This window comes from Bos taurus, chromosome 1, assembly GCF_002263795.3.
Source record: "Bos taurus isolate L1 Dominette 01449 registration number 42190680 breed Hereford chromosome 1, ARS-UCD2.0, whole genome shotgun sequence".
NCBI lineage: Eukaryota > Metazoa > Chordata > Mammalia > Artiodactyla > Bovidae > Bos > Bos taurus.
Window position 1 is genome coordinate 128250982 of NC_037328.1, and position 72089 is coordinate 128323070.

General features: G+C 41.6%; 1 protein-coding gene across 2 annotated transcripts; it reads right to left on the reverse strand.

Moving 5' to 3' along the window:
• Nucleotides 1-7515: 7515 nt before the first annotated feature.
• TRIM42 (tripartite motif containing 42) lies at nt 7516-37672 on the reverse strand. Of its 2 annotated transcripts, XM_002685043.6 has the most exons (5): nt 37140-37672; nt 31142-31842; nt 22204-23027; nt 17906-18130; nt 7516-7783 (listed from the first exon to the last, which is right to left on the reverse strand). In XM_002685043.6, exons 1-5 carry the CDS (start codon nt 37478-37480, stop codon nt 7697-7699), a joined length of 2178 nt encoding a protein of 725 aa, XP_002685089.1. In that variant the 5' UTR covers nt 37481-37672; the 3' UTR covers nt 7516-7696. The 2 variants fall into 2 exon arrangements, with proteins under 2 accessions (XP_002685089.1, XP_024851890.1); XM_024996122.2 differs by lacking the exon at nt 7516-7783 and having other exon boundaries at nt 16739-18130.
• Between the last annotated feature and the right edge of the window lie 34417 nt (nt 37673-72089).

Sequence of the window (72089 nt, forward strand, 5' to 3'; positions counted from 1 at the left end):
CCTGAAACATATACAGTTTTATATAGAAAGCATTATTTTTGAGCTAAATGATTTTTTTTTTCCTGAAGGAAAATTTAGAAATTGTAGCTCCTAGTGGAATTAAAGGAATGAAAATGAAGTCATGCATAGATTCACAGCAGCTGAAGAACTCTGTTCAGGACTCTATTTTGCTAACTTCTACAATTTGCTGTAAAAAATTCAAGCTTCTGGGCCCGGTTCAGTTTTGCAGTAGCCCGTGTCCCTCGGGCTTCTCCCTAAATTGCATTTTTCCCCTAGATTCAGTCAATTATTTGCCTTAGAGCATATTGGCTTTTCTGAGAGCTTCTACACAACCCGACTTCTGGTTGTTTTTCTGGGAAAGAAATCATTTGATTTAAAACCAAAATGTCCTTGTGAATCCTTTGGAAAACAGGGTGACAGGGAGAGGTCTACCATCATCCCTCCATCATGTCAGACCTTCCCTTCCTCCCTGTCCCCTTCCCATTGCAGAATTGGAGTTACATTGGAGTATAATTGACTTGGGCTTACCTGGTGTCTCAGTGGTAAAGAATCTACCTGCTCATGCAGGAGATGCATTGATTGAACCCTGAACCCAGGGTTCGACCCCTAGGTCAGGACAATTCCCTGGAGAAGAAAATGGCAACTCACTCCTGTATTCTTGCCTGGAAGACCCCAAGGCAAAGGAGCCTGGAAGGCTGCAACCCATGGGATCGCAAAAGTGTTGAATACAACTTAGTGACTGAGCAGCAACAACAAATAGTTGATTTACAATGCTGTGTTAGTTTCAGGTGTACAGCAAAGTGATTCAGTCATATATATATTTTCTGATTCTTTTCCTTGTAAGTTACTACGAGATATTGCAGATACTTCCCTGTGCCATACAGTGGATCCTTGTTGTTTATCTATTTTATACAGCGTGTATCTATTAATCCCCAACTCCTAATTATCCCCCATCTCCTTTGGCAACCACGCATCTCTTCTCTGTGTCTGTAAGTCGACTTCTGTTTCATATATAAGTTCATTTGCGTCATATTTTAGGTTCCACATATCAGGGTTATCATACCTTTGTCTTTCTCTGCCTTACTTCACTTAGTATGTTAATCTCTAGGTCTATCCATGTGTCTGCAAATGGCAATGTTTTGCTTTTTTTGTGGCATACATTCCATTGTATGTATGTACCACATTTTCTGTATCCATTCATCTGTTGATGGACATTTTAAGAACCATGCCTCTTTGATCTTCTAATTCTTCAAATCTAAGTGAAAGTGAAAAGTGAATGTGGCAGTTGCTCAGTCATGTCTGACTCTGCAACCCCACGGACTGGCGCCCACCAGGCTCCTCTGTCCATGGCATTCTCCAGGCAAGAATACTGGAGTGGGTAGTCATTCTCTTCTCTAGAGCATCTCCCATACCCAGGGGTTGAACCCAGGTCTCCTGTATTGCCGGCGGATTCTTTACCATCTGAGTGACTGAGACAAGTTCCTATTGGTTCAAGTTTTTTTTGGAGAGATGATATGGTTCAAAGGCAGTGAATCTGGAGTGCATGTGTGTATATATGTGTGTGTGCACATATTCATTCATACAAGTGTATGTGTATATACGTGTATATGTGTGTGTGTGTGGGGGGGTGCACAGATGAGTGTGTGGCTGGGTGCTGCTGATGGCTTTCACCAGGAAGACATGTCAGCCGGCAGAAATAAGAGCACTTGTGTATAACATTGCTCCTGCCATTTTTGGTTCATATTATCTCTTTTTTCCCCCTGAATATACCCCTTTATTTATTTTGGAGCAAAGCAACTGTTGAAATGATATCAACATTTCCCCACATACCCTGTTTCTCATTATCTCTCAGAGAAAAACGAGAGATTAAAGATAAACAGCACAGGGTAAATTCAGACTTTAACAACTCAAATCAATGAACATTTTCTGAGAATTTTTTGTGCCCAGCTTCCATTCACTCCTGCTGCCATGCCCTTCTGCAAGCCATCTTCATGGTGGCCTCTCCTCTGGCCTGTGCATTATCATTCCTGTTCATCCCTCAAAGGCTAACTCTGGTCCTCCTGCAGCCTGGAAGCGTCTTCCAGCAACTTAGGCCTGGAACCATCTTTCAGCAACTCAGCAAATCTAGTGCGTCCCACGTGCTTGCTGGTCTGGGAAAGGGCCATTCCTCACAATCACTCAGAGGCTTTTCAAAAACACTAAAACCAAGGTCTCTGGGCCCTATAATCTGATCAGTGGCTCTGGGGTGGACCCTGGGCATCTTTATTTTTAAAAAGCTTCGTAGGTGATTCCAATGCTTACTTGGGACGGGGCCCCATAGCTCCTGAGGCCTCACAACAGATTCAACACCCACGTGCTTTCCAGGTGGCCTGGTGGTTAGTAAGCAACCTGAAGACAGGAACTAGCTTCTTGTCTCTCTGGTCTCTCCTCCAGAGCCTATTTGAGTTGGAGACGGTTGATGCCATTAGTATTCTAGCAAATCACTGAATCACATTCACTGATGACTTGAGTTTGTGTCCCCAGTCCAGGCCTGTTCTCTGGGTCCCAGTCTCACATAATTGCGGAGAAGGCAATGGCACCCCCCTCCAGGACTCTTGCCTGGAAAATCCCAAGGACAGAGGAGCCTGGTAGGCTGCAGTCCATGGGGTCGCGATGAGTCAGACATGACTGAGCGACTTCACTTTCACTTTTCACTTTCATGCATTGGAGAAGGAAATGGCAACCCACTCCAGTGTTCTTGCCTGGAGAATCCCAGGGACGGGGGAGCCTGGTGGGCTGCCGTCTATGGGGTCGCACAGAGTCGGACACGACTGAAGTGATGCAGCAGCAGCAGCTCACATAATTGTTCCAATTATTAAGCTGATGTCTCTCAGCCTCTACTCCACCTTTCTGGACTTGGTCTCTGATGCTGAGGTTGTGACTCTGCAGATAGCATTTTTTTTTTTTTTTGCCAGCTGACTCCATGATGCTCTGCTCCTAGGGGACACCAGAGGAAGATTGGGGTCCTGGGAGGGGGTGTAGGAAAAAGTTTCTTCCGGTCTTGCCCCCTCTTCAGGGCAGCGTCACCTTCCAGGCTGTTGCAGTTCAGCTGTCACTGACAGTTTCCAGCTTTTCTCCCCACACCCTAGAACGGGCCTGCCAGAACTCCCCCAGAGATACCAGCACCAGTCTGGCCATGACCTTTGCTCAGAGATCTGAGTCCCAGCTTAGCAGGGCTCCTCCTCCAGCCTCTGGTTCTGGTAACCACACCTTCTTCCCCCCATTTTCCTGGCCATGGGGGTGACAGTGGCACCTAGGGATGATAGTTGCCACCTCTGTGTTATCCCAGTGGCTCTTTTCTGTCCTGAGTGTTCCAACATCTGTTGACCAATTCCTGTACTCAGTTCACTCTGTTAAAAGGGCTGGTGTGGATTCTGTTTTCCAGACTGAATCAGACTGACACAACACCCAGATGCCGCTGATTCCACCAATCCTTCAAGCATCCTCTTTCACCCAAGGCAGAACATAGTTTCCCTAAAACTGAAACTTGTCTCTTCTTCCCTTTCGGGATCCGTCATCCACCCAATGCTTAATCTGGAATCTTTGACACCATCCTTGGTTACTTTTGCCTGCTCATCCATATACACCACTGGTCAGAAAAGGCTCTTGATTTCACCTTGAGTCTGTCCCTTCAGCCCAGGTAACCACGCTGGTGCTAACAGTCCTCCTGCCTTTTCTCTTGGTTCCTTGCAACTCACTGTCCACACAGAACCGAAAGTAACACTACTAATATATAAATAGGGTTGTGACATTGCCTGGGTTACAGCTTCCCTACATGTACACCCTCTGTGATGGCCTTTAAGTTCTGCCAAGGCCATTTACCACCCTTCTTTTCTCCTAATTTCCTGCCATCAAGCCTCTAGGATTGCTGAGTTCCTGTTTTGTTTTTTTTTTCCTGCCTCAGGGCCTTTGCACTGCTACCACTCGATCTAAAAACAGAGAAGTTTTTCTCTTCTGCTTGTCACATGGCTGGTTTCTTCCCTTAAGGAGATAGCTTTAAATTCACTTCTTGGGGAGCCCTTTACTAACAAAGCATCATAGACTGAGTGTCTTATAATAACAGAAATTTACTTCTCACAGTTCTAGAGGCTGGAAGTCCGAGATCAGGGGTACCAGCATAATCAGGTTCTGGTGAGGACCCTTCTTCTGTGGGTATAGATGGTTGTCTTCTTGTTCCCTCAAGTGATAGAAAGACAGTGAGTTAGTTCTCTGGCTTCATCTTATAAAGGCGCTAACTCCATTCTTGAGGGTCCCACCCTCATGACCTGATTACCTCCCAAGGCTCCACCTTCAAACACCATCACATTGGGATTAGGGTTTCAACAGATGAATTTTGGAGAATGCAACATTCAGCCCATTTCACCCACTTTTGAATTGATACCTCCCAGCTCCATGCTCCTTTCCTCCCTAGCACTTTTCATCATTTCTAGTCATCAGCATACTTATATCTTTGTCTTCCTCGTTAGACTGTAAAATATGTGTGGCAGGACCATGCCTGTTTAATTCCCCACTGTGTTCCTTGTCCCTAGGTCTCATTACAGATGTGTTAAATGAGTGAATGAATTTAGAGTGAAAAGAAAAAAAAAAAGTAAGAAGAGGAGAGGTGCTAGAAAACTACCATTTTCTTAGCTAGCAACTATAGTAATATACTACAAAGTCTTTTCAAGTAGACACAGCCACTAATTATCTGTTCCTGTACTCAAACGCTGTGCTCTAAAGAAAGACTGATAAGGATGTTGAAATATGCAGATATACAGTGAGATTATTGCTCAATGTAGTGGTGTATATTTATGAATCTCTTGGTTATATTAGTAGCACACACATATATGTACTACTATGCACATGCAGAATTATAAATCACTGTATTTTATGGCTGTAACTTATGAAATACTGTGCATCAAATATACTTCAATTAAAAAAAAAACTTCCTCTTTAGAACAGACTTGTAGACACAGGGTGGGACTTGAGAGAGTAGCACTGAAACATATGCATTGCTGTATGTGAAATAGATAGCTAGTGGGAAGTTGCTGTAGAGCACAGGGAGCTCACCCCAGTGCTCTGTGACAACCTACAGGAGTGGGTTGGGTTTGAGGGTGGGAGGGGAGTTCAAAAGGGAGGGGACATATGCATACTTGTGGTTGATTTACGTTGTTGTAAGGCAGAAACCAGCACAACATTGTAAAGCAATCATTCTCCAATTTTAAAAAGAAACAAACAAAAACTTCCTCTTTAATAGTATTTTCTACTTTGTTACATGCTTTCATGTTTATTACTCATTTGCGTTTGACAACAGTCCTAAGAAGCGGGAAAAGGAACATTATTCTTATTTTATTAAAGATTAGCTGTAAAATGTCTAAACAAACCACATCATCATGTAGACAATAAAGCTGACATCCAGCTTTGTAAGATGAGAGGGACTCAGGCAAGGTGAGAGAGGGGCTCACTCAAGGCCACACGGTAGGTTAGGGAAGTGCTGGCTTTACACCAGATCCTTGTCTTCCTTTTTATACCACAGGAGGAGTCCCGGGAGGGTGCACTCTGTGTAAACCATAACCCAGGGACCCAACAATGTGCAAGGATTTCTGCACCATTAAGAAGCTCCATCTTTCATTTGGGAGACTAGTTCAGCTACCAGTGAAGTGGGCTTCTCAGAGAATCCCAGACCGTCTTGGTTGCTGAATGCAAGTTTGCATGTTCTCTAGAGAGGCAAGATGGGGTGCTGGGGCTTATCTGATTCTGGTCATTCTTCTCGGCTCTGAGTAGGTGTGTTCTTTGTAATGCAAAATGGGTATCGTCCTATTTTTTTTTTTTTTTCATCTAATTTCATTTCAGTTTATCAGTAGTAAAATCCCTGCTGGCATGTCATTTAATTTGCTCCCTGTGCTAATGATGATTCTGAAGCCTTTTACAGAAATGATTATATGATAATACCAAATCTGATGGTAGATTCAAGCCATCATTTATAGTAATAGGATCATGATGAAGCTTCCTGAGGTACTGCTTCTTCTAATACTTTTGGGGGGCAGGGCAAGAATCAGCTGAGCTTCATCTCACATTATTAGAAGATTGTCACCAGGGATTTCTCACAGGGAAAGGCCCTTTTCTGGCTCTGATGCTGAGCCTCTGGGCAAAATTATGGGTTGCAAATGCCATGGTCCTATGGGTGAAGCTAGGTTAGCTGGCCACACATGCCCATGGGACAGCTCATGAGAAGGATGGGATTAGAGAAAGGGGAGATCCACTGACCACTTGTCCTTTTCCATGCCCCCTCCCACTTCTGTGTATAGACCCTCATAGTGCAGTTTAATGTGTTGGGGGTGGGGTTCACAGGAGGGTCATTCTGTGCACCTGTCTTCTAACACTAGTTCCTCTGTCCCTGGTACTAATGTGAGCTTCACTGAATCAGCCATTGGAACAGAATAAATGAGATGCTGTCCCTGCCCTAGAGACTAGGGACCAATGAGTGCTTCTGAGCATCATGGACTGGAATAGATGACTCTGTGGGGGAGGGGGTGGGGAGGAAGTGCTCTGTGTTTAGGGAGAACCCAGGGAAAAAAAGGAGGTATCATCCTAAATTAGATCACCTGGAGAATCAGCAAAGACTTCCTGAAGGAAGTGGTTGAGCTGGGGCCTGTAAGACTGGTGGTGTCTTCTAACCAGCAATGGGGTGGAGTTCAGGAGAGGGTCGTTCCAGGCATGGGTCCTTGTCAGGCAAGAAGCTCTGGAGGCTTCACGTTGTCTGAAGGGCCTGGCCAAGTTCAGTGAGGTTGGAGCTGACACACAACTCTGCCATCCTTTACTGCCTTACTTCAAAGAACTGTAGGGGACCCCCCTGCCAGGCATTCTACTGCTCCTCCTTTGCTCTGGGGACCAGAAGGAGTGAAGACAAGAGGGAGCACTCTCATTCTTTTGGTTCCGAGGCATGCCTCAGACCATAGGGTTAAAGTTATGGGAAGGCAAGTCCAGGCTCAATAATTAGGAAGTGCATTCTAACAATATTGACTTTTTCATATTAAAACAGACTGAATAGGAAGGGAATGATAGGCATATGTTCATATGTGCCATGTGCTTAGTCATGTCTGACTCTTTGTGACCCCATAGATTGCAGCCTGCCATGCTCCTGGGTCCATGAAATTTTCCAGGCAAGAATACTGGAGTGGGATACCATTTCCTATTCCAGGGAATCTTCCCTACCCAGAGATCAAACCTGTGTTTCCTACGTCTTCTGCCTCCCCATCCATCAGTGATTTGCCCAAACATTAGTTCTAGTAACTAGAACTACTTAGGCCAGGATCAGAATGCACACCCAGGGACCTGACTTCAAAGAGAGTGACTTTTTTTTTTTTTTTTAACCAATGCTGCCTCCCACAAAACACTGCAGAATTCTGAGCCTAGGGTTAGACCTGAGATAATAAAACATACTGACTTGCTGACTGTTTTGTATCTTAGTTTCAATTTAATGAGCAAACAGTAAGCCAAGACATTTCCTTTTATTAGCTCTTAGTAGACTCCTGCTTAAATGGCTCAGAGGTCCAGGGAATATTGTCTACAACCTCAATGAAGAATGTGGTGAGAAAAATACTTTTACATATGTGTGTGTCCTATATGTCTATTTTGTGTGGCATCTCTGAGGTTGCTGCCTGCTCTGCGGGGCTGCTCAGAAGCGTTTCTGGAGGGCAGTCTGGATATTCTTCAGCAGGCCCCACTTAGCTCGGTTCTTTCCACGCCCATCTGGTGTTACCACCTGCAATCAGAAGCAGAGAGCCCTGGCACCAACCACAAGGGACATAGCAGCTCCCAGAAGCCTGGCCTCTGCAGCGGGCCAGACATTACACACATTATCTGATTAGCTCCTCATGCCAACAATCACATGAGGCAGGTGCCGTTGATCCCATTTCAAAGATGAAAAAACTGAGGCTCAGAAGAACCAGGTAGATTTCCTAAAGTCTCAGTGCTAGTATGTGGTGGGTTTGGGATTTCACAGAGAAGGTCCCACTTCTTTAAGGCAAGAAGTGAGTGCTGATTATTGTGTTGAGGTTGTGACCCAGGTAGGCTTCACCAGAAAGTAGCCCCAGGGTGCTCCCCACCCAACCCATGGAAATTGTTTCTGTCACAGCTCTTATCATTTGTTCATTTCAGCGAGTGTGTTTCATTTTCTTACCAGAGTGTGAGCACCTTGATTGGGATGTGGAGGCAGTGACAATCTTTCATCTCTGTATTGCCAACATCAGATATGGTACAGAGAAGTGTCTTGAAAATTGAATGAAAGGTGAATAGAGTCATAATTTGTACATCTGCCAACCGCTTCTCTTTGATGCTTCATACCATCCCTGACCACAGTGCATAGTCAGTGCTCCCTAGAAAAGGCAGCTTGCATTGGGTAGCAGGACTTTCCTAGAAGTCTCACCAACTCAGCTTAGATGTGGAGCTCCATGCCTTACCTTGAGCATGATAGACTTACCCAGATCTTGCCCTGATGGCATTTCTATTCCTTCCCAATACACATTTACTAAGAAGGCATTTAGGGAGTGAGGTCAAAATCCGGGTGTGATAGACAGCACACAGGACAAATGAGCTCAGTCTTGATGGATCAGGACTCATGGGGGAGGTAGAGTGGGGGTGCAGTTTGGATTGTGAAGAGCAATGTTTGTACAAAGCACAGAGTCTGTCTATATAAAGATTTTTATGTTTGTATTCAAGGGGAAAGGACACTATTACCATTATGCTCTCTAGTTTTGCAAAATTTATTTTTAGTTTTAGAGAAAACAAGGCTTCATGCAAGACAAAGATTATATGTATGGTGTTAGATTACCCATCCCTAGATACAAATGGAAATAATACTTGGAGATAACCCTGATAAGGGTTATATAAATGTGTAAGATACACACACAGAGCTACTGGGGGCAATGAGGAAGAAATAACAGTGTTGTGACAGGTTGAGAATTGACTCATAAAAATAGGGGTAAATCCTACAAAGCTCTGTCATAAAGGACAGGATCTTCAGAGATAAAGCCTGAGTACGACATGTAAATGGGGCAGTGGGGACTGAGGTGTGTCTCTGAACAAGAGGATCAGATGAAACAGGACAGAAGAAACAGAGAAGAGGACTTGAGGTACTAAAGACACTGAAATGATAGCTGATAGGCCTTCCCCTGCCCCCAAACCTCAGATGGCTTTCCAAATCAATTCTATCAAACTTTTGAAAAAGAGTACTTTTAGAAAATAGAAAAAGAGCAATAGTTTCCTAGCTCATTTTATCAAGCTAGTAAAATATTGGTTCTAGAAGCAGATAAAACCACACAAGCAAAACAGTATAGGTCCGGTTCATATATGATCATAGATGCAATACTCCAAAGCAAAATATGAGCTAACTAAAACCAAGTATATTATAAAAATAATGCATCATGATCATAGAGGGTTTATTCCATGAATTAAAGTGGAGTTTAACATCAGAAAAATTAATGTGATTTATTTCATTAATGCTTAAAGGAGAAAAATCACATGATTATCTTCAATGATTTAAAAAATTATAAAGTTGCATAAGCTCTCAAAAATTTAAAAGTAGACAGAACTTTCCCTAACTTAATAAAGATTATACATCCCAAAAACTAAATAAAAAAACCATCAGGGTTCAATGCAAAAACATTAAAATTAAGAATAAGACAAGGACATCAACTCTTGCAACTGCCATTTCTACAGGACCCCTAGCCCTGGCCAAAGGTATAAGGAAAGAAAAAGAAATCAATGTTCAAGAATTGCAAGAAAAGAGATAAAACTATCATTATTTATAGCTGATATGATCTTATGCTTGGGAAAAAAAGCAGAATCAACAGATAGGCTCTCAGAATAATGAGACACTATTGAGATTGCTGGAATCATGATTAACCTATCAACACAGTAGTTTTTTTTTTTTTTTCCAAGCCAGCAATACATTAGAAAATATAATTAAATAAAAATAACATTAATAATATAAACTAAGTCTGTAAAATATATAGTTTAACCAGAAACATGTAGTACCTCTACAAGAAGAATTTTAAAACCTTAATAAAGCACACAGGAGGTGATTTGAACAAAAATCAGAACTATTACAAAAATATTGTCTCCAAAGTAGAGACTCAATGCTTCCCCAACTGAATTCTACTCATTTTATCTTTTCTTTCTTTCTTTTTTTTCTTTAGGAATTCAATTTACTTACTCCAAAATGGAGTTGGCCTTCAATAAATGAGGCCTTTAAAAAGCGTTAATTTTCATGCTTCATGTAAAGGAATGCATTTCTATTATTAACTAAGTAGACCTTAAAAAAGAAAGAAGGACAATAGGGAGACTTACCTTAGCAGTTCATTAAGACATAACACAAAGCTGAAATCAACAATAAAGTAGTGTGGTATTGACATACGAGCAAACAGACCAATGGAATACAATAGAGAGCTCAGAGAAATGCCTCTGAATATATGGCAGTTTAATACAAGATCAAACTGGCATCCTTTTTGTATTCTAATGGAGAGGATATTGCTAGGTAGATGATATTGGGAAAACTGACCCATTCAATGTCCAAAAAAGTAGAACGTCCATACCTAGAACTACACACAAAGGTGAACTCTGGATGGATTAAAGTCCTAAATTTCAAAGGTCAAACTAAAGTTAATAAAAGAATATGTGGAAGATTACCTTTGTGATATAAGCCTTCTTAAGGACTTTTTAAACAAAACTTCAAAAGGTCAAACCATGAAAAAAATAACTGGTGACACTGATCACATCAAAATGGAAGATTTCTGCTGTTTCATGAAATACACAATGAACAAAGTGACAAAGTAGACATTAGTAGACAAATGTCAGAACTGAGGAGATATTAGCAGTATCTAAAACCATGATCTAGAATATACAAGGTCATACTGCAAATCATCTAGAAAAAGAAAAATGCAGTGGAAGAATGAGTACATGATATTTAGCAGGCTATCTGCAGAAGAAGGAATCCTGAAAACAAGCCTATGAAATGAAATTTTAAATAATAAGGAGACAGCACTTTCTACCTATTGGGCTAGCAAAATGGTAATGGGCTAGGTGGGGTCTAGGATATAGGGACCCTCATTCACTCCTTATGCAATGTACATGCATCCAGTCAGATCAAGTACACACACACTCTATCCCCAGCAATTTCACTCATGGTATATGTCTGATAAGGGCTGAATTGTTTCAAAAATTTTTATGTTGAAGTCCTATTCTCAGTATTTCAGAATGTGATGTATTTAGAGACAGGGCTTTCAAAGAGTTGATTAAGTTAAAATGAGGTCATGATGGAGGGTCTTAACAAACCTAGACAGTGTATTAAAAAGCAAAGACATCACTCTGCTGACAAAGGTCCATATAGTCAAAGCTATTGTTTTTCCAGTAGTCATGTACAGATGTGAGAGTTGGACCATGAAGAAGGTTGAACGCCAAATAATTGATGCTTTTGAATTGTGGTGCTGGAGAAGACTCTTGAGAGTCCCTTGGACTGCAAGGAGATCAAACCAGTCAATCCTGAGGGAAATCAACTCTGAATACTCATTGGAAGTACTGATGCTGAAGCTGAAGCTCCAATACTTTGGGTGCCTGATGCGAAGAGGTGACTCACTGGAAAAGACCCTGATGCTGGGAAAGACTGAAGGCAGGAGGAGAAGAGGGTGGAGAGGAGACGGCAGAGGATGAGATGGTTACATAGCATCACTGACTTAATGGACATGAGTTTGAGCAAATTCCAGGAGATAGTGAAGGACAGGGAAGCCTGGTGTGCTACAGTCCTTGGGGTCACAGAGAGTCAGACATGGCTTAGCAACTGAAAAACAACAACAAATCCAATGTGACTGTCCTTATAAGAAGAGGAAGTCTGGACACACAGAGGCACACCTGAGGTGCACTTGCATGAGAAAAAACTCTGTGAGTCTTTTCTCACAGGGAGAAGGTGGGGAGAAAGTAGACATTTGCAAATCATGGGGAAGGGTCTCAGAAGAAACCAGACCCTCCAATACCTTAATCTTGGGCTCCTGGCTTCCAGAACAGTGAGACAATACATTTCTGTTGTTTAAGCCAATTAGTAACATCTAATGTGACAAACTCTAGTAAACTAATAAAATGTCCCAGAGAAAGTCTCACATCCTCATCCCACCCACAAAATATGAATAAGGCTGTTCACCGAGCATTATTGGAAGTCACCTGAGTATCTATTCTGCTGAGTCAACAGGTAAAACGTGGTGAACACCAGCTTATTGTAAAGGATGGGGCAGTGTTAGGAGTTAGGGGCTAAATGCGCCCAACAACATGGGTGGTTCATAAAAACAGTGTTCAGAGTAAAAAGGTAAGACACAGTAAGTTATGTAACACCATGATGTTTGCGTAAATTAATAACATTCAAAAAAATACACACCATGTAAGAACACATAAAAGCAACAAGATGCACAGAAAACATACTGGAATGGATATTTAGGGAGGGAAGGCAATGGCACACCACTCCAGTACTCTTGCTTGGAAAATCTCATGGACGGAGGAGCCTGTTAGGCTGCAATCCATGGGGTCATTAAGAGTCGGACACGACTGAGCGGCTTCACTTTCACTTTTCACTTTCATGCATTGGAGAAGGAAATGGCAACCCACTCCAGTGTTCTTGCCTGGAGAATCCCAGGGACGGGGGAGCCTGGTGGGCTGCCGTCTATGGGGTCGCACAGAGTTGGACACAACTGAAGTGACTTAGCATAGCATAGCATAGTCACAAAAGGAATTAAATACATAAATAAGAAAGGGCTTGAAGTCCTAAGATTTTTTGCCCAATAAAACATAACTCTCAAGAACAAAAGCACCCCCTAATACCAAAAAAAATCAAATAAACAAAAAGAAAAGGGCCTTAAATAGACCCATGTTGGTAATGGACCATGGGTTGAGGTGTCTGACTAATTCCACCTTCTGTGTGTGAGGTTAAAAAATGATAGACCCAGAGGGATGGTATGGGGAGGGAGGAGGGAGGAGGGTTCAGGATGGGGAACACATGAGAAATAAAGGAATAAAAATTTAAAAACATGCTGGAAAAAAAAAATGATATATCAGGTTTGAGCCTAAAGTATACTCATTCCAGGGTTCTAACTTATTGGCAGGGAAAATGGAAAATAGGAAGGGACTAATAGGGTTCTATTTACATGAACCATCAAGGGGCCCTTTGGAAAATAATGAATTCTAAGGAGACAGAGCATGTAAACCACTTCAACTTCATTTCAGGGCATGGAGTCACTGTGAGTATGTGGGTGAGTGAGAGGGTAGCTTCAGGGTAGTTATTTCAAATGCATACTAGTGTTGGTCACTCAAATTATCCTCTAACCCCAGCCCCTGAATATGTATGTGTTACCCTAAGGCAGGGTGTCTGCAGTAGGGACAGAAGGAAAACCAGAAGGAGGCTTTTGTGAAACTGAACATGTCCAGGAAGGCCAGGTAGCCCTGCTCTGTGGCTGGACTTCCAGCCTAAGTGCAGCCTGAGCAGGAAGGAAGCAGCCCTGTGGGTACTCAGGGTAGCTGGCAGGACCACTTCCTGAGCACACCTGAGGCATAGTTGAGGGGCGGGACCCAGTACAGACTGAGAAGGAATTTGAGAGTATGGGTGGGGACAGGGATTGGTGCATTTCCTTAAGAACTATAGGGAATGACACAGAACAGTACCAGTTTGTGATTATTCTGGGGCCTGAATATCTGTCCTCAGACCTGATGTAAGCTGGGAAATCTGGTTTATGTCAGATTGTGGTAGGCAGAATAATGCTCCCCGCAAAGATGCCCACATCCAAATCCCAGGAGCCTGTGAATGTCACGTTACATGGCTGTGTTGTGTGTGCTTAGTCACTCAGTTATGTCTGACTGTTTGTGACTCCATGGACTATAGCCTGCCAGGCTCCTCTATCCATGGGATTCTCCAGGCAAGAACACTGGAGTGGGTTGCCATGCCCTTCTCCAGGGGATCTTCCCAACCCAGGGATTGAACCCAGGTCTCCCACAATCCATGCAGGTACTTTACTGTCTGAGCCACCAGGGAAGCCCTGTTACTTCGCAAAGGGGGACTAAGGTTGCTAGTCAGCTGGTTTTAAGAAAGGGAGATTAAGGACTTCCTGGTGGTCCAGTGGCTAAGACTCCACGCTGTCCATGCAGGGGCCTGGGTTCAATCCCTGGCCAGGGAACGAGATCCCACATGTTGCAACTAAAGATCCTGTGTACTGCAACAAAGACTGAAGAGCTCATGTGCAGCAACTAAGACCTAGTGCAGCCAAATAAATAACTATTAAAAAAAAAGATAGAGGGATTTATTGAATCATCAAGTGGATCTATGTGACCACAAGAGTCCTTCAAAGTAGAAGAGGGAGATGCAGAAGGGAACCACAGAGATGATGATGTGAGAACTCAGTCTACAGTTGCTAGTGTTGAAAATAGAGGAAGAAGCCATGAGCCGAGGAATGTGGCAGCTGCTTGAAGCCTGAAAAGGCAAGGAAATGAATTTTCCCCTGGAGCCTCTAGAAATCACATAGCCCTGCTCACACCTTAGATCTCTGATCCCCAGAATTGTGAGTTAAGAGGGAAATTTGTATTGTTTAAGCTACCAATTTGTTACAGGAGCAATAGGAAACCAAGGCACAGGGGAAAAGTTAGATTTGTCATGGAAGGACTTCCCAGAAGTTTGAAGACTTCCCTGGAGATTTGAAGTCAGAGGGAGACAATGGGGTGAGAATGGGGGCAGTGGTCTAGAGGAAGAGCAGGAGGAGGGACGGAGCCCACAGAGTACATGATTGGTCCAAAACCACGTCTCGATTTCTTCTCAAACATCAGTGAAGCTCTTGGATGTTAGAAGCTCTCACCTGGGAACTAGGGGCCAGGAGGGGTGAGCAAGACAGCATGATGCCTGTCCTCACTGAGTCGCTGCCTAGTGGACTTGGGGCTTGGACCCGGGTACGCTGCTCAAGCCCAGTACTCTTTCTGATGTATGATTTTGCTTCGTAAAGAAAAGTCCCACTCACTGCTGTTGTTTGGACAGCATCCTTCCAGAGTGTGAGGCCAGGTCCCCGAGGCTGAGCCCACCCTGCCCAGACTTCACTGCATCTGATTATCTGATTATGGTGCATGGGACGAAGAACTCCTGCCTTGGATGAGACCTAGGTTCCCACTCAACTCCTTCGGGTTACATGAGGCCAGTCAATTTCCCTGTCTGAGCCTCAGTTTCCTCTTCTGTAAGCTGGAGGCAGTAACTGCCTGCCTTCGAGCGGCTGGGATGATCACTGATAATGAATATACAGTGTTGGACACAGAGTCAGCCTGCAATGAATGAGACCTTTAAAAAGTGTTAAAGTTAATTTTCATGCTTCATGTATTAGACTGCAAATAAAATCCCTAAAAAATAAAATCAACAAGCCACATACTATGAAAATCAAATATAAAAGGTGTTATTTCACTTCCTTAACAAAAGGATGGGAATATTGCATTTTGGATAAGAAATGATTCTGCTGCCTCATTACGGCATTTTAAATGAAACCTTTCAGGAATACCTGCATAGTACTGATGCCGAAGGAAAAATATTTCGATTTTATAGGAAAGAGCTGAAGTCATTACTTTTATGAAGCTTTATAAATGTCATTCAAACACACCATCTTATTTTCATTTGCTACTGAAGCCTTTACTTATGCAAATCATGACAAATGTTAAGGAAAGCTGAGTTTCCCCTGGAATGCTAATATAATCACAAAAAAGGAGGAAGAATTACTTCTGAAGGAAAAATCTATATTGCAGCTCTGTGAGTCAGATAAAAATGAAGCTTCCAGTAAAGCTCATTAATTAGTGCTCTGCTTATTTAGAAATTGTATTAAAAAGAAAAGAAACTGGAATGAGTTTTCTTCCTTTATAGGGAGAGCAAACGCTTGACCTAAACAGTTTCAGGGGGATGTTGCTTCTCAATTGATTGTAAAATAGCACATAACAACTTTCAGGCCTCTTCCAGTAGTTTGCAATTATTAATTTTACATATCAGTTTCTTTCCTCTCTCTTTTATGTAGACATTTTTAAATATATTTATTTGTTTGGTCACATTTTCACTCGTGTATTCATTCAATAACCATTAAGACCCTGCTCTATGCACAGTGCTTTGGTAGGCATTGTGGGAGAAAGAAAGATGAATTAAATGTGAATTTTGTTTTCAAGCAGTTCAGAGTGTAAGAGGGATGACAAAATATCTACCTAAGGAAGGCTGACACTCTTTGGTCTCTCCACCCACATCTTTGTCCCTTGCATCTAAAAATGACTTAAGATACATGTTAAAAAAAAAAACCAATAACAGCACTGAGTGCCCTTCATGGGCAAGACATTTCAGAGGAATTTCTAAAAAATGAGAAGGCAGAGGAATTAGATTGAAGGAAAAATCCATAGTCAAAAGGACCTGCTGTCAAATGTGGCAGCAGCAGAGGGTGTTCTTTGCTCTGGAGAGAAGGGTACCAGCAAGAACTGGGCTGTGGGGCAACTGACCGACAGGGTACCTGGCTGGGGTCTAACAGGGGGAGCAACCAGGCGACTTTCTCATCAGTCACTCTGCCTTCCCGTGTGAGTATCTGACCTCCGTGGAGGGGGAGGGGATGCACAGGGGTGCTGTGCTCCAGAAACAGCGCATCGCATCGGGGTGGAGTAGACGGCCCCCATCCCCCCAGGAGACTTGTTTCAAGTGTAATGAGCAACAGCACAATCCTCCCACTTCCTTTCATCACTAGAGGTAGCAACCAGTCAGATTCTTGAGTCCAGGGGCATGGAGCTAGTCAGACTGTGTTGGTCACACACGGATTGCACCACAAACCTCCAAAACCACATGCAAGCTGAATTTAGGGGAGGAGAAGTGATGGGCTAGCTAACAGTGGTGCAGATGTGGACAGAAGCAGAGATGGAAGGAGGGTGTGTGTGGGAGGGAGTAGAACGAGAGATGCTGATGGAGAGACTGAGAGAAACTGATGACTTGCCAGTTTTCTTGTGTATCAGGTGTGTGTCCCACCTGGAAGTGGTCTCATGAGAGTCCTCTCTCTCTGCACTATAAATTTCTCTTTTCAAAAGTCAAAAGGAATGGATTTATTCTCTTTACTTCTAAAGAATCTCTGATTAAGATATAATTTACTGATTCCTAAGAGCACTATCATGATTGTACAGTAAGATAGTTCTAGGCAGTCTTGGCATTTTTCTTCCCTTTCTCCTTTGAATATCAATAAAATTATGCCCCTGAATGTATTTCCCCTGGAGATAAAAGGAAGAACCAGCCTTGCATCACAAAAAAAGATAGGAATAATCTTATCCCTTCCTTTTTTGGAATTCTTCCTGGCTTGCTCACTGGCAACTCCTTGACTTTCAGATATACAACAAATACATTTTTTAGTATAAGTATTTCCTAAATATGGCATGGGATACACTAACACTAAAAATTTTATTCATTGCATGCATCCTGTATTTATATTGGTTAAATCTGATACACTATCTTTGCTTGAGTCACCACGGGGGCTAATGTGTCACTTTTTTTGTCCTTCTTACACCAAGATTATTTGTTTTCTAGACTTTGAGCTCCTTGAAGGCAAGAATTATGTCTTATTTTCCTTGGCACCTCTACATCCTAACCTGATACCTGGCACGAATGTTTTCTGAATCAGACTGAGGTGATGATTCTCAGGCCTCATTGGCAAAGTTGGTTGAGGCCAGGGCCCCTCTCTGTGTCCTTGAGTAGTAAGTTTTCTGGGAGTAGAGGGGCCTGTCACAGGGTGAGTTCCATGATCTCGCGATCATCCTGACAGGTGCATCCAAAGTGGATCAAGAACATCTGTCTGAGAAATAATGTGTACAGTACCTTGCAAATGTCACTCCACTGCCCGGGACCATTATCATTGATGGCTCGCACTTTAAACAGATACTCGGTGTTGGGGGTCAGGTTGTGTAGCTCCAGATTCTGCTGCATTATGTCCCGAATTTGTCCACAGAGCTCTGTCCGCACATTGTTAGGAGGGGAAGTAATGAGTTCGTAGAATTCCATCTCAAAAGAGTCCACGTCTTCTGTTGGGCATGTCCAGTAAACCTAGGAAGAAGTGGATGTATTAGTGGGGTATTAGCAGACACCATGCAGTTCTCTTTTTCCTTGAAGATTGGTGCTGTTGACCCCATGGGGTAAGTTTAAACTAACTCAGCCCCTCTAGCTGCTGAAGACCTTGTGCAACAGTCTTGAAAGGCTGGGTGATGAGTCCTGACATGATGTTTACTATGCATTTTAAGAACAGATGGATGCTCCTCTGGCTTCTGTTCCTGTCAGTCAATGTGGAGGTGATCTTACCCTCTGAACACCACTAACCAAAGTGTCTACCATTTACTGAACATCTGTTATGCAACAGATTCTGTGTCAGACATGGCCTGACTCATGTGCTCCTCACAACTTCCTCAGAGGGAGATTTTATTTTCCCATTTTACAGTGGGGGGCTTCCCAGGTGGCGCCACGGTAAAAAGCCTGCCGGCCAATGTAGGAGACGCAAGAGATGTGTGTTCAATCCCTGGGTCAGGAAGAATGCCTGGAGTAGGAAACGGCAACCCACTCCAGTATTCTTGCCTGGAAAATTCCATGGACAGAGGAGCCTGGAGGGCTGTAGCCCATGGGGTTGCAGAGTCGGACACAACTGAGTCGCTGACTATGTATGTAGGCATTTTACTGTGGAGCTCAGAAAGGTTACATTTAGCAATTTCAACTAGAAGTTGAAAAGTGTATATATTTCAACCCTTCATTTATATACAAAAGAGTTGCAAAGAGGTGAAATTACTCATCCAAGTAATGGAGAATATATTTTCACACTCAAAGCATAAAATATCAACTCTTGGGAAGAGAAATATTAACAAGTGTTAATTAGTAGATTGTGCCTGATGTATAAGTATTTTATAATAACTATTTTTAAACATACATTGCATACTTTATTTAAATTTTCATAAAATTAAGTGTTATTGTGTGTACAGGGAGCTCAGCCCAGTTGCTCTGTGATGACCTAGACAGGTAGGATGGAGGTTGGGGTGGGAGGGAGGTTCAAGAGGGAGGAGATGTATGTATACTTAGGGCTTATTCACGCTGCTGTATGGCAGAAATCAACCAACATTGTAAAGCAAATATCCACCAATTAAAAATATAAAAATTTTGTGTATAAAATAAAGTTAATTTATAACTACTCTTATAAGTATACATATTTTAAAGTTGCTATGAATTTGTATGATTACTTTATAATTATTTTTATATATTTACACTTTTAAAAGTGTAAAAAGCCCAACTTATTAATAAGTCATATAAATGTATAAAGTTTTTAAACATTTTTTGATTACCAAAGTGTACTCATTTTAAATACAAACTTGGAAAACACATAAAAAGTATAAGAAATAAATAAACATCTCTTATAATCTCAGAGTTCAGTTAATAATTATTATTTCTTTCCAATTTTAGAATACACACAAATACAAAAATGTATGTAATTTGGATTATATTGCTTTGATTCCTGCTTTTTTCACTTATTGCATTTTATATATGTCCCTATATCATTAAAAATTCATTAAAGCACCATTTTAATAATTGCCCCATAAATGATTTAGTCCTTCTATAGTTGAACAGTTAGGTTGTCTCTAATTTTACACTCTAATAATGATGCATTGAACGCTTTGGGGCATGGATCTTCATCAAGTTTTTAGTAATTTCTTCAAGAGGGATTTCTAGAAATAAAATGGAGTTTTTATAAAAAACTCTTTAAGATTTTTAAGATACATAGTGACAACTCATAAGACTAACTTACAGAGTATTTCCTGTGCCAAAAGGAGACAATAAATTTAAGATTTACCAAAGGAGAAATGTGTAGGGGTAGAGGTATAAATTAGGAGCTTGGGATGAACACACACACACTACTGTATATAAAATAGATAACCAATAAGGACCTACTATATAGCACGGGGAACTGTATTCAATATTCCATAACAACCTATATGAAAAAGAATCTGACAAAGAATGAATATATGTGTGTTTGTAACTGAATCACTCTGCTGTACACCTGAAACTAAAAAATCATTGTAAATCAACTATACTCCAAGTAAATTCAAACAAACAAAACCAAATATCCCCAAACAAAAGAGAACTGTTAGTCAATCATCACTCAAGAGACATGCCAATACTGATTTCAACTTCTGTATCCCTGAGCACTGTGATTCCTGTGTGAACTATTCCCCACGATCCTGAAATAGGTGCATTTCACCTATTCAGGTGAAAATATTAAAAAAATGATATTTTTACACCAAATACCACTGTCTGGCAGTAGGTTTAGGTGTCCTATTTTGAGAGTCAGTGACTTCACTGAGCTTTCCTATGTACGTTCCTTTCTTGAATTCATCAAGGGACCGTTTACAGGTGGCATAGGGAGACTGTTCTCCAAGCTCAAGTATAGGGCAAACATCACCAGTCGTTCCCATCCAGAGCTGGATCTTGCCAACCTCTCAAGTGGTCTGAGTTTCGTGGAGATGAGACCTAACGCAATCCCTGACGCAATGTCACATACATGCAGGTGTTGCTGATCTAGTATCATTTGGAAGTGTAGGTTCAGCTGCTTTGTTGTGGGGACCTGTTACGTGAAGGGCAGAGATACATTTGCTGTGTCTGACAGCCCATGGGAGGATATGTTCTGTATGTTCTACCTTGCAACATAAGGTCATTCCTGGAGCCAATTATAAATGCCAAAACATAGATTATGATGTTTCAGGAGAGTAAAAAAGTAAGGCTTGGTCAGTGTCTCCCTTTAATTTTCTTGTTTCTACATCCTTTGATACTGAAGTGTGGTCTGCTAATTGGCAGCAATGTCAACATCTGGAAGTCTGTTAGAAGTGCAGAATCTCAGGCCCCACTGAGACCCACTGAAGCAGACTCTGCATTTAACAAGATTCCCAGGCACATGTTAATGTTTGAGAACCACTAGTTTAGGCTTCAAGGACGTTAAGTGTCTTTGTGAGTGCTCTCAGATCATGAGGACTGAAGGTGGATTCTGCTCCATGGGAGCAGGCCATGGGTTGGCTTGGGAATTGTCCCTCTAGTGGCCCCAAGAGGAGGCAAGATATGCTCTCATAGAATACATTTTTTCCTCCCTGGATGCTAATGCTGCTGCTGCTGCTAAGTTGCTTCAGTCGTGTCCGACACTGTGGGACCTCATAGACAGCAGCCCACCAAGCTCCCCCGTCCCTGGGATTCTCCAGGCAAGAACACTGGAGTGGGTTGCCATTTCCTTCTCCAATGCATGAAAGTGAAAAATGAAAGTGAAGTCGCTCAGTCGTGTCCGACTCTTAGCCACCCCATGGACTGCAGCCTACCAGGCTCCTCCATCCATGGGATTTTCCAGGCAAGAGTACTGGAGTGGGGTGCCATCGCCTTCTCCAATAGAACATTATATAAACTATTCAGTTTAGATTCAATCAGCTAGATTTGAAAGGAATGTTAAGAGATGGGCTATTTGTTCATATTAGGCCAAGAAGGTCAAGGAAGAGTCACATCCCTTGACGCTGAGTGATGGCAGTTGTAGAGGTCTGTGAGAGATACATACCCTCCCTCACTAAAAAAAAAGCTGAATCTCAGGAGATAAGAACTGGAATTCCATTGGGGATTATCCTTCTAATCTTTCCAAATCATGAAGAGTCTAGATATTTTCTATAGAAAAAGTAGCAATTTATAGGAATCACAGCTGGTAAATCATGGAGCCTGCTTTTCTAATTCCAATTTCTGTTCTCTTTCTACTGTTACAGGCTTTCCTTTGGGAAATATTACCCTCTTCAAGCAGTCTCTTCAAGTTACTTTGGTTCCCAAATTGCAGTCTCTTTCAATAGAGAAGCTGTCTTTGAAGTGGAATTGGGGCTTTCAGATGCATATCTGGCTATGAGTTAAATACATTGTTTGGTTTAAGCCAATCTCGGGCTCTTAAGACTTCAGGAACTTTTCCCTTTTGAATGGACTGACCACACAGAGTCCAGAGGAACAGATCTGAGTGACCATATCTGAGTGGTCAATGAACTAAGTGCAAACTTTCCTGACTACCCACCTCCATGCCATAGCTCACACCCTCCCATCTTTCCTACGGGGCCCAGAGCCTTTCTTACCTTGGCAGCTCTTGGATACACCAGAGTCTGGTAGATAATAATTGGGCCTGGAGTCTGCACAGAGCTATCGTTGAATGAGTACCAGTTGTGGAAGCTATTGCTATTCTGCACAGGCTGATTTTCTACCCCTGCGCTCCAGTAGGTATAGAGGCCATCTGTGGGCTTGGCAGGTGCAGCTGACTGGGCTCGCCCATAGGCTTCCAGACCTATCTTGGTCTTCTCACAGGCAGGGGCATTGAAGGACAATAAGGAAGAGCTTCGCTGGTATATCTGCTGGTTGTTGAAGCTGTGGGTGCTGAAAGTGACCTTCCTGGCGATCATCATTTCTGACTGCAGGGGATAGGGGGACGGCAGGGAGTCCCCAGAGGAACACACCTTCTTGGGTCCTGTGGGGAAGAGCTCGTGAATGGCACTGGAGAGCTCAGCGAAGTCCAAGGGCATGCAGTTCAAGGAGTGTAGCCGGAGCTGTGGGTCGGGCCTGTAAGTGCTCTGGATGCCATCCTCGATCTGGTCCACCAGGATCTTGGCTGACTGCAGGAATGCCACTTGGCCTGTCTCCTTCAGCGCCTCCTTGGAGTAGGCAATCAGGCCATCCATTTCGTTCACCTTCATGGTAGTGACGTACACATACTTTTCAATTTCCTTCTGCCTGGATACCTCCAGATTCTCTATCTGCTCCATGATGGTTTTCTCTTTCTCCTGGAGAATGCTGCGCAGCTTGAGAAATCCATTTCTGATCTCTTTTCGCTTTACCTCCTTGTCAGCTTTAAAGCTGTTTTTTAAAATATTGAATTCCATGAGGTCATTATCAATTTCATAGCGGACTGCAAAACAATCAAGTTAGTTACTTCAGTTAAATTTTTCAGTTCCCCAGATATCAAAGCCAGTGGCAAACTAACTTGGGCTCCAAGGAAGTAGGTGAAAAGGGAGGAAAACCACTTGTTGCTGGGCTGAAAGATGCTAGTATAGGTTTATAAAGTGACTCTGGCCCCTCTCCACACACCCTTCTCTTCCTCTTTGTCTAACATTTCCCTTGGGTATGACAGCCAGCCTTCCCTGGAATACTTCTATCTAATAATTCTTATAGCCTTGGGTCTAAAGGTGGAAGTTCAAGGCCACCCTTGATATTAGTTTTCACTCAACTTTACCTGTTAGCAAGTTGGACTTGAGAAGAGGTGATGTCACAAAGTGGTGGATTTTCCCTATGTGAAAGCCTAAGCTTTTGCAGGGGTGGGAGAAGAAAAAAAACTTCTGATGACTACTTCTAAATATTGCTTTGTCTCATTCACCAAAACCCAGCCCTAGACAATAGTGGCAAATTAGCAAAGTTCCCCTTCACTGTGGCTTCTCTTTGACATGTCCTTTTCCTCTGCTGGGGGCTTTGACTCTCTTGGGTTCAACTGGACTCCCTGTCTTGCCTACCCCACCTCCCAGTTCCTTTCCAGAAAGGGTCTGCTGTTACAAGTCAAGGAAAACCAAGTTCATCCTGCAGCCTTGACATGGCATTTGGATTTTAAGTCCACTCAACTGTTCAACAACTATTTATGGGACACCTATTCCACATCATATACTTTTCTAAGCTCTAAGGATATAGATATGAGTATGAGAGACCACTGATGCCCCAGGAATGCACAAACCCAATGATGCTGCAGTGCAGAGGATGCCAGGGCAGGGTGAGCATGTGGCCCACCTCTGTCTGTGAAATGGCAACTTCATTGGCTTTACAGGGTTTTAGGCATTTGACAGCAATTTGAATACAGGTTAACCTTCTGTGGCCTATTCTAGAGGTAAGGTCCTCTCCAGGAAAGGGTGACTCTGCAGTAAATTGATGGGCTATAATCCTTTCCAGATTTTACTCGGCCGTGGGGATGACCAAATCTTGGTTGGTAACATGGTCCTGGATCCACAGTAAGTTGGATTTCTGTGGGTGGTGGCCTTTGTGACAATGATGTGCATTAAACCCTAGGGTTCTGGCAGACTGTGAGAACAGGACAACAACTGTCTTGGTTACCACTGTGACTAGGATATGTAGAGGTGCTAGAAAGGTGTTTGTTGAGTGTAAGCCATTCTGTTGTGTTTTCTCACATCTTCAGGGTGAATGTCAATAGTGTTGCTTTCTGGTCTACTTTCTGAGGCCCTCATTTCCTCTGCCCACCTCCTTCCTCATACTGGCTCAGAAGGGTGGATGGAGAGGCAATACAGATGGGGGCTGAACAGGGGAGTATCAGGATGTGATTGCAGTGGTGCTGAGAAATGCTCCCTGCCCTCCCCACATGCAAGCCCTGCTTGTGACTTAGGCTCCCAGAAATTCCACTTAATGATGCACTGGTTCCTTTGACTCTTCAGCAGTTACTCATTGTTAAAGATATTTGAATAGGAAATTCCTTGCTTTATTAGGGATTAGTTAGGTATCTGTAGAGCAGAGTCCAGAGAGACAAGATAAAAATATCTTGACGAGGGGAAAGGGGGGTTATCAGGAGAGGAGAAGAGAGGAGAGACCAGAAGCACTACCTGCTCCCCCGACCCACCCCCCCCCCCCCACAACCAAATGTGGTTTTGCAAGAGCTCTTCTTAGAATAAATTCAGAGCAAGGTCTCTTTCAGGCACTGTATTTAAAATTAACTACTATTTATTAAACATTTATTATAGATCCAATCCATACATTATCATGTATTACACCTTGAATCATATCCATATATTATTATACATTGCATATAACTTCCTATGAGGAAGACATCATTTCCATTTATAGAGGCCACTAAGGCTCAGAGAGGTTAAACGACTGTCCAGTGTCACACGGCAAGTGGAAACCAGGGCCTGTCCCTAATTCTATTTGCCTAACCCCAGAGCCTTATGTTTTTAATTGCCCCAGTTGCCCTTCTCAGCTCACTGTGAGCACCAGAATCACCTGGGAAACTTAAAGAAAAAGAGAAATCTCTTAACTTTACCTGCTCAGTGAATCAGGCTGAGCAGAGGCTTAGGAATCCAGGTGAGACTGTCTGCAGCTAGATTTAGAATCTAATCCAGGGAACCTTCAGGGGGTCTTACTAAAAATGCAGATTCTGATGGGGTGGGACCTGAGGCTCTGCATTTCTAATAGGATCCCAAGTGATTCCCATGCTGCTGGACTTGGACAACACTTTGAGAAACAAGGCACTAAACTTCTGAGCTCCCTTTAAGCCAGTGGTTCTCAACACTGGTATCACGTTAGAATTACATGGGAGTTTTGAAAAATCCTCATTGTTTAGCCTTTACCTCTATGGGGACAGGATGCATATATCAGATGTTAGTAAAGCTTCCCACTGGTCCCAGTGAGCAGCCGGACACTGCACAGCATCAACCCAAACTGAACCTTCTCTTCAGAGCCCAGAGCTTCTCAAAGCGTGGTCTCAGATCACCTGATTTTAAATTATGTGGAGATCTGCTAACAATGAAGATTTACAGCACCTCCCTGAAAATGAATTGAGTCCTTAAGAATAAGTTTGAGCCCTGGTTTAAAAAAAAAAAATTTTTTTTAACAAGGATGGACAGGCTCAATTTTTCCCCTATGTCTGAATGGATATGCCATAAAGGTAGCCCTTTCCCAGTGGCTGGGCTCATTGGAATTTGTAGTGATGTCTCTTCACTGTCTTGTTTTTCAGGTGTCCCGGACTTTGAGAAAATGATCGCAGCGTGACTTTGTTAAAGACCCAGGCTTTCTATGATTGCATGAGGCCCATAGCAGGCTACATGCAGCATCCCTTTCCCTAAGCTGAGGCTCTGGAGAATCCAGTCAAGCTCAGGCCATGGGTCCCACCTTAAAAAAATCCAGTAGGAACAAGTGGGGCTTCCACTGGCCTGGCAACATGGCTCCTGTAGGATTTCTTTAATATAAGGGCTTCCCTGGTGCTGCTCCCAAACTTAATAAATGTCCATTGACAAACCATGTTTCTAGGCATGGAGCAATTGAGAAATCAAGGTGTTCCTGAAACAAGATGGTGAGATGTCCTGAGAGGCATAATTAGCAAGGTCTGTCTCTGACCCACCTCTCTGTCCAATGGAACCTTTCTGTGCAGTTCAGAGGAAAGCTGCCCCCTTGTCATCTGTTCAGACATGCTTCTATGGACACTGAAATATCTGACAAGGGAGGAGCTAGGCTGATCTGAGGCATCCTGGTCACTTGACTCTAGGCCACCACTTAGAGGAGCAGGCCGCAGGTGGTGGCGGTGGTCGCTGTTGTTTTTCAGTCTCTCTGTCTTTAGATTCTGGCCACTGTTTAGCAGAGTAGGTTTTCAAATGAGTGCTGTGGAATTAACACAAATTTTGGACTCAGAGAGACTAGGTCACCAGTTGTCTTATCCATGGAGGGAATTTTAATGCCTGTACTATAAGATTATTGAAAAGATTAGGCAATTCTTCTGAAAGGCTTGGGTAAAGTAGGCCTCTGTTCAAGGAAGCTATTCCCACTGATAAAAGGGCCTAAAAAATAAATAGAAAATCTTAACAGACCCATAACAAGCATGGAAATTGAAACTGTAATCAGAAATCTTCCAGCAAACAAAAGCCCAGGTCCAGACGGCTTCACAGCTGAATTCTACCAAAAATTTAGAGAAAAGCTAACACCTATCCTACTCAAATTTTCTTCCAGAAAATTGCAGAGGAAGGTAAACTTCCAAACTCATTCTGTGAGGCCACCATCACCCTAATACCAAAACCTGACAAAGATGCCACAAAAAAAGAAAACTACAGGCCAATATCACTGATGAACACAGATGCAAAAATCCTTAACAAAATTCTAGCAATCAGAATCCAACAACACATTAAAAAGATCATACATCATGACCAAGTGGGCTTTATCCCAGGGATGCAAGGATTCTTCAGTATCCACAAATCAATCAATGTAATATACCACATTAACAAATTGAAAAATAAAAGCCATATGATCATCTCAATAGATGCAGAGAAAGCCTTTGACAAAATTCAGCATCCATTTATGATAAAAAAACTCTCCAGAAAGCAGGAATAGAAGGAACATACCTCAATATAGTGAAAGCTATATATGACAAACCCACAGCAAACATTATTCTCAATGGTGAAAAAGTGAAAGCATTTCCCCTAAAGTCAGGAACAAAACAGGGGTGCCCACTTTTACCACTACTATTCAACATAGTTTTGGAAGTTTTAGCCACAGCAATCAGAGCAGAAAAGAAATAAAAGGAATCCAAATTGGAAAAGAAGAAGTAAAATTCCCACTGTTTGCAGATGACATGATCCTCTACATAGAAAACCCTAAAGACTCCACCAGAAAATTACTAGAGCTAATTAATGAATATAGTAAAATTGCAGGATATAAAATCAACACACAAAAATCCTTTGCATTCCTATACACTAATAATGAGAAAACAGAAAGAGAAATTTACAAAACAATTCAATTCACCATTGCAACACAAAGAATAAAATACTTAGGAATATATCTACCTAAAGAAACTAAAGACCTATATATAGAAAACTATAAAACACTGGTGAAAGAAATCAAAGACAACACTAATAGATGGAGAAATATATCATGTTCATGGATCAGAAGACTCAATATAGTGAAAATGAGTATACTACCCAAAGCAATCTATAGATTCAATGCAATCCCTATCAAGCTACCAATGGTATTTTTCACAGAGCTAGAACAAATAATTTCACAATTTGTATGGAGATACGAAAAACCTCAAATAGACAAAGCAATCTTGAGAAAGAAGAATGGAACTGGAGGAAGCAACCTGCCTGACTTCAGGCTCTACTACAAAGCCACAGTCATCAAGACAGTATGGTACTGGCACAAAGACAGAAATATAGATCAGTGAAGAAAAAGAAAGCCCAGAGATAAATCCACACACCTATGGACATCTTATCGTTGACAAAAGAGGCAAGAATATACAATGGAGAAAAGACAATCTCTTTAACAAGTGGTGCTGGGAAAACTGGTCAACAACTTGTAAAAGAATTAAACTAGAACACTTTCTAACACCATACACAAAAATAAACTCAAATGAATTAAAGATCTAAACGTAAGACCAGAAACTATTAAACTCCTAGAGGAGAACATAGGCAAAACACTCTCTGACATACATCACAGCAGGATCCTCTATGACCCACCTCCCAGAATATTGGAAATAAAAGCAAAAATAAACAAATGGGACCTAGTTAAAATTAAAAGCTTCTGCACAACAAAGGAAACTATAAGCAAGGTGAAAAAACAGCCTTCAGAATGGGAGAAAATAATAGCAAATGAAGCAACGGACAAACAACTAATCTCAAAAATATACAAGCAACTCCTGCAGCTCAATTCCAGAAAAATAAACGACCCAATCAAAAAATGGGTCAAAAAACTAAACAGATGTTTCTCCAAAGAAGACATACAGATGGCTAACAAACACATGAAAAGATGCTCAACATCACTCATTATCAGAGAAATGCAAATCAAACCACAATGAGGTACCATTTCACGCCAGTCAGAATGGGTGTGATCCAGAAGTCTACAAGCAATAAATGCTGGAGAGGGTATGGAGAAAAGGGAACCCTCTTACACTGTTGGTGGGAATGCAAACTAGTACAGCCACTATGGAGATCAGTGTGGAGATTCCTTAAAAAACTGGAAATATAACTGCCTTATGACCCAGCAACCCCACTACTGGGCATACACACTGAGGAAACCAGAATTGAAAGAGACACATGTACCCCAATGTTCATCGCAGCACTGTTTATAATAGTCAGGACATGGAAGCAACCTAAATGTCCATCAGCAGATGAATGGATAAGAAAGCTGTGGTACATATACACAATGGAATATTACTCAGTCATTAAAAAGAATACATTTGAATCAGTTCTAATGAGGTAGATAAAACTGAGCCTATACAGAGTGAAGTAAGCCAGAAAGAAAAACACCAATACAGTATACTAACACATATGTATAGAATTTAGAAAGATGGTAATGATAACCCTGTATGCAAGACAGCAAAAGAGACACAGATGTATAGAACAGTCTTTTGGACTCTGTGGGAGGGAGGGGGAGAGGGTGGGATGATTTGGGAGAATGGCATTGAAACATGTATAATATCATATATGGAACAAATTGCTAGTCCAGGTTCGATGCAGAATACAGGATGCTTGGGGCTGGTGCACTGGGATGACCCAGAGGGATGGTAAGGGGAGGGAGAGGAGTTCAGGATGGGGAAAACGTGTACACCTGTGGTGGATTCATGTTGATGTACGGCAAAACCAATACAATATTGTAAGTAATTAGCCTCCAATTCAGAGAAGGCAATGGCACCCCACTCCAGTACTCTTGCCTGGAAAATCCATGGACGGAGGAGCCTGGTAGGCTACAGTCCATGGGGTCGCTAAGAGTCGGACACGACTGAGCGACTGCCCTTTCACTTTTCACTTTCATGCATTGGAGAAGGAAATGGCAACCCACTCTAGTGTTCTTGCCTGGAGAATCCCAGGGACAGGGGAGCCTGGTGGGCTTCTGTCTATGGGTCGAGCAGAGTTGGACATGACTGGAGCGACTTAGCAGCAGCTTCCAATTAAAATAAATAAATTTATATTTTAAAAAAAGGGCCTGAAAGTGTCAATGAGATCCTCTTATCTACCCTGGTGGATATACACACAGAAATTATTGGGCTCTTTGCTGATATCTGTAAAATATCATTGTACTGGTTCCATCATGAGAACTTGAGTCAGTTTCCCTTATAGAAACTACAACTATGGTATATGTAGTATTTACATATACCATGAGTAGGTATGCAGAGGAATAGCAAGCTGTGGACTAGAACATTATTGGCTATCTCTGGGTATTTGCTACCAGTTCATTTACTTTACTGCTTGCAGCTTTGGGGGAAATTGAAAATAGAGGTAACTCTCAATATCACTTAATTCTTTCCCCTTTAAAATTGGGAAAATACTGCAAGAAATCCATCCTTAAGGACAAAAATATCTTAGACAGGCTCACAGAACTTCAGAATACTACAGGATCAAGCTCCTTCATTCTCCAAAGAGCAATATGAGGCCCAAGGTCATGAAAATTATAACCAAGATGATAGAATCTTTATGCATTTACTGTGTGTGGGATCTGTTTTTATGTGTTTAAGATAGAGTAATTCATTTAATCCTCACAAGGAGTTATTACTATTGCAACAGGGAAGAACAAATCTGACTCCATATTAGATCTGTTGTTTTCGTTTTAACCTTTCCATTAATGTTTTAATCTATTCCTTTCGTTTTGTGTTTTGTTAACCTGTGCTTAGTCCTGCTGACTCTGCAATTTTGTAAAAGAATATTGCCTGTAGCCTGAAATATAAATGATAGCCTATTCTCAAGACTGGGATCTTCAAGAGTCCATTCATATAGAGATTAAAAGTCGCAGAACAGAGAATGACATTTGTTTTGTTGCAGGTTTGCAAGAACATGGTGACCTGATCTAGGTGGACAGTTGCAAGAACAAAGGATATAGACACCAAGAAGTTTGCAGCACCCAGCCTTGCCCCTCCCTTACTCTGCCTTTAGAAAAGTACTTTGCTGAAAGCCTTTGGAGAATTCGGGAGTTGGGTGGGGCAGGAGCCACCTGTCTCCTTGCATGACCCTGCAATAAACCTTTCTCTGTTCCAAACTCCAACATTTCATTGGTTTGTTTGGTCTCACTGTGTGCTGGGCACATGAACTTGCTTTGGTAACACTATTATCCCTATTTTCCAGCTGGGAATACCAAGGCACAGGGAGTTAAATGGCTGGCAGTAGTTGCTAGATGTAAATACCAGGCCACTGATTTGCAGACTGGCTCAGTGTCTCCCAGGGATTGGATCCCTCCACCAGGTGGAACTAAGCCTCTCTGTTAAACAGATCCTCCCAAATCACCTTCCCCATCAGTTCCTGAACTAGGAGTAGTTGAGGGAGAAAAAGGGATCAGGACCTGCTTTGAACTTGGCGATGGCGCTGAAGAGCGCGGCAGCCCTCTCCGAGCAGGCGTCGATGAGGCTGATGGTGTCGTGGCCGTTGTGGAGGGAGGTCTTACAGAAGCCGCAGAGCAGCTCGTTGTCGTTGCGGCAGTACTCTATGATGCGGCTGGACGGGTGGTGGATGCAGATCTTCTCGTCCTGGTCCTCCGTGCTGGTATCCACGAACACGTGGTCCTGCATGGCCACGTCCGAGTGGAAAGTCTTGAGGCACTCGTTGCACAGATTGAGGCGGCAGGTGAGGCAACGCTTATAGGCAATGCGTTGGCTGCGGCAGACCTGGCAGACAATGGGCCCGCTGGAGCGGTCGAAGCGCCACTTGAGGTAGCCGTGCTGCTGCATGTAGCGCTTGGTGAGGCGGCCGCGCAGATAGTTCTCGGGTAGCTGCATCTTGTGGCTGTAGGACATGCAGTGCGAGCGGTTGCACACAGGGCAGATGAGGATGAAGAAGTTCTCGGTGACCTCGGCATGCTTCTGCAGCCGCCGCAGGCACTTCTCACACAGGCTGTGGTGGCAGGGCAGCATGAAGGAGTGCAGGCGCAGGCGGCCGCAGATGGGGCAGGACAGGTGGCTGACCAGATTGCTGTTGGCCGTCGGCATCATCTTCACCTCCTCCAGCTGCGTGTCGCTGCTCCCAATGCGCAGGGCCGTCTTGGAGCTGCAAGGAGAAGCAAGCGTGCGAACTCAGGAGGCGGCCTCCGTTTCTCCCTCTCAGAAGGAACAGGTGCATCGCTGAGTCGCAGCGCGGTGTGATGGGGGAAGAGCATGGGTTGTCCGCAAACCTGGTTCTAAACCCGCCTCCACCATCTTTTAGCTGGGCTCACGCATTTAAGTTAATTTACCTCTGTCTGTCTGTCCCCTCATTATAGAATCACTTGATGGGGCTTCTTGAGAAAATTTAAATGGAACTGAAAACCTGGATGGCCTTTGAGCAGTCCCTGGAATGCTGTACCTGATATGCAACTGCTTGCTATTTTTGAGCAAGAGAAAAACAGCCCAGAGGGGCAGGCACTTTCAGCTGGGTATTGGAATTCTGTTGGCCATAGATAATATCACAGAACACCCACAGCAGACAAGGCCATTCTGGGACTGTGGTGAAGCAAAGCAGAAACAAATCACTTCCTCATGTTTGAACTCAGAAGCAAGAACATTGTCCAAACCACAAAAATCACCAAACATCCCCTGTCCTGATTAAAAGAAGTGACTGCTGCTTTTTTTTTTTTTTTAACCAATAACAGGCTCAACCCTGTTATTTCCATCTTCTATGCAAGATTTATTAAGATTCCCAATAGGAGATTTACCCCTGTGTCCTCACCTACCATGAGCATAAATCCTGTAATAACTTAGTGATGCCTTCCTACTGAGACAACTCACATTTGCTCATGGTGTATCTCTCTCTTGTTTCAGTGGGACGGTAAATCCAATCTCCTCCAGCTACAGGTGTGTTCTTCGTGGGTTTTACCTAGAGGGCACTGACATCATTATTGTTATGTGTGAGAGGGAACACAGAGATGGGCAAAGCGTTCTTCCCAGGACACAAGGAGGTCAGTCTCCTAGCCAAGCCCAGAACTTGAGTGTTCTAATGATCAGACCACAACTGTGACTTAAGCAGGTAGAGGCCCCCTTAAGGTCGCACATGATGGAATGCACTGCTTTGGAGTTGCACCATTGAGATGTGTCGTCACCTCTCTCATCCTCAGTTTCCTCCTCTATAAATCAAATCTCACAATACTACTTCCTCCATGAGGATTTTAAAGTCTCCATGGGATAATCCATGATAAGTGCTTAACTGCCTGGACATAGTAAGCATTCAATAAATGTGCACTGTAATGACTTCATTCCGCTCCTAGCCAGCCCATGTCCACAGCAGAGAAAAACAATGGTCAAGTCTATGAGAAGTGTATGCTTCTACTGTGTGTGTGTTGAACCTTTATCTAATATCTGAGGCTGATTTCATATAAGAACTGTGGATGAAGTAACTGCATACTTGTAAAATTCAAGTGCATATTCTAAGAAACTACAGTCAGGGCAGAAGCAGTTTGTGAAAATAAGTGAATTAGATGGAAGTATGATAAGATACTTAATTTGTGACTATTCCGATCTCTCTTATCCTCTGTATTAGTGATGTCTGGGGGTTGAGTTTGACATTGTGCCTGTGTTTTTTTTTTTTTTTTTTTAACTTTTGCCTTTTTGCAGTCCCTATATGCCCCTGGCTTCTTCCCCCTTCCCTTAGCCAGGGACCTAGGTCTCAGAGCCCAGACAGTCAAGTGTGATGCCCAAACACACTGGAATGGAGTGGTTTTTTGGTGACAGTGTCCTTATGGAGAATTGGGCACCTGGGAAGCTCTCTCTTGGAGATTTGGATGCTGGTATCCAAGCCTGCTAGCCTCAATGTTTTCAGTCTCATTCCTTCTCTGCTTTCCCAGCCTCTCTGCTTTCTCCTACCCAGGTTCTGAAGGGGTCACCTGGAGAAGCAGGCTAGTTTTACATATGGCAGCTGGATAGACTACTCCAGTTTGATTAGGTGGGACTCTGAGAATCAGGGTGTGATATAAAGAGAGATAGCAAGAGAATTCAGAAAGAGAGAGGGAGAGACAAGGGTGTTGCGGGAAGAGAAAAAGAGAACACGGTGAGCAGACAGTTGTTAATGGCCCAGGGAGCTGGCATGGAGGTGAAAATGAAAGTGGGAAAAGGAGATGAGTAAGGCAAGGAGGGATGAATGAGCTCAGAGTGAGGAGGGATGAGGAAGATGCTGAGCAGGAAGTAGTGATGAAGAACAGAGGAGGCCAGGATCAGACACCAGGAGGGAGGCCAGATGGAAGGAATATGTCTCAGTGTACCCAGCACAAGCTGCCTGACACTTGTGGTAGCATCTCTGACCATCATCAGAAAGCCTCAGGCCTGGACTCGGGCATTCAGTGACCATCATTCCATGCCAAAACAGTTACCAAGCCAAGCAGCCTTGTCTTCTTGTTGAGATAATGGCCTCTGCTCCTCTGTGCATTGACTGCCTGCTCCCAGATTTAGGCCTGTTCCTTTTGTACTTGGGTTCCCATTATATCACCTGCAAGTCTCCTGGCTTCCCTTCTTGTTCCCTTCAGGCCATTCTGCACTGTAGCATCACCTGGGAGTGGGGGAGGCTTTTCAAATCCTGATGTCCAGGTCCTACCCCAAGCCAATGAAATCAGAATGTCTGGGGCTGGAGACCAGGCATCAGTAGTTTGTAAAGATCCCCAGGTGACTCTCATACAAAACAAAGTTTGGGAGTTCCTGGTCTAAGCATCCCCCAAAAGACCAATGTCATCCCCCTCTTGTTGGAATGGCTCTAAGATGCTCCATTGCTGATTTGCAGAAAATGGGGCAGTTGAGAGGAGAGAGGGAGTGGAAGCTACTTTCTGCTCCGTAGACCTTTGGGACTTGCATTGAGAACCCCTGTGTTCTCTATTCATGCAAAAATCACAAGAGGTGAGTTGAGAGTAACCTTTACTAAGCATCTACTAAGTGCTGACCTGTGAGAGAGAGCGTATCCTTCCCTAAATTCACTGAACCTTTGCTCACAGGATTGTTCTTCCAGTCTTGAAAGGCTTCCAGACTGCCTCCCATCTTTCTGTCTTTCCAAATGCTGTCATCCTAGAGGGCTGAGTTTTGGTCTTTCCTCTGTAAGAAGTGTCTCTGCCACCCCAGACAAAGTGACATAGACTGCTGTGGTCAGAGCAGGAAAAGGATGTTCAGTGCCTGTCATAGCAGGTTAATGCCCTAAGTGAGTAACTGAGACTCTCAATGCTATGACATCTGGTTAGGAACAAAGAGAAGGCTGGCAGGAGTTCATGGCCATCTGGGGTATTTACGCAGGCCATAGTGTCAAAAACAGCCTGTGGAAGCTATTGCTTTTCCAAGAAGTATTGCAGATATGAATGGTTCAGAGGAGGAAGAGGAAGAGCAATTTATATTTTTATATCACATAAAAAATTTCAAAATGATATTAATCCTCATATCCCCTGAATCACTGCAGGTACCATACTCTGCATTTTGAAAGACAGCATTTCAATTTAATTTTAATTTAAGCACACAAACTCTGGGTTCAAATTCTGACTACATCTTACCAGTGGTGTGATCTTGGGTCATTCAATGTCTTAAATACTAAGTTTTCTCATAGGTGTGGTAGCCATGGGGCAGGGATTACCTGGGGTCATCCACATGGGTCCTGGCAAGTTGTTTTTGCACTAAGCATCAGCTATTACTATTTTGTAAAGGTGAGAGAGGTGGAGTTCAGGAGAGCTCAGCACTCATACAGGGTGGGGCTTGGTTTGGAACTCAGGTCTGTACTGGTTAGTGGCTGTTTAGGGACACTTACACTTCATTGCTACAAAATTCTTTTTTGAAGTGGAAGTAATTTTTATTGTTACATTTTGAAATGCAAACAAAAGCATTTAAAATAATAACATCATTCAATATATATTTTTATTGTTACATTAAGTACAAAACAGATTATTTGGAGTATTTTTTAGCTCTTCTTTCCCCTTCTAGTTTTATTGAAATGTAGTTGACATTTAACAATGTATAAGTTTAAGGTGTAGAACATATTGATTTGATTTACAAACATCAGGAAGTGATTATCACAGTAAATTTAGTGACCATCCATCTTTTCCGACAGATAAAAAATTAAAGAAATGGAAAAAAATTAAAAATTTTTTCTTGTGCTAAGAACTCTTAGGAGTTATTCTCCTAACAACTTTCATATATAACTGACAGAAGCATTAATTATGTTTATCCTCTTGTATATGATATCCCTGGTACCTATCTTTTTAAAAATTTTATTTTATTAGGATAATCACTTTACAGTATTGTGATGGTCTCTGCCATACATCAACATGAATCAGCCCCTAGGTATAGACGTGTCCCCTCCCTCCTGAACCCCCTTCCACTTCTCTCTCCACCCCATCCATCCGGGTTGTCACAGAGCACTGGCTTTGGGTTCCCTGCATCATACGCCAAACTCCCACTGGCAATCTATTTTACGTATGGTACCTATCTATCTTATAACTGGAAGTTTGTATCTTTCGACTGCCTTCATCCAATGCCACATCCCCACCTTCTGCCTCTGATAACCACACATCTACTCTTTTCCTGTGTTTGTTTCTTTTTGAAGTGTAACTGACCCACAACACTATGTTAGATCCTGTTACACAACATAGTGATTTGGTATTTCTGTACATTTCCAAATGATCACCACCAACGTCTAGCTACCATCTGTCACCATACAAAGACCATGTGATATATTTGTACCATGACAAAGAGTAACTAGGACTTCCCTTGTAGCTAGATGGTGAAGAATCCACCTGCCAATGCAGGAGACATGGGTTGGATCCCTAGGTGGAGAAGATCTCCTAGAAATGGCAACCCACTCCAGTATTCTTGTCTGGGAAATGCCATGGACAGAGGAGCCCGGCACTACAGTCCATGGGGTTTCAAAGAGTTGGACATGACTGAGCAGCTAAAGAAAACAAAAAAATGTAACTAGAGTTAATTGCTAGCAAGTTCTGCTGCTGCTGCTAAGTCGCTTCAGCCGTGAGCGACTCTGTGCGACCCCATAGACGGCAGCCCATCAGGCTCCCCCGTCCCTGGGATTCTCCAGGCAAGAACACTGGAGTGGGTTGCCATTTGCATCCCCAATGTATGAAAGTGAAAAGTGAAAGTGAAGTCGCTCAGTCGTGTCCGACTCTTAGTGACCCCATGGACTGCAGCCTACCAGGCTCCTCCGTCCATGGGATTTTCCAGGCAAGAGTACTGGAGTGGGGTGCCATTGCCTTCTCCGAGCAAGTTCTTGGCCTCTCCTTTTCAGATAAGGAGGTGGACTTGGGGCGGGGTGGCTGGCCTGCCCTGTCCCCGCAGTTGGTAGGGCACTCCCCAGGTGTCCGGAGTCACTGTGGCCCGTGTCGGGTGTGCAGCACTTACGAGGTGCGGATGCTCCGGAGGCGGCCCTTGCGGAAGGTGATGGTGGCATTGCGGCAGCAGCGACTCTCGTAGTAGTAGCACTTGAGGTTGCTGCTGGCCGTGCAGCAGCACTTACAGTTGGGGTCATTGGCCCAGGAGCAGCAGCACCAGTGGCAGTTGGGGTTCTCGGAGCAGGTGCAGTGGCAGAACTGGCAGTTGCGCTCATCTTTGTAAGGGCAGGGGAAGCAGGTGCAGTTCCGCTCCGAGGTGAAGAGGAACTTGCAGCACAGGCAGGAGCATAGCCGCGGACAACATCTCTGCCATGTACAACATGGAGAGCAAACACACATGGCGGTATCCATGGCTCCTACATGATGGCCGCCCGCCCCTTGGACGTTTTGCGGCCTCCTCTACCAGAATCCTGCTGTCAGTTCTCCCGTGCAGGGGGTCCCTCCTCCCCCTGATGAGGCCCGTCAGCTTGGAGGTTGCAAGAGGTTGGCTGTTATGAGGCCTTCACAGGTGGTGTACCTGCCAGGAAGCCCAAGGGCTGGCATTTACATAGATCAGCTCCAGGCCATTTGCTTATGTCATAATCCCTGTCTCCCCACCATGTCTCACCATAAAGGGTAGGAGGGAGGGTGGCATCTGGGGGGTAGTGGCAGGAAGGCTGATGGACACTCTCTGCTTCCAGAGGGCCAGCTCCAGAAGAGTGTCAACACAGAGAGCATCCTGGAGGTTTAGCTGTCTCTTGGCACCTTTGGGGTTATGAGCTGGATTTCAGAAGCTATTTCTCTTACCTTGGAACTTGGGCAAGTTGAGGCAGGGGGTATGTCTTCATGGGCCGAAAGGCCTGGGTATGGTGCATTGGAAAAGTAGACATGATATTCCTCTTCATGGGCTGTTTTTGCATTGCTAGAACTCTTTATTTGATGAACAAAGTGCAGTGCTTACAAATAATAATGCCATATGTGAAGGGAATTACCATTTGTAGAAAGAATTAAAGGAAAAAAAAAGATATAGGTTCTTTAAGGCACTTCTTTCCATAGTCACTGAGTTTGTTAGTCACTGCATAGTCACTGATGATTTTCACTGCTTCAGGCATAAGTCACTCTGAATATTTCTTGGCATTTTTTTTGCAGGCTCATGGAGTTTGGCTGAGACTCAGGCTCTGTTTTCTATGCCCCTGCCCTCCTCCCCAGTCCCATCCTGCTGTATCCCTTTTATCAGGAGGCGGGAATTCTACACAAGACTCTTTATCTCTGCTTTTATCATTAATATATGCTCAGTATCTCTAGAAATGACCTTCTATTTTAGGGGAGAATTTTGTTTTCCACTTTATGCAGCTTGCAAAGATTAAAAGAGCAGAAATTTCATGATCATACCATATATATGGTATGAACACTGTCTTATTTTTTGTCCAAAAAGAAACAGAAGTGAGAGCCAATTTGGCTGCAGGAATTCATTGCATAATATATTATCTCTCCCTATGATTATCACCTTTATAATAAGAAAGAACACTCACTGAGTGCTAGCTGTTCCATCCACACTTTGATTTTATGTTCCTACAGATGAAAATTTTGGATCATAGGCTATGTGCTCTATGTATTTATTTGTAATTAATAAATTGTTTACTTAAATGAATATGCCAGTTAATACTGATAGCAGCAGTGTATGAGACACTTTCCCCCACATAGTTTCCTGAACTCAGTTTTGTCAGTATTCTTATCTGTTCTCCAAGCACAGAGGTTTTTGCATTTCATTCCTGAATTTACTTTCATCATTGCTCTCAGCAAGACTCCCTCTTTTGGATGATTTGGGAGAATGGCATTGAAACATGTATAATATCATATATGAAATGAGTCGCCAGTCCAGGTTTGAAGCACGATACTGGATGCTTGGGGCTGGTGCACTGGGACGACCCAGAGGGTTGGTATGGGGAGGGAGGAGGGAGGAGGGTTCAGGATGGGGAACACATGTATACCTGTGGTGGATTCATTTTGATATATGGCAAAACCAACACAATATTGTAAAATTAAAAAATAAAATAAAATTTTAAAAAATGTTTTAAAATTTTTATTAAGATATAATTCACTGACCATTAAACTCACTGTTTTATTTATTTATTTATTGGCTGTGCTGGATCTTCATTGCTGTGTGGGCTTTTCTCTAGTTGGGGTGAGTGGGGGCCTCTCTTCATTGCAGTGCGTGGGCATCTCAATTTCGTGGCTTCTCTTGTTGCAGAGCACAGGCTCTAGGCACATGGGCTATAGCAGTTGCAGCACGTGGGCTCAATATTTGTGGCTCCCAGGCTCTAGAGCACAGGCTTAGTGGTTGTGGTGTATGGGCTTTAGTTGCTCCGCAGCATGTGGGTACCTTCCTGGATCAGGGTTCAAACATTTGTCTTCTGCTTTGGCAGGCAGATTCTTTACCACTGAGCCATCAGGGAAGCCCTAAACTCACTGTTTTAGAGTGAATAGTTCAATGGTTTTTAATATATTCACAATATTGTGTAACTACCACCACTGTCTAATTCCAGAAGATTTTCACCACCCCCAAAGACACCCTGTACTCATCAGTTGTCATCCCCATAGCTCCTGGCAGCTATTAATCTAGTTTCTGTGTATATAGATGTGCCTATTCTGGACATTTCATATAAATGTAATCATATAATATGTGGTCATTTGAATTTGATTCTTTCACTTTGCATAATGTTTTCAAGGTTCATACATGTATCAGTATTTCCCTTTTTATGACTGAATAATATTGTATGGGGGGCTTTCCTTGTGCCTCAGTGGTAAAGAATCCATTTGCTAATGCAGGAGACACGGGTTCAATCCCTGGGTCAGGAAGATCCCCTGGAGAAGGAAATGGCAACCCACTCCATATTCTTGCAAAGGAAATCCCATGGACTTTTATATCAGTCCATTCTAAAGGAGATCAGTCCTGGGTATTCATTGGAAGGACTGATGCTGAAGCTGAAACTCCAATACTTTGGCCACCTCATGTGAAGAGTTGACTCATTGGAAAAGACCCTGATGCTGGGAGTGATTGAGGGCAGGAGGAGAAGGAGATGACAGAGGATGAGATGGCTGGATGGCATCACCGAGTCGATGGACATGAGTTTGAGTGAACTCTGGGAGTTGGTGATGGACAGGGAGGCCTGGCGTGCTGCGATTCATGGGGTTGCAAAGAGTAGGACACGACTGAGCGACTGAACTGAACTGAACTGAGGTTTTGGTGGTAACCGTTGCCCCACTACTGCCTGAACTTAGTGTAATCTTTGAGCCTTAGTTTCCTAAGCTCCCAAATGGGAAAAGGTACTATTCTATTGCAGGATTGTTGTTCTAAAATATTAAAAAATAACATAGGTAAACTGGTAACATAATGCTTATTGCATGACTATCATTCATCTCTGCTATGATAATTTAGGCATGTGGGCATTAGAAAAGGGATTAAGCATCTAAATATGAACACGTGTTTTCAATTCTTTTGAGTTTGTACCCGGGAATGGAATTTCTCTATGTTTAACTTTTTGAGGAAATGCCAAACTGTTTCCAAAATAGCTATACCATTTAACATTTTACATTCTTACCAACAATGTGATGAGGGTTACAATTCCTTTACATCCTTATCAAAACATGTTATTTTTTTTTTTCAAAAATTGTTATTATAGCCATCATAGTGGGTTAAGAAGGGGGCTCTTCTTGTGGTTAGACTTGAAGTTTCCTTATGACTAATGATGTTGATTTGTATACTTCTTTGGGCTTCTCTGGTGGCTCAGATGGTGAAGAATCTGCTTGCAGTGCTGGAGACTGGGATTCAATCGCAGGGTTGGGAAGATCCCCTGGACAAGGAAATGGCAACTCACTCCAGTATTCTTGCCTGGAGAATTCCATGGACAGAGGAACCTGGCAGGCTACACTCTGTGGTATTGCAAAGATCAAGACAGGACTGAGCAGCTAACATGACACTTTGGAGAAATGTCTATTTAAATCCTTTGCCCAATTAAAAATTGAGCTATTTGTCTTTTTTATTATTGGGTTGTAGGAGTTCTTTGAATAATATAGAGACTACACCATTACCACCTACAAGATTTGTAAATATTTTTTCCATTCTGTTTTTAGGTTTAAAATTTTTTTTTCACAGTGTCCTTTGAGGCACAAAAGTTTTAATTTTGATGAAGTCTAATTTATTTATATTTTTGTTATTATTGCTTGCCCTTTTTGTGTCATTTAAGAAACTTTTGCCTAATATAAGATCATGAAGACTTACACCTACATTTTCTCTTAATACTTTATAATTTGAATTATCACACTTAGGTCTTTGATTCATTTTGAATTATTTTTTAAATTTGATTTGAGAAAATCAATTAACCATAGATGGTTTACTACTGGACTCTATTATGCTTCTTGGTTCTATGTGTCTATCTTTATATCAACCACACTGTTTTGGCATGCATGGCAGCTTTGTAGAAAGTTTTAAAATGGGGAAATGTGAGCTCTCCATATTTTTTTTTCCTGTTAGAACTTATTTAGGGTATTCTAAGCCTGGTATATTTCAATATAAATTTTAGGATCAGCTTTCTTATTTTTTTTACAAAAGGCTACTAGAATCTTGATAGGGATTGCATTTAATCTGTAAATCATTTGCAGAAGTATTTTCATATTAAAATTAAATTTTCCAATCGATGAACACAAGAGACTTTTCCATTTATTTAGGTCTTCAAAGATTTCTGTTAACACTGTTGTTTAATTTTCAGTTTACAAATCTGACACTTATATAGCTAAGTTTATTCCTAAGCATATTTTTTGGATACTACTATAAATAAAATTTTTTCTTAATTTTACTTTTGGATTGTTCATTGTTAGGGTATAGAAATGTAGAAGATCTTTATATACTGGTCCTGTGTCCTACAACTTTGATGAATTCATTATTAGGGAGGGGGTTGAGGATGGGGAACATGTGTACACCCATGGCAGATTCATGTTGATGTATGGCAAAACCAATACAATATTGTAAAGTAATTAGCCTCCAATTAAAATAAATACATTTATATTAAAAAAAGCTTTTTAAACTTCATGTCATCTGTGAATAAATATACTTTTACACGACTTATTTGTATATAATAACAGAAGCATAGGCAACAAAAGCAAAAATCAACAGGTGGGACTATGCCAAATTAAAAAGGTTCTGCACAGCAAAGGAAACAATCAGTAGAGTGAAGAGGCAATCAATGAAATGATGCGAGAAAGTAAAAAAAAAAAATGGAAGAAAGTATTTTCAAATCATATATTTGAGAAGGGGTAAATTTCTAAAATATATGAAGGATTCATACAACTCAAGAGCAAAAAAAAAAAAAAAAAAAGAAATCCCAGGTAATCCTAAAAATCCTAAAAATGGGCAGAAGACTTAAATAAATTTTTTTCCAAAGAAGACATGCAAATGGTTAACAAGTACATAAAAAGTGCTCAACATCACTAATCATTAGAAAAATGCAAGTTAAATCCACAGTGAGATATCACCTCACATCAGTTAGGGCGGCTATTGTTGAAAAGACAAGAAATAAAAAGTGTTGTTGAGGATGTGGGGAAAAGGGAACTCTAGTACTCTGTTGGTGGGGATGTAAAATGATATAACTACTGTAGAAACAGTATGGAGGTTTCTTGAAAAATTAAAAATAGAACTAATGTAAGAAATCCCAGAAATCCCACTTTTGGTTATATAACTAAAGGAAAAGAAGTCACTATCTTGAAGAGACGTCTGTACTCCTGTATTCATTGCAGCATTATTTACAATAGTCAACATATGGAAACAAATTAAGTGAACATCAGTAGATGAATGGAGAAAGAAAATGGGATACACACACATACATACTCACACTGAAATATTCAGTCATAAAAAAGGAAATCCTGCCATTTGTGTGACAACATGGATGAGCCTGCAGGATGTTCTGCTGTGTGAACTAAGTCAAATGGAGAAAGACAGCTATCGTATGATCTGGAAAAAAAAAAAAGTCAGACTCAGAGAAACAGAGAGTAGAATGATGGTTTCCAGGAGTTGGGGGTAGGGACATGGGCAGATGTGGGTTAGGGAGTACAACCTCCATTTAAAAGATGTATAAGCTCTAGAGATCTAATGTACAGCATGGTGACTATAGTTAATATTATGTACTTGAAATATGCTAAGACAGTAGATTTAAGTATTCTTATCACACTAAAGACTATGGATATATTGATTAACATGATTGTTGTAATCATTTTACAGCTTGTATGTGTATCAAGTCATCATATTGTATCCTTTATATATATATAGAATTTTGGCACATAATTATTCCTCAATAAAGCAAGGGGAAAAACAAAATTAACATTCAAAAATCAATGACTTTCATATACACAAACAAAAACCAGAAGATATAAAAGGAAGGACTATCCGTTTACATTCAGAAACAAAACAAAAGCAAAAAACAAGAAGTAAATAGGTATAAATGTGACCAGAAAGTTCAAAATCTATATTGGGCAAGTTCTAAAAGACCCTTGAAAGACTTAAATATGGGCTTGAACGAATAGAAAGATGTACCATATTTATGGATAGCAAAACTCAACATCCTAAAGATGTTGGTCTCCCTAGATTAACACGTCCAATGTAATTCTAATAAGAATAGAATTTTTTTTTTCTGAAGCTAGAGATGTTGCTTATAATATTTACTTAAAGAACAAATAAGCAAGAATAGCCAGGAAAATTCTGATGGAGGATAGAAATAAAGGGGTGTACTTGTACTTCCCTGGTGGCTCAGACGGTAAAGAATTTGCCTGCAATGCAGTAGACATGGGTTTGATCCCTGGGATCCCCTGGGGAAGGGCCCGGCAACCCACAGCAGTATACTTGCCTAGAGAATCCCATGGGCAGACCAGCCTGGTGGGCTACAGTCATTGGGGTTGCAAACAGTCAGATACGACTGAACAACTAACACTTTCACTTTTCACTTGAACTAAATATTTAAAATTTTTTATGCCTCTATAATTGAACAGTACTGGTGTTGGTGAAGAGATAGACTGACCCTGAAAGAGAAATAGAAAAATCCTAATAGACAAAATTGGACACGGAAATTTAATATGTGTATAAAGGCATCATCACAGGTCAATGGAGGAAAAGACAAGGTATTTAAAGTATATGGTTAGGAGGACTGGATAGTCTTCTGTAAAAAAATAAAATTGAATCCATTCTCCACACCAAGATAAATGCTGAATGGATCAGAAGTTTACCTTGGTAAAAAATGAAATTATGCAAAAAAAGGAAACATGGACTAATTGCTTTTTAACTTGGGAGTGGGGTAAACCTTCCTCATTATGACAAAAATGGAAACACAATAAAGAAAAAAGATTGACAAATTTGATTACATAAATAAGAATATTTTAAAGGATTGAAACAAAACATAAAAAAGTGAAGCAACCCCTCCTCCCACAAAACTACCAAACCCACTCACATTAACAAAGTAGAAAGATGATGAAAAATGGAAAACAATGTGTTCAGCCTATGGGCAGATTTGATATCTTTAACATCTAAGGAACTTCTAAAAATTTTATATGAAAAATATCAAGTTTCCTTCAGAAAAATGAGCTAAAAATATAAAGTTGATAGAAAAAATGTTATTAGCCTTGGCATGCTCGCGTTCAGTTGTTTCAGTCACACCCAGCTCTTTGTGAACCTATGAACTGTAGCCCACCAGGTTCCTCTATCCATAGGATTCTCCAGGCAAGAATACTGGAGTGGGTTGCCATGCCCTTCTCCAGAGGATCTTCCTGACCCAGGGACTGGAACCAAGTCTCCTGCATTCCAGACAGATTCTTCACTGACTGAACCACCAGAGAAGCCCTTGAAAGTGAAAGTGAAAGTTGCTCAGTTGTGTCCAACTCTTTGAGACTCCATGGCCTATAGTCCATGGAATTCTCTGGGCAAGAATACAGGAGTGGGTAGTCTTTTCCTTCTCCAGGGGATCTTCCCAACCCAGGGATTGAACCTAGGTCTCCCACATTGGTTCTTTATCAGCTGAGCCACAAGCAAAGCCCAAGAACACTAGAGTGGGTAGCCTATCCCTTCTCCAGTGGATCTTCCCAACCCAGGAATTGAACTGGGGTCTCCTGCAATGCAGGCGGATTCTTTAACAACTGAGCTATCAGGGAAACCCAGAGAAGCCCTTAGTAGCCTTTAATGATATATAAAGTTTCTTACCTTTTAAATGCAAAATAAATCAACACTGAAAAATCAACATTTTCTACCCATTATATTACCAAAATTAAAAACACAGAAAATTGAGAACATATTCTCTTGGCAAAGCTCTAGATGAACAAAAGTTCTCATGTATTAGGTTACTGATGGGAATGTTACACTGGGGAGGAGAGTTTGACATAACTCTCAAAACCTCATCTACCTGTTGACTCAGCTGTTTTAGTTCTAAGAATTTCTCCCAAGGATACGCTGACAAAATTACAAACAAGATTCATTCATGGTGTTATTTATTACAGCACTATTTGTAATAGCACAAAACTTGAAACAATTCAAATATCCATCATCAGGGAACTGATAAAATAAGCTAAAGCACACAATGGTGCTTAATGCTATTACATAAAAGAGTGAGAAAGACCTCCGGTGACTGTTTTAAAATGATTTCTAAAATATGTTAATGAGTGCAAAAAGGTGTAGCAATGTGTATAAAATATGTGGCCATTCATCTCAGAAAAGTTGTTAAGTTGTTGGTTTAACTTGACACATGAGATAAAAAGATAAAGCAAAAATTTAGATTTATAAGGGAATGCAAGAGTAAGGTGGAGGGGGACTATATCTTTAGAAACCACTTAAATATTTTGTATAATTATAATGCAAAGTTAAGCTAAAAGAGCAATCCTAAAACTTAAAGCAAAATGAAAAAAAAAAAAAAATGAGCCTGTGACTTGAGTTGGTGGTACAATCATACCAAGAGGAATTATTTTCAGTTAGTTTAAAACACAGTAATTTGATTTTACCTAGTGAGATTGATTCCTAAGTAGAGGCAAAATAAAGCAAGGAGAAAGCTTATGTTCTTTCACTAATCGTGCTGTTAATGGTAGTGTTAGTATTGTTCATCTGAAAGGGTTGTGTGTATATTTTTCAATAAATGAGGAATTTTGTTGATGTCAATGAGTATCACAATCTAAGGCATGGGAGAAAGAACATACAGAGATGACTCCTGAAGTTAAGAACATCGGGTAGTCCTGATATGAATTAAAAATATCAATGTCAACTCATGATGTATTTTACCTGAAGAAAATTTCTTAATTCTGGCCTCTGAAAAGGCCTTGAAACCATGACTCAGTTCAGTCAATTCAGTCACTCGGTTGTGTCTGACTCTTTGCGACTCCGTGGACTGCAGCATGCCAGGCTTCCCTGTCCATCACCAACTCCCGGAACTTACTCAAACTCACATCCATAGAGTTGGTGATAGCATCCAACCATCTCATCCTCTGTCAGCCCCTTCTTCTCCACCTTCAATCTTTCCCAGCATCAGGGTCTTTTCCAACGAGTCAGTTCTTTGCATCAGGTGGCCAAAGTATTGGAGTTTCAGCTTCAGCATCAGTCCTTCCAATGAATATTCAGGACTGATTTCCTTTAGGATTGACTGGTTGGATTTCCTTGCAGTCCAAGGGACTCTCAAGAGTCTTCTCCAACACCACAGTTCAAAAGCATCAATTCTTCAGTGCTCAGCTTTCTTCACAATCCAACTCTTACATCTATACATGACTACTGGAAAAGCCATAGCTTTGATTTAATGGGCCTTTGTTGGCAAAGTAATGTCTCTGCTTTTTAATATGCTGTCTAGGTTGGTCATAGCTTTTCTTCCAAGGAGCAAGCATCTTTTAATTTCATGGCTGCAGTCACCATCTGCAGTGATTTTGGAGCCCAAGAAAATAAAGTCTCTCATTTGCTTCTTCCATTGTTTCCCCATCTATTTGCCATGGAGTGATGGGACCAGATGTCATGATCTTAGTTTTCTGAATGTTGAGTTTTAACTTTTTCACTCTCCTCTCTCACTTTCATCAAGAGGCTCTTTAGTTCTTCGCTTTCTGCCATTAGGGTGATGTCATCTGAATATCTGAGGGTATTGATACTTCTCCTGGAAATCTTGATTCCAGCTTGCGCTTCATCGAGCCTGGCATTTCTCATGATATACTCGGCATATAAGTTAAATAATCAGGGTGACAATATGCAGCCTTGACGTACTCCTTTCCTGATTTGGAACCAGTCTGTTATTCCATGTCCAGTGCTAACTGATGCTGCTTTACCTTCATACAGATTTCTCAGGAAGCAGGTAAGGTGGTCTGGTATTCCCATCTCTTGAAGAATTTTCCACAGTTTGTTGTGATCCACACAGTCAAAGGCTTTGGTGTAGTAAATGAAGAAAATAAATGTTTTTCTAAAATTCTCTTGCTTTTTCTATGATCCAATGGATGTTGGCAATTTGATCTCTGGTTCCTCTGCCTTTTCTAAATCCCAGCTTGAACATCTGGAGGTTCTCTGTTCATGTACTGTTGAAGCCTAGGTTGGAGAATTTTGAGCTTTACTTTGCTAGAGTGTGAGATGAGTGCAATTGTGTATAAGTTTGAACATTCTTTGGCATTGCCTTTCTTTGGTATTGGAAAGAAAACTGACCTTTTCCAGTCCTGTGGCCACTGCTGAGTTTTCCAAATTTGTTGGCATATTGAGTGCAGCACTTTCACAGCATCATCTTTTAGGATTTGAAATAGCTCAACTGGAATTCCATCACTTCCACTAGCTTTGTTCATAGTGATACTTCCTAAGGCCCACTTGACTTTGCATTCTAGGATGTCTGGTTCTAGGTGAGTGATCACACCATTGTGATTATCTGGGTCATGAAGATCTTTTTTGTACAGTTCTTCTGTGTATTCTTGCCACCTCTTCTTAATATCTTCTGCTTCTGTTAGGTCCATACCATTTCTGTCCTTTATTGTGACCATTTTTTGCATGAAGTGTTCCCTTTGTATCTCCAATTTTCTTGAGATCTCTAGTCTTTGCCATTCTATTGTTTTCCTCTATTTCTTTGCAATGATTACTGAGGAAGGCTTGCTTATCTCTCCTTGCTATTCTTTGGAGCTCTGCATTCAAATGGGTATATATTTCCTTTTCTCCTTTGCCTTTAGCTTCTCTTCTTCTCTCAGCTATTTGTAAGGCTTTCTCAGACAATCATTTGCCTTTTTGCCCTTCTTTTTCTTGGAAATGGTCTTGATGATTGCCTCCTGTACAATGTCACAAACCTCTATCCATTGTTCTTCAGGCACTCTGTCTGTCAGATCTAATCCCTTGAATCTGTTTGTCACTTCCACTGTATTTAGGTCATATCTGAATGGTCTAGTGGTTTTCCGTATTTTCTTCAATTTAAGTCTGAATTTTGCAATAAGGAGTTCATGATCTGAGCCACAGTCAGCTCCCGGTCTTGTTTTTGCTGACTGTATAGAGCTTCTCCATCTTTGGCTGTAAAGAATAGAATCAATCTAATTTTGGTATTGACCACTGGTGATGTTCATGTGTAGAGTCTTTCCTTGTGTTTTTGGAAGAGGGTGTTTGCTATAACCTGTGCATTCTGTTAGCAAAACTCTATTAGCCTTTGCCCTGCTTCATTCTGTACTCCAAGGCCAAACCTTGTCTGTTACTCCAGATATCTCTTGACTTCCTACTTCTGCATTCCAGTCCCCTATAATGAAAAGGATATCTTTTTTGGGTATTGGTTCTAGAAGGTCTTATAGGTCTTCATAGAACTGTCCAACTTCAGCTTCTTCAGCATTACTGGTTGGGGCATAGACTTGGATTACTGTGATATTGAATGGTTTGTCTTGGAAACAAACAGAGATCATTCTGTTGTTTTTGAGATTGCATCCAAGTACTGCATTTCGGACTCTTTTGTTGACCATGAGGACTACTCCATTTCTTCTAAGAGATTCTTGCCCACAGTAGTAGATATAATGGTCATCTGAGTTAAATTCACCCATTCCAGTCCATTTCAGTTCACTGATTCCTAAAATGTCGACGTTCACTCTTGCCATCTCTTGTTTGGCCACTTCCAATTTACCTTGATTCATGGACCTAACATTCCAGGTTAATGAATCCTCTTGTCTCCTATATTATGGTCTCTGAATTTCAGCAAAATGAACCAAGACGTTTTGGACAAATGGATGGTCCTAGGTCTAGGGCAGGAAGTGTATAAAACAAATGTGGATGTGGATATACATTTTACTAAAGTCAACAAGTCCCCTTTTGGCACTAGCTCATTTAGCCTTGCTAGAGGATACAAGGAAAGAAGAATAGCACATCAGGGGCAGGGGCCGGTATGACAGCTCATGTACAAAGGAATGAGACCAATGAGTGGGTACAATGATGCTGTAATGCATTATCCATGTATCTTTGTTAAGACTGAGATACTCACTCCTCTTGTTGGCTGCTTGCAGTCCACACCTGAATCTTTCTTTGGGAATTGCTTTCAGTGGAGGAACAGTGCCTTGCCCTAGATTAAGCTCCAATTCAGGGAGCAGTTCTGCCTAAATTGGAGCCACCCCAGTTACTGAGGCTTCCCTGATAGCTCAGTTGGTAAAGAATCTGCCTGCAATGCAGGAGACCCTGGTTTGATTCCTGGGTCAGGAAGATCCCCTGGAGAAGGGATAGGCTACCTACTCCAGCATTCTTGGGCTTCCCTTGTGGCTCAGCTCATAAAGAATCCACCTGAAATGTGGGAGACCTGGGCTCAATCCCTGGGTTGGGAAGATCCCCTGGAGAAGGGAAAGGCTACCCACCCCAGTATTCTGCCCTGGAGAATATGATGGACTGTATAGTCCATGGGGTTGCAAAGAGTTGGACACGACTGAGCGACTTTCAGTCACCAGCTACTGAGGAAGTCCAATTGGATTGGCTGAGGTTTCCAGTTTCAAGTATGTTACAGTTTAACTTGTCCTGCTGTACAATCCTGTTCCCCTCACTCCCCATGAGCCCTCTCCAGTACACCTCTAGTGCATAAATTTCCATCTCATAGTCTGTTTATTGGGGAACCGGGCTTAACTGATGGGTATGGGAGCCATCCCGGCTTATGAGTGCCATTTCCCTTATGAAACAATATGTTTTACTTCCTCCCGGGGGAATAGTTTCCAGGGGTCCTAGCAAGGGACATGCAGTTACAAGAATGCACTGCATTCAGAGAAGCTCAAACTATGGATCCCGTTTAGATATTTATAGTTAATTCACAATCCTCCAAGGCCAGGTGTAGTTTACTAATTAGAAGTCATTTTATAAGCAATGTTGCCTGGTAACATAGATGACTTTCACCTTTATTATGTTTCCAGGGGAACAGAGCTAGGAGTTAACTCAAGGTCATTTTTCTGGAGAGAAAGAGAGCGAGTCTGTAAACCATTCACATTTAAAGACAATCACAAAGATAACTGAAACAAAAGAAAAAAAATCCCAACAACCCTCACTTGGATGATACTAGGAAACTAACTTATTTTGAGACCTGGTAAATAAAGGGAGAGAATAATTTATCTAGATATTGTTATATGAACTGTATAAGGGGAATTTTCTCTTCACAGAAGTATCCTGACTTTTGCGAGGATCGAAGAGGGATTGAATTGTGATATCATCCATTGCAACTCCTACTGAAAAGGTGACTCTAGACAGGGGTCCCCAACCTCCAGGATCTAACGCCTGATGATCAGAGGGAGAGCTGATGTAATGATAGTAGAAATAAAGTGCACAATAAATGTAATGCCCTTGAATCATCCCCAAACCATCCCCCACCCTCCTGGTCTATGGAAAAATTGTCTTCCATGAAACCCGTCCCTGGTGTCAAAAAATTTGGGGACTACTGATCTAGACAATATCACCAGGGACAGCTAACAGTTCCAAAGGCCATCAGACTTTGTGCACCCCTGGATGTAAGTACACAGCACAACCTATAATGTATTGCAAAAAGTTCTCATCTGAATTTGACCAGACTTCTAGATCTAACTGCCAGTTGTTCAGGACAGTTGATATCAAGGTGAAACAGTTTGCAAAACGCAGATTGTGGAAAACACAATGACCTAGTTTCTTCAACAGAGACTTTGCAAGGGAGATACACACATTACAGATATAAAGGTGAAGATTTCTGATTCAAAAGAGACCTAAGATACAAGAGACATATAAACCAATTGTAATTTTTGAGTCTATGATCCTGATTTGGACAAGCTGTAAAACTATTTATTATTTATGATTCAACTGAGGGATTTGAATACCGCTGGAAGATTGAATGATAGGAAGAAGTGATTATTAATTTTTCAGGTTTGATAATGGTATTGTGGTTATGTTATTTAGGAGAGTTTTTAACTTTTACAGGTAAAGACAGATACATTTATAGATTAAGTGATAAAATATCTGTTCCCCTTCCCCCAAATAATCTAGATTGTAGCAAAGTGGGTAAGAGATTACATGAAAGAGATGAAAGTGGGTGAGAGATTACAAACTGGCCATGACCTGATAACTGCTGAAGCTGGCCATTAGGTTTATGGGGGTTCTTTATACTATTTCCATGACTTTTATATGTTTGAAAATTTTAACTATAACAAATAGAATCACATACACATTTACTTTTTAATATAATCATCTCACTCCTGGAAATCTTCCATAGGTCTAAGGTTTCTTAATGTAGCAACACTAACGAAAAGAAAAGAAACCCTAGAAATAAAATGAATACCCAACAATGACATATGGTTGAATAAATTGTGATAGTGTACCATCATTAAGAGGAATAATTTAGAGCCAACCCAGTTCACTTGCAGGAGTTTCGGGGAATAATGTTGAGTGAGAAAAGCAAGAAGCACACAGGAGTATATAAGACCTCATTTTTTGAAAGAAAAAAAAGACACGTGCCTATTCGTCTACGATGTGTAGTGTGTATTAGAGGATGTCCAGAGGGGTGTTAACATGGTTTCCTTGGGGTTGGGGAGTGAGAAAGTATGAGCCCTGGTTGTGGGGTCAGACCGTGTTCTGGTCCAACTTTGTCACCAGTGGTGTCACTATGGAGAGTTCAGCAGTGTTCATGGAGCACGTCCTGTGTGCCCGGCTGGCCTAGCAGCTGATAATACAGTATAGATGCTGTTCCTGTGACTTCCCTGGAGGTCTAGTGGTTAAGAATCCACCATCCAATGCAGGGCATGCAGATTCCACCCCTGGTCAGGGAACTAAGATCCAACATGCCTTGGAGCAACTAAGCCCATGTTGGAAATAACCAAGCCTGCATGCCTCCATGAAGATCCAGCTTAGCCGGAAAAAAAGATAAAATGCTGTTCCTATCTCTGGGAAGCTGCCATGTTGAGGAGAGAAGGTTGAAAGGTCAACATGCATAAATTGCAGGGTGCTGTGGACAGGGAGGCCTGGTGTGCTGCAATTCATGGGGTCACAAAGAGTCGGACACGACTGAGCGACTGATCTGATCTGATCTGTGGGCATATTGCTTAACTTTTATGAACCTCAGTTTTCTTATTTATGAAATGGGATTATGACATATGCTTCATAGGGCAATTTTGAGGTTTAAATATGTGCAACATGAATCTAATTGCACCATCTTGGGCCACAATCTTCTCATTGTAAGGCTCTAGCAACCTCCTGGTATTGTCCCCAGGGGCAGAAAGATGGACCCTGAGAGCCCATAAGGTGAGGGAGGGTGCTGGGCAGTCAGTCTGAGAGCTAAGACAGAAGAGTGAGGTAGAACTGTATTATGGTTTCTTGAGAACATAGAATAAAGGAGGCAAATGTGTGCATTTATCCTTCATTTGAAAGCATTCACTTAATCTGTGTGTGTGGGCTTCCTCATCGGTGTGGACGGTAAAGAGTCTGCCTGCAATATGACAGACCCAGTTTCAATCCCTGGGTTGGGAATATCCCCTCAAGAAGGAAATGCCAACCCACCCCAGTATTTTTGCCTGGAGAATCCCATGGACAGAGAGCCTGGCAGGCTACAATCCATGGGGTCGCAAGTAGTCCAACACTCAATAATTGAATGTGTGTGTGTTAGTTGCTCAGTCATGTCCGACTCTTTGTGACCCTGTGGATTGTAGCTCACCAGGCTCCTCCGTTCATTGGGTTCTCCAGGCAAGAATACTGGAATGGGGTGCCATTCGCTTCTTTAGGGGATTTTCCAGATCCAGGGATTGAACCCAGGTCTCCTGCACTGTAGGCAGATTGTTTACCATCTGAGCCACCAGGGAGGGCCATTCACTTAATTCTTTATATTAATACCTTATACATGAGTGAACAGAGTAGAAGAAGACCTGTGCCCCTTCAGAAGTGATGGTCCAAAAAGGGGAGCCAGACACTAGACATTAAAAGGAATAAATGAGTAAATCTGATGATTCGTTGAAGTTTCATGGCAAAGAGGAAAAGCAGAGCAGAGGAAGTATATTAGTTAGCTAGGGCTGCTGTAACAAAGTGTCACAGACCAGGTGACATAAACAACAGAAACGTGTTGACTCACTAGTCCGGAGCCTGAAGGTCTGGGATCAAGACCATGCTTCTTCTGCCAAATCTAGAGAGGAATCTGTTCCAGGGAACTCTCCCAGCTTCCGGTAGTTCCCCGGCTTGTGGCAGCTTAACTGCAATCCTCACCTGGCATTCTTCCTCTATGCATGTGTGTCTCAGTGTCCAAATTTTATCTTTTTCTAAGGACACCAGTCAGATTAGGGGCCACTCTACTCCAGTGTGACCTCATCTTAACTAATTACACTGACAATGACCCTATTTCCATATAAGGTCCCATTTGGAGTTATTGGGGGTTGAGACTTCAACAAACAAAGTTACGGAACAGGAAGGGATGTGGAAGTGCCCAAGATAGTGGGCAGCCTGCAGTATTAAATTGGGAAACTTGGTGAGAAGGGGACATTGGAGAGAATGCTTGAAGAACGTAGGGAATGGGCCCTGTGGCTATCTGGGGAACTGAAGACTATCCCAGGTAGAGAGGACAACCAATGCAAAGACACCTTGGCAGGCATGTGCTTGAGATTTTCTAGGAGCAGCAGGAAGACACTGTGGCTGCAGCAGAGAAGGAGTGAACAGGAGATGTCAGATGGGATCAGGCCCTAAGTGTGCGGCCCTTGGACACTTGTGATGGACTTTGGCTTTTACTTGGAGCGTAACGATCGGTGGTTCTGGGCAGAGTGGCTATGTTGATAGACACAGTGTGTGGGTGGGGACGTAGTTAGGAAGCCATGTCTGTGGTCCATGTGGGAAATTACTGAATTAGGAGACAGGGGAGAATTGCTGGAGCAACCTCCTGAGTAGAGAAGGGGGATCGGTCCAATGCATAAGTAGAAGGATTGGCATGGGTCCTGGGCCTTGGTGAATATATTTAATTTAAATACTTTCCCCTTATTGCATATCTAAAGAACCTAGCAAAGTATGTGGTGGACAGAAGAGTCTCAGTATAGTTTTTCTTTCCTCTCCCTTCCATCTCAGAATCTGGTCTCCTCAGCATCCACCCATCATTCAACTTGCTCTCTGTTAGTTCTTTAATCCTTAAAGAATGTGAGCTGGTAGTGGCTTATAGAAATGTTTTGAATGGTTGCTCAATGAATCCTAGGTTTTGGAGTAGTACCTTGGGGCCATGTAAGAGTTCAGGAAATCCTAAATGGAGGAACTCCCAGGGATTCCTGCCCATTCCCGTGCCTACTCCATATCTCACTTTATCCAGAAAATTCAATAGCTATGGTTTGTATGAAAGTGTTAGTTGCTCAGTTGTATCCAATTCTTTGCATCCCCATGGACTCTAGCTCGCCAGGCTCCTCTGTCCATGGAATTCTCCAGGCAAGAATACTGGAATGGGTAGTCATTCTTTTCTCCAGGGTATCTTCCTGACTCAGGGATCAAAACTGGGTCTTATGCATTGCAGCCACCAAGGAAGCCCCATGATTTGTATTGAGGGGCACATTCAAGAATTTCATTTAAAAGCAAGAAAATTTCTGCTTTTTAAAAGTAACCCATTGCCTCAGAGCATTTCTTTTGTCTGAGATATTTTAAAACCCTCTAACTCAAAAGAAATAAATCTCTAATGGTAGAATTTTAGATCATGGTTCTACTTGTTTTGCAGCAAACAGATTTTTTCTGACTTCACCCAATAATGATGATGACGACAATGATAACAAATATTAATTCAGGGCTAAACTTGCCCTTGTTTAGGATCCTGCCAAGGAATTATAAAGAATGAAACTATTTATAGTCAAAGCATAGATTTGTGAAGCCGTTATGTTAGAGCTTGGAGAGCTCTTAACAATACTCTAGTTTCAACCCTTTCATTTTATTAACAAATAACTGAGAGAAATGTTGATTTGATCAAGTTCATTTAAGGGTGGCTGGGTCTAGAATCCAAGCAACCTATGTCCCAGGTCCCCAGTTTTCTCATTATATCCTGCTAGAAGGCAGGTGTCCTCAGATTAGGATAAGGAGTGCCATATCACAGCTGTTGAAACAAAGGGTAGACATGAAATGAATACTCAAGACATTTGATGTGACATTTACCATCCCTGGGAGTTCACATTTATAAGCTCCACCACATTTAAGAGCCTTTTAAAGTCTCTAATTGCTCATTTATCTGATGTTGCAAAAACAGTCTCCACAGATACAAACTGGCAGGTAAATAGGTTGCTGAGAATTTATTTAAAGTGATAAACTAGCATAATGCATCTTCCCTTGAGAGAATTATCAAAAGCACAGGATTATACCACCATTTGTAGTCATATTTCTTTTGGAGTCATTATTGGCTGTGGCCTCCTAATTTTCTTGGGGAAATATTTCATTTCTTACTCCATGAACAACTGCACTGTAAATAAACCTGCCAGCTCCCATGGGGACACGTCAATCAGAGCAACCTGGTAAAGGGTAAAGAAGACAATTGGGGGGTTGGCCAGATGTGGCTGTGGATTCTACCTCTGCCTCTTAGATCTCTCTTCTTGGGGTGAGTGCTTTAGTTCTGGATGCCTTAATTTTCTCTTTGGTAAAATGGGAATTGTAATATCTGCCTCGTAGGATGGTTGTGGGGATTAAGGGAATGAAGGCTGTAGGCCATCTTATGCCATGGCTGGCTATGGTGGTGGTTTAGTTGCTAAGTTGTGTCTGACTCTTGCAATCCCATGGACTATAGCCCGCTAGGCTCCTCTGTCCATGGGATTTCCCGGGCAAGCATACTGGAGTGGGGTGCCATTCTCTTCTGCAGGGGATCTTCCCAACCCAGGGATCAAACCCAAGTCTCCCTCATTGCAGGCAGTCTCCTGCACTGTAGACACATTCTTTACTGACTGAGCCACAAGGAAAGCCATGGCTGGGTATGGTAGCTGATAAATAGTGAACTGCTCTGTTGGGAGGCAGAATAGAGATGTGACTTACAGGCCAAGTATAGCCCCTGGACCAGCAGTTCCAGTTTGGGGGCTTCGGCATCAGTCTGGTTGGATTCAAGCTTCAGTGTGGTTAGTAATTAGCTATGTAGCTTTGGGTGAAATCACTTTCTTAAAGTTGATGTTTGTTCACCTATGAAATGGGAAGGATGACCATAGGAGTACTTATTTTGTGGGTCATTTTGACATACCAGTGAGATGTTGCAGTCTCTCACCCTGGCTGGCATTTGAGGAATCACTATTAGAATTTTCTAGAGCCTGCTGTCCAGAAGCAGTAAGCCTGTGATGAAAGAAAGTGAAAGTGAAGTCGCTCAGTCGTGTCCGACTCTTTGCGACCCCGTGGACACCAGGCTCCTCCGTCTATGGGATTTTCTAGGCAAGGGTACTGGCCTGTGGTAAATAAAACTAATGTGACAGTTAGGGGAAAGGAAAGCTATTTCTGTGTTCCTGTTTCAAATCAAAGTATGAGATGGATCTTTGGTTTCCTAACCACAGTCTACCACCTTTGTGTTAGCACTAAGTCTTAATAGTGATTACTGCGCTTCTGCAGCAGTTGCAGAGCAGGTAAGGGGGTGAGAGGGCTGGCAGTTGGCTCAAGCTGATAACAAGAGGCTTGTACCAGCAGGACTGGAATAGACCTCAATGGTCATCTGCCCCAGGCCCTGTTGATATGGGAACACTCCCCCAGCATCCCCGAATCATGAACCCTCAGTTTCTCCTTGTACTCCTCTGGTGCTGGGGAGCTTCTTCCTTCTGCCAAGAAAGGGTCCATTTTTGTTCAGTTTGTGAGGTCTCTGGTTGGGAAGCTCTTTTAAGTTAAGATGTTCAGTTCAGTTCAGTTGCTCAGTCATGTTCAACTCTTTGCAGCCCCATGGACTGCAGCATGCCAGGCTTTTCTGTCCATCACTAACTCCCAGAGGTTGCTCAAACTCATGTCCATCAAGTCAGTGATGCCATCCAACCATCTAATCCTTTATCATCCCCTTCTCCTCCTGCCTTCAATTTTTCCCAGTTAAGATGTAGTAAGTTAAGATGTAGTAGGGCTCAAAGAAACATGGAGTCAGTCTGGAACTGCTGTAGACTGTGTCCCCAACAAAATTCACACATTAAAACCTAATCTCCAGTGGGATGGTATTTGGAGATGACGTCTTGGGAGGTGATTAGGTCATGAGAGCAGAGAGTTAACAAGTGGGATTAGTGCCCTTAAAAAGAAACCAAACAACTCTTTGCCCATCCTGCCATGTTGAGGACACAGCAAAGACTGCTGTCCTAAACATGGCAGGAATGTGTCCTCACCAGATCCCACATCTGGGCCTTGATCTTGGACTTCCCAGCCTCCAGAACCGTGAGAAATAAAGGTTTGTTATTTAAGCCACTCCGTCTATGGTATTTTTGGTTATAGCAGTGTGAATGGACTAAGACAGGGATCATGTCTCAGGGTTGGGAACCAGGTTTTCCAGTGTGATGTTTCCTTCTTATGAAATCATTCTAGTGTGATTTTTATCCATTAACCAATCTTGGGGGACATGCATACTCTCAAAAGGTGAGCCACATTTTTTATGACATATTCATATGTTTAATTTGCAAGGAAAGGTTTTGAATTCCACAGGAAAATAAGTACTTTCTTGATTGAATTAAGTAAATAAACTATTTACTTTGTATTAGCCCCAAGCTACTCTCAAAACCTCAAATTTCTCTTGTACTGATTATATGAAAGAGAACATTATTAGCCTTATTATTCAGAGCCCTCACTTTTGACAGCCCTGAGTTAGCTTAACAGTAACTGGTCAATGTCATTTACTGGAATAATCTGAATCCTTGCCAGTACTGCAAACCCTGTCTTTACTGGGTAGAAAAGGTTTAGTACTTGGGTTCCAGGCATTGATGCACCTTGTGGCAACCAGATTTCTCCTCAATAGATAGGATTAATTCCAGACAGAACTGTGATCCACTTCTTTGCCTGTTGGATCACTGGCATGCAGAGTCCAACCCAATCAGATTTCCATCTTGACTTCTAAGTCAAAGGAAATGTGGTGTCACCTAGCAGCAAGATTTCCCCCTTGAATCTAAGACTATTTAAGCTAGTAGAGCCCAAAGGTGTAAGGACAGCAAATAAAAATTCTCTTAAGTGGATTATCAGGCATACTAATGAGAAGGACTACTCCTATTTCACCTTATGGTTCTCAGATGCAGGTACACTATCTATGGGGGAAAACTACCATCTCTCAGATGTTTACCCTCCTAAAACATCCTTTAGGAGGGTACCCCAATCTTGTAAGGTATTGTTTCCCAGCTGGCTCTGTGGTGAGTCTTCAGGAAGCTGTTCCATGATTCTGTGAGTCCAGTTGCTTCTAGGTAATGGGGTAGGTGCTAGGATGTGTGGAAATTCTGTGAGCATGAGCCAACTGTACTTCTCTGGCCATGAAAATGAGTTATTTGGTCAGAAACAATGTGGCGATGGTTAATGAGAGAGTGAATAAACATTTAAGTTCACAGATGGCTGTGTGCTCAGCAGGGCTGATCTGGATTCAGTAGACGGACCTGTTTCAGGGAGGTCACATTTTTGCCCCTCTAGGACGGAAGGGCAGCACGGCAATCCCTGTACCACCGGGTGACTGGATGACTCTGCAGGGAACGGTGCCATGTTGGGGTTTCAGCACTGATCTCTGCTGTTGTTCAGGTCACTCTCAGCAGTAGTTTAGGTGGGTTAGGATTGGTAGAGAAGGTCCATTTGGAGCTTACATATAACCTGCCTCCTTGTCACTGTATTCAGAGCCCATTGAGCAAGCACTGAAGTGGCTGGGGGAAGAGGTTGACAATCAACAGATTCCATTGTGTTGGCTAAAAATTCATTTAGAGTTTTTCTGTAACATCTTCCTGAAAAGCCTGAATGAATATTTTGGCCAACCCAATATTTTGTCCACTTGATTATAACAACCACCTTTCAATGAGCAATCACATAAGACATAAATATTCAGATTTTGTACCCATTTTGAGAGGACGATTCATATACTTTCCCTGCAGACCTCCTGGTCACCAATTCTTTTCTTTCCCAACACTGACCTTATAGCCAGACTTATAGCCACTGCTTCTGAATCAATGTAGGCTTTAACTTTCTGTAACGGGATTCATCAGGCTTGTTTTTGCCTGAACTAGAGTGTTTACAGCTATGTAGATAACATTAATTCCTCAGTAGGTTGTCAAACTCCTTCATTCCAAGGAATGCTGTGATCAATTATCCATTGCCAAAAGTCCCATGGAGTCAAGACATTGGTAGTCCCTTTATCTCTGTTTCCCCTCAAAGTGATTACACCGACTTTGTTTCTGGTGATTAATTTCTACCACCTGGCCCCTCTGCCTCTTCCAGATACCATTATTTCCATTAAAATAATAGAATCATTAAAATGGCAGTGGTATTCCACATTTTTTATTAAATATATTCCTAAAGGAATAAGTTTGTTGACTGCACTGTAATCGAAAATTTTAATTTCATTTTCCAATTGTTTTCTGCTGAGCCTGATTTTAGTATGTTGAATTTGTTTCCTATGAACTCACTAAACTCACTTACTAACCCTAATAAATTTCATGGTAGATTTCTTAAGATTTTCTATGCTATCATGTCATCTGTACATAAATATTTTACTTTTTCCGTCTCATTCTTTTCTTTCTTATTGTACTGACTGGAACTTCCAGTACAATGCTGAACAGAGGTGGTGATAGTGGACATGCTTCCCTTGTTCCCAGTCTTAGGAGAAAGTATTCTTTTACACTTGACAGTGATATTGACTGTAGTTCTGTTGATATTCACTGTAGTTTTAAAATTATATCACTTTTATAAGTGTCTTCTATTTCAAGTTTTAAAGTTGTTAATGGACGTTATTTTATTAAATAATTTCCTACGTTTATTGAGACCGTAAATGGTATTAAAAATGTTTTTAATTCGTGAATAAGACCATCAGTCCTTCACTACAGAAACTTTTTTTGTTTGTACTATAAATTCAATGTCTCTAATAGTTATAGGGCTATTCATATTATGTATTAAATTTTGTCAGTTTTGGTAGGTTGTGGTTATAAAGAAACTTACCTATTTTTTCTGACGTGAATGCATTGGCATAATGTACATAATCTTTTCTTTTTTAGTATTTACAAGACCTATAACGATATTCATGTTTCAATTTCTGAAATTGGTAATTTGTATTTGTCTCTTTTTTTCTTGTCATTCTTACTAGTGATTTTTAAATTTATTAGTTAAAAAACTTTGTTTTATTGATGCTATTTGTTTCCATTTTATTGATTTTTATTCTGGTTTTTTATTGTATCTTTCCTTCTAGTTGCTTTGGCTTAATTTGCTCATCATTTTCTAGATTCTTAAGGAAACTTAGAGTATTCATTTAAACTTCCATTTATAATAATAGCATTTGAAGCTATAAACTTCCCAATCACTTCTTTAGCTATATCCCATAAATGTTATATTTTATTTTCATTACTATTCAGTTTTTAATATTTTTAATTTTTCTTAAAATTCCTTAATTTCATTTTTGACTTAAAAGTTATTAAAATGTTGTTTAATTTCAAATATTTAAGATTTTTCTAGATATATATTGCCATAGACTCTAATTTAATTGTATTATGGTCAAGAATATACTCTGCAATTACAATTTTTTGAAATGTCTTAAGCCTTATATTACCCAACATATGGTCTAGATTGAAGAACATCCCACTCATGCATTCTCCAGTTGTCATAAATATTAATTAGTCCAGGGCTCTTGATAATATTCTTATCATCTATATTTTTAGTGATTTTTTTGACTGTTCTATAAATTATTCAGAGAAGTACATTGAAAATCTTCAACAATGATGGTGGTTTTATCTATTTATTTCTTTAGTTCTGTCAGATTTTGCTTTATTTCGGAAGCTCAGATATTATGCACATAAACATATATGGTGGTTATTAGTTTCAAATGAGTTGATTTTTTTATCATAATAATGGCCATCTTTTTTCTATTAATTTAATTTTTTATTGGAGTGTAATTGCTTTACAATGTTGTATTAATTTCTGCTGTACAACAGACTGAATCAGCTATATGCATTATATTAATTAATCACCAATTTTTTAATGTTCAATATTTGATGGACAAATACAAAATATTTTTGCCGTTAACTTATTTTTCCTTGATATTTAAAGCACATCTCATGTTGACAGTATATTATTGGTTCTTGCTTTTTTATTCAGTTTGACAAACTCTGACTTTTTAAAATTGAAGTATAGTTGATGTGTAATGTTATATAAGTTCAGTTCAGTTCAGTTCAGTCACTCAGTTGTGTCCGACTCTTGAATCGCAGCACGCCAGGCCTCCCTGTCCATCACCAACTCCTGGAGTTCACTCAGACTCACGTCCATCGAGTCAGTGATGCAATCCAGCCATCCCATCCTCTGTCGTCCCCTTCTCCTCCTGCCCCCAATCCCTCCCAGAGTCTTTTTCCAATGAGTCAACTCTTCGAATGAGGTGGCCAAAGTACTGGAGTTTCAGCTTCAGCATCATTCCTTCCAAAGAAATCCCAGGGCTGATCTCCTTCAGAATGGACTGGTTGGATCTCCTTGCAGTCCAAGGAACTCTCAAGAGTCTTCTCCAACACCACAGTTCAAAAGCATCAATTCTTCGGTGCTCAGCCTTCTTCACAGTCCATTTCTGACATCCATACATGACGACAGGAAAAACCATAGCCTTGACTAGACGGACCTTTGTTGGCAAAGTACTGTCTCTGCTTTTGAACATGTTATCTAGGTTGGTCATAACTTTTCTTCCAAGGAGTAAGCGTCTTTTAATTTCATGGCTGCAGTCACCATCTGCAGGAATTTTGGATCCCCCAAAATAAAGTCTGACACTGTTTCCACTGTTTCCCCATCTATTTCTCATGAAGTGATGGGACCAGATGCCATGATCTTCATTTTCTGAATGTTGAGCTTTAGGCCAACTTTTTCACTCTCCACTTTAACTTTCATCAAGAGGCTTTTTAGTTCCTCTTCACTTTCTGCCATAAGGGTGGTGTCATCTGCATATCTGACGTGACTGATATTTCTCCCGGCAATCTTGATTCTAGCTTGTGTTTCTTCCAGTCCAGCGTTTCTCATGATGTACTCTGCATAGAAGTTAAATAAGCAGGGTGACAATATACAGCCTTGACGCATTCCTCTTCCTATTTGGAACCAGTCTGTTGTTCCATGTCCAGTTCTAACTGTTGCTTCCTGACCTGCATACAGATTTCTCAAGAGGCAGGTCAGGTGGTCTGGTATTCCGATCTCTTTCAGAATTTTCCACAGTTTATTGTGATCCACATAGTCATATAAGTTACAGGTATACAATATAGACTCTCAAGAGTCTTCTCCAGCACCACAATTTGAAGGCATCAATTCTTCAGCACTCAGCCTTGTTTACAGTCCAACTCTCACATCTGTACGTTACTACTGGAAAAACCACAGCTTTGACTATATAGACCTTTGTCAATAAAGTGATGTCTCTGCTCTTTAATATATATTTTCTTATTTTCCTAGTCCATTTCTATTTAATTTTTTATTAAATATAAATATCATATTTAATTTATATTTAATGCAGTTATTGATGTTGGATTCAACTATACTACCTTGTTTTTAGTTGCCCCAATTATTGTTTTTCTTTCTCTCTTTCTTGTCTTTTTTTGGGTTGATCAAATATTTTTTAGTATTATACTTAAGTTCCTTAATAAGATTCTTCTAACAGTTTGGTTCTTTTTTACCCAAGTCCTCTGTGCCTATTCTTTTAACATATATTGTATTTACATATGTTAAAAGCCTGCAAAGCAGTGTTATAATTTTGTTTTAAATAGTCATATGTCTTTTAGAGGAATTAAGATTTGTGTAATATCTTGTATTTACACGTATCTTTACTTCAGTTCTCTTCAGTCTTTTTGTGTGGATTTGAATTTCTATCTGATATTAGTTCCTTTCCATCCGAAGGACTTCATTTAGCATTTCTTGAAGTATTATTCTCATGACAACAAATGTTCTCAATCTTACTTTATCTAAAAAAGTCTTTATTCATTTTTATTTTTTGAGGAATATTTTCCACAAGATATAGAACTGTGAATTTTTCTTTCAGCACTCTACAGATATTACTTCTTTGTACTTTGATCTTGGTTGTTTTTAAAGAGAACTGGCCATTATTCATATATTTTCCCCATTTATCTAGTGTGCTGTTTTCTTGGCTGCTTTTGAGATTTTTCACTTATCTTTAGATTAAGCAGTTTGACCACAGCATGCCTAGCTCTGCTTTCCTTAGTATTTTTTTTTTTTTTGGTTTCTCTGAGCTTCATGAATCTATGCGTGCTAAGTCACTTCAGTCGTGTCTGACTCTGTACAACCCCATGGACTGTAGCTCGCCAGACTCCTCTTTCCATGGGATTCCCCAGGCAAGAATACTGGAGTGGGTTGCCATGCCTCTTTCAGGGGATCTTCCCAACCCAGAGACCGAACCCTCGTCTCTTATGTCTCCTGTGTTGGCAGGTGGGTTCTTTACCACTAGTGGCACCTGGGAAGCCCTCATGAATTTATAAGTTGACATTAAAAAAATTTGAAAAAATTTCATCCATCATATTTTCAGACGTTCCTTTCTTCCCCTGTTGTCCATCTCTTCTCCTTCTGGGACTGTAGTTGCTTGTTATTGTCCCATAGGAATAGGACACTGTAACCCTTTTGTTAAAAAAAATTCTTGTTCTCTCTGATCTTCACTTTGGAAAACTGATATTGATCTCTTTCAAGTTCAGTGACTCTTCTGCTATTCTCAATTTTCTGTTAAGCCTATCCAGAAAATTTTTATGTCAGAGATTATACTGTTTAAGTTTTTAATTTTCTATTTGGTTCTTTTACATTTCTCTGCAGAGGATCCTGTCCTGCCCATCCATTTTTATATTTACCTTTAAGAGTTTGAAAATATAATAGCAACTTTAAAATCCTTATCTGGTAATTCCAATATCATCTCGTCAGTTGATATTGATTGATAATTTTTTCTTAGCTATGGCTCATATTTTTCTGTTTTCTCATATTGTCTAGTAAAATATAATTGTAGGAACTTCCCTGATGGTCTAGTGGTTAGGAATCCACCTTCCATTGCAGGGGACGTGGATTCAATCCCTGGATTCAAGACCATGAACTGCAGTGATACATTCAAATAAATAAATAAATATTAAAAAGACTGTATACCGAACATTAGGATGAGACATTACTGAAACTGTAGATTTTCTTATTTTCCTCCAAAGATTGGTGGTTTTTAATTTAAGGAAGCAGTTTTCTTATTTGAACTCAAATTCCAAACTATCTATTCTATGATTGGCAACAGCTGAAATATGCATTCAGTTCTTTCTGCCTTTTGACCATTAAGTGAAGTAAAAGTTGTTCAGTTGTGTTCAACTCTTTGCAATCCCATGGACTATACAGTCCATGGAATTTTCCAGGCCAGAACACTGGAGTGGGTAGCCTTTCCCTTCTTCAGGGGATCTTGCCAACCCAGGGATCAAACCCAGGTCTTTACCAGCTGAGCCATAAGGGAAGTCCTGCCAAGGCTCCAGGTATTTTCTCCCACGTGTGTGTAATTCATGGGTCAACTGAGGATTTGAGTAGGCTTTACGTGTAGATTGTAGGCTTTATCTCTGTGGCCTTCTTACTTTCCAGGCACCCTGGAAGCCATGAACTCCACCTTCTGAGTCGGTAAGGCTGCGGGGCTGTGGATGTTTGCTAGATTTCCAGCCTGGCTTTGTATGGACTGGGGAAAGCCTGAAGGTGAAAATATGCACAAACCGTTATACAGTGCTGTCCTCTTTTAACAACCTCCTCCAGCATCTGCCTGTTTTGATTGCTTTTTAATGCTTTCATGTAGATTAGATTTTCCTCAAGTTTGTTCAGAGTTTATAATTGATATCCATGGGACAGTTTATCTGATAGTAGCCACTTTTGTTACAGAAGCAGAATTCCTGTAACTTTAAATTTAAATTTTACTATAAAATATATCAGATCAGATCAGTCGCTCAGTCGTGTCCGACTCTTTGCAACCCCATGAATCGCAGCACGCCAGGCCTCCCTGTACTTGCACACAAATTCACCAAGTTTTTCAGTGAGGCCATTGCATTTTCTTCAAGTATGTTCCTTTTTTGAGTATGTATGTCCACAGCTTCCAATTTGGATTTCTTCAAGAGTAAAACAAGAACTTAAAAACCCTTGTGAAGGACAAAGCCTTTCTTCATGGTCTTAGGCTCAAACTGACAATTGTACTCACCTGATTTCAAAAGGCACAGCTGGCTTCAGCTTCAACTAGAAGGATTGTTGCTGTTGCTTAGTTGCTCAGTTGTGTCCGACTTTTTGAGACCCCATGGACTGTAGCCCGCTCGGCTCCCCTGTCCATGGAATTCTCCAAGCAAGAATACCGGAGTGTGTAGCCATTTCCTTCTCCAAAGGGTCTTCCCCATTCAGGGACTGAACTTGCATCTCTTGCATTCGCAGATGGATTCCTTACCACCGAGCCACCTGGAAAGTCCTTAACTAGAAGGATGTAGGTCAGTAAATACAGCAAGACAGTATCAGGTATGCTTTTGTTCACGGTGTTCTCACACAGTCAAAAGTCTATCTTTTAGAGCTTTGAAGGACAGCTCAGGTTCTGCAAAGGATACCAGAACTATGGTATGAAAGTGAGACATATTTTACGGTTATGGACACGACAATATCTCTCATCTTATATGGTCTTCTTAAAATGTGAACCTGTGACTTCTGTCACCTAGTGGTAGAGAATTTGTTCCCTTACTTTGGACCTACTTTAGAACAATTTTGAAAAAAATATGAGAATTATTTACCCCTCAAATATTCATTAGTAAAATCACCTGGCTATAGTATTCTGGGCAGATGTGAAATCTTGACAGGGTGACTTTTTGATATATTTCTTAGTTTCTACCATGATTTTCTCCTTAATTCCGAAGTTTTGGTAATTTATATTTTCTTTGAAAAATCATATTTTCCATTCCCATTTTCAAAGTTACTAATTCAGTACTGGGCAAAATATACCTTTAAATTTTTCTCTGCATTTGTGTTTTCTTCTTTATTCATTTCTAATTTTTATATTTTTGCACTTTTTTCATTCCTGATTAGGCTACGCAATAATGTATTGTGAAAGTGAAAGTCACTCAGTTGTGTCTGACTCTTTGTGACCCCATGGACCATAGCCTGCCAAGCTCCTCTGTCCATGGAATCCTCCAGGTAAGAATACTGGAGTGGGTAGCCACAGCTGTGTTCATTTTTTTCCTCTAAAGGACCTGATCTTAAAAATCTTTAGTTCTATTCTTTGTTGATCATTAATTAATTGTTTTTCTTTGAACTTCTTTTTCCTTTCTTTTTAAACGTTTTATGTTTCATGCTAATTTAATTTATATTCTTTCTTGTTTATTATTGTAAGATGTGTTTAAAGTTATGAATTTCCTTTTTGGTACAGTTTGAATGTCTCCCAGTTCTAATTTGTGATGCTATTATTTTAGTTTAAAGATACTTGACAATTGTAATTTATCTATTATCTTTGGTTAATTAAGAGAGATGTTTCCCCCTTAATTTCCAAGTATTTGGCATTTCTTTCTTTCTGTTTGCTACTTATTATTGTTTTATTGTATTACATTCTTAGAATGTAGTTTGCATTATAATAGCTTCTTGGAATTTACATCTAAAAGATGGTAATTTTTATAAATGTACCATAGCTTCCTGAAAAAAACATAAATTTAATCATACAGCTCATGTAGTTTATATCCTCATTTGCATCTGCTTGATCTATCACAGATCTAAAGAGGTATATAACAATCTATTAGTTTTATATTTTTGTCAGTTTCTCTTTGTATTTCCTGTAGTTTTACTTTACAAATGTTGATGCTTTGTTATTTGATTCCCAATGGTTCATGACAGTATTATCTGTACTGTGGATTGCAGCCTTCATCATTATGAAGTGACTGCTTCTGCCCTCACACAATGCTTTTGACCTTGAATTTAACTTTAACAGCACAGTCACAGTTCCTGCCTTGACTCCATTAAGGCTTTTGCTCCAGGTTAGGAAGCTGGTTGGAGAAGGCAATGGAACCCACTCCAGTACTCTTGCCTGGAAAATCCCATGGACAGAGGGGCCTGGTAGGCTGCAGTCCATGGGGTCGCAGAGTCGGATATGACTGAGTGACTTCACTTTCACGTTTCACTTTCATGCATTGGAGAAGGAAATGGCAACCCACTCCAGTGTTCTTGCCTGGAGAATCCCAGGGACGGGGAGCCTGGTGGGCTGCTGTCTATGGGGTCACACAGAGTCGGATACAACTGAAGTGACTTAGCAGCAGCAGCAGCAGCAGCAGCAGGAAGCTGGTTTGGGAACAGAAGTGGTGTGGCTGCCCATTTGTCTCCCTCTGCCTTGCCTACATTGCTTCTCTGTGTGGTGGAAGGACAATATCCCACAGAGGGCCCTGCTTTTCCCCTGGCCCATTAAAGCCTAATGTCCCCATCTCTCCTAGGTGAGGGCTCTTCAGGTCCCCTTCCCTGATTTTCTCAAGTTTACCATGCACTGGTGAATAAGACACAGATCCTGGGAGACATTCAGAGGGAGAAGTCACACTAGCGAATAGCAAGAGGTACCTCTGATGCAGCCTCTGTTCTGTGTGGGTGGGTGCTGTAGGACACAGGGCTCCTCCCCAATCCAGTCTTTCTGAGGAGGTGACACAGGTGGCATACAGCCTCCATAGAAGATAGCCAGGCAAATGGCAAGGAATGAGTGGGCTTTCAAGACAGAGAGGGTGTAATGATCAAAGGCAAGGAGATAGGGATTTATATACTTGTGTCACAAAGAAGGTAGTTGAATTTCAAAGGAATGAAATAATTAGCCCAAGGTAACAGTTAGTGACACTGTTTCCACTCTTTCCCCATCTATTTCCCATGAAGTGATGGGACCAGATGCCATGATCTTTGTTTTCTGAAGTTGAGCTTTAAGCCCACTTTTTCACTCTCCTCTTTCACTTTCATCAAGAGACTTTTTAATTCCTCTTCACTTTCTGCCATAAGGGTGGTGTCATCTGCATATCTGAGGTGATTGATATTTCTCCCAGCAATCTTGATTCCAGCCTGTGCTTCTTCCAGCCCAGCATTTCTCATGATGTACTCTGCATAGAAGTTAAATAAGCAGGGTGACAACATACAGCCTTGATGTACTCCTTTTCCTCTTTGGAACCAGTTTGTTCTTCCATGTCCAGTTCTAACTGTTGCTTCCGGACCTGCATATAGGTTTCTCAAGAGGCAGGTCAGGTGGTCTGGTATTCCCATATCTTTCAGAATTTTCCACAGTTTATTGTGATCCACACAGTCAAAGGCTTTAGCATAGTCAATAAAGCAGAAATAGATGTTTTTCTGGAACTCTCTTGCTTTTTCGATGATCCAGCGGATGTTAGCAATTAGATCTCTGGTTCCTCTGCCTTTTCTAAAACCAGCTTGAACATCTGGAAGTTCACAGTTCACATATTGCTGAAGCCTGGCTTGGAGAATTTTGAGCGTTACTTTGCTAGCATGTGAGATGAGTGCAATTACGCGGTAGTTTGAGCATTCTTTGGCATTGCCTTTCTTTGAGATTGGAATGAAAACTGACCTTTTCCAGTCCTGTGGCCACTGCTGAGTTTTCCAAATTTGCTGGCATATTGAGTGCAGCACTCCCACAGGATCATCTTTCAGGATTTGAAATAGTTCAACCGGAATTTCATCACCTCCACTAGCTTTGTTCGTACTTTATTTTTTTGGGCTCCAAAATCACTGCAGATGGTGATTGCAGCCATGAAATTAAAAGATGCTTACTCTTTGGAAGGAAAGTTATGACCAACCTAGATGGCATATTAAAAAGCAAAGACATTACTTTGCCAACAAAGGTCCATCTAGTTAAGGCTATGGTTTTTCCAGTGGTCATGTATGGATGTGAGAGTTGGACTGAGAAGAAGGCTGAGAGCCAAAGAATTGATGCTTTTGAACTGTAGTGTTGGAGAAGACTCTTGAGAGTCCCTTGGACTGCAAGGAGATCCAACCAGTCCATTCTAAAGGAGATCAGTCCTGGGTGTTCATTGGAAGGACTCATGCCAAAGCTGAAACTCCAATACTTTGGCCACCTCATGCAAAGAGTTGACTCATTGGAAAAGACCCTGATACTGGGAGGGATTGGGGGCAGGAGGAGAAGGGGACAACAGAGGATGAGATAGCTGGATGGCATCACCAACTCGATGGACATGAGTTTGAGTGAACTCCAGGAGTTGGTGATGGACAGGGAGGCCTGGCGTGCTGCGATTCATGGGGCCACAAAGAGTCAGACACAACTGAGTGACTGAACTGAACTGAACTGAACAGTTAGTGATAGAATCAAGATTTGAATCCAGATCCTCTGACTCAGAAGTCTATGCTCTGCCCACTTTATTGTGCCTTGCCTAAATGCCATTTTCCCCTCAACAATGTTCCATTTCCTCATCCTCTTCATGTATTTATGTTCCTAGTTACCACACTTCCTTCTCTAGTAACAAAGCTTTCACAAAGAAAAGCAAATGATTGACAACAGTTTAAAGTCTGAGTTATTTTCTCTCCAAGGAGATGTGGATTTTAATGAGATTAAAGTCAGAGGTTAAAAGAATGCAACTCTAGTGGTGGAATTCTGTTCCTTGTTTAGAGACGGGAGTCTAGCAACGCTTTAGATGTTTCACCTCTGGAGCTGAACTGAAGGCTGGCCTCTGTCTCATCATCTCTGTTTTCCTTTGGTTTTCTATTCCTGTTGTTCCTTCATTCACATAAATCCCCAGCTCCTTTGTGCCAGAGTCCTAACCCATCTCTTGTGATTGAATCCACACTGGAATCTTGGACCTCTGGGAGGAAGGTGCTGAGAGGGGGACACAGGCTTCAGTGAGTGAGAGCCAAACTTTGCTCAGTTTACAGTTTTCTAAAGCTGTTCTGGCTTATGTACAGGTTCTTCCTTCATTTGCAGGTTTTGTGAGGACTCCCTTCTCTTGGAGTGCAAAGGCCTTCCAGCTCTGCAAGGTATTTTCAATTGCCAGGAATACTTACCTGACCTTTGTCAGGAGGAAGCCAGCTTCTTCCTGCCATGGACCTGTGGCTCTGAATGAGTTTCTTCCATAAATTCATGCTCCCTCTTTCACCCCGCATTCCCACACCCCTTTGAGGTGGGAGGCACTCTGAGGTCCTGTATCTGATTGCTCCCTGCTCCAGGTGTGAGTGATACCTATCAGAACTCTTGGTCCTCCCCAGTCTCCAGAAATTGATAAGATGCCAGACAAGATATTCAGGCAGGGCTTTATTGGGACTCCCGCAGCTACAGGAAGGAGTGAGAACAAATAACATATTCCTTTGGTTGCTCCCTTAGTAGGGTGTTAGTTGGTTCCTTATGTAGGATTAGGGTAGGGGTGTGTCCAGGGGGTCAGGTTGGAGGGTGGCATAGCTGGTTTGCCCACCCCTTTGGTGGTGTTGAGTGCAATGGACATGCACAGTACCCTATTTTTGCTCCTGGCTCTTCATAAGTGGTAGCTGGGTTTTTTGGGGGGGGGGGATTTTTGTATCTTGTCCAGAATTCACTCCAACTGCACATGTATGCAGTTATTTTTAGTCCCCTGTAGTTTCTTTGTATTTTGTTGCCCAAGGAGACATTTGTCCAGGTGCAAGCACTGCAACAGAGTCCCAGGTCCCGGCCTTTCTTGAGAGGGAAGCCTTCCCTTAGGTTTTGCTCTTCTCTCTTTGGCCTTGTCAAGAGTCTGGCCAGTGAGAGCACAGGCAATACAGAAATGCAAGCACTTTGTCACTCAGTTTACACTTTTATCATCACTGAATGTATTTTTCAAACTTAAAATCAGTGAACATGGCGGGGCACTCAGGATTTTTTGTTTAGTTTGAAGTAAAATAATACCCAGTCAAAACCTGCTTAATCAGAAAAAAGGAAATTTTGACTCATTTAACTCATTTAACTGAACCACCCAGATGGTTTCAGACATCTATAGATGGATTTATTTCAGAATTATAGATGGATTTAAAGATTCAAACAGTGTTATATCAGACTCAGTTTCTCTCCACATCTCAGCTCTGCATTTCAGCTCTGACTTGGCTGACAGTCTCAGGTTCCATATGGTAACATGACGGTGGCAACAAGTCTCAAACTCTTTCCTCCTTACAGTTTAAATCCAGAAACGAAGACGCTTGTCTCTCTCCTAGAAGACCTGCGTGCTTGTGTGTGCTAAGTCATTTCAGCTGTGTCTGACTCTTTGCACCCCCATCCATGAACTACAGCCCATCGGGTTCCTCTATGGGCAATTCTCCAGGCAAGAATACTGGAGTGGGTCGCCATGCCCTCTTCCAGGGGATCTTCCCAACTCAGGGACCGAACCTGCTTCTCTTATGTCTCTTGCATTGGCAGGCAGGTTCTTTACCTCCAGCGCCACCTGGCAAGCCCTA

Coding starts and splice junctions, on each gene's coding strand:
- TRIM42 (XM_024996122.2), bottom strand. CDS start 37,480: ATGGATACCGCCATGTGTGTTTGCTCTCCATGTTGTACATGGCAGAGA. Junction 23,028..31,141: donor CATCGCCAAGTTCAAAGCAG/GTCCTGATCCCT, acceptor ATTGTTTTGCAG/TCCGCTATGAAATTGATAAT. Junction 18,131..22,203: donor TGTATCCAAGAGCTGCCAAG/GTAAGAAAGGCT, acceptor ACTTCTTCCTAG/GTTTACTGGACATGCCCAAC.